At 31.7% G+C, this 59,700-nt stretch overlaps 6 protein-coding genes across 15 annotated transcripts; 1 reads left to right on the plus strand and 5 right to left on the minus strand.

Moving 5' to 3' along the window:
* Positions 1 to 4,585: 4,585 nt before the first annotated feature.
* On the minus strand, positions 4,586 to 9,112 carry LOC8263265 (prolycopene isomerase, chloroplastic). Its single transcript, XM_002526391.4, has 9 exons — positions 8,652 to 9,112; positions 8,343 to 8,566; positions 7,788 to 7,898; positions 7,513 to 7,566; positions 6,989 to 7,276; positions 6,642 to 6,833; positions 6,393 to 6,551; positions 5,874 to 6,110; positions 4,586 to 5,010 (listed from the first exon to the last, which is right to left on the minus strand). Exons 1-9 carry the CDS (start codon positions 8,827 to 8,829, stop codon positions 4,696 to 4,698), a joined length of 1,758 nt encoding a protein of 585 aa, XP_002526437.1. The 5' UTR covers positions 8,830 to 9,112; the 3' UTR covers positions 4,586 to 4,695.
* Positions 9,113 to 12,040: 2,928 nt separating this feature from the next.
* Positions 12,041 to 15,268, minus strand: LOC107261829. Of its 7 annotated transcripts, none has more exons than XM_048376019.1 (3): positions 14,882 to 15,268; positions 12,549 to 12,981; positions 12,041 to 12,329 (listed from the first exon to the last, which is right to left on the minus strand). In XM_048376019.1, exons 1-2 carry the CDS (start codon positions 15,026 to 15,028, stop codon positions 12,568 to 12,570), a joined length of 561 nt encoding a protein of 186 aa, XP_048231976.1. In that variant the 5' UTR covers positions 15,029 to 15,268; the 3' UTR covers positions 12,041 to 12,329; positions 12,549 to 12,567. The 7 variants fall into 7 exon arrangements, with proteins under 7 accessions (XP_048231976.1, XP_048231975.1, XP_048231974.1 ...); XM_048376018.1 differs by having other exon boundaries at positions 12,041 to 12,349; XM_048376017.1 differs by having other exon boundaries at positions 12,041 to 12,445.
* A 1,394-nt stretch (positions 15,269 to 16,662) lies between these two features.
* On the minus strand, positions 16,663 to 26,002 carry LOC8263263 (regulator of nonsense transcripts UPF3). Of its 3 annotated transcripts, none has more exons than XM_048375567.1 (14): positions 25,819 to 26,001; positions 25,539 to 25,694; positions 24,203 to 24,309; positions 23,825 to 23,920; positions 23,606 to 23,704; positions 23,415 to 23,497; positions 22,621 to 22,728; positions 21,468 to 21,615; positions 20,069 to 20,142; positions 18,897 to 19,347; positions 18,491 to 18,589; positions 18,263 to 18,384; positions 18,107 to 18,158; positions 16,663 to 17,447 (listed from the first exon to the last, which is right to left on the minus strand). In XM_048375567.1, coding segments are annotated over exons 1-13 (1,584 nt in total). In that variant the 5' UTR covers positions 25,821 to 26,001; the 3' UTR covers positions 16,663 to 17,447; positions 18,107 to 18,119. The 3 variants fall into 3 exon arrangements, with proteins under 3 accessions (XP_048231524.1, XP_048231525.1, XP_048231526.1); XM_048375568.1 differs by having other exon boundaries at positions 18,897 to 19,323; positions 25,819 to 26,000; XM_048375569.1 differs by lacking the exon at positions 18,491 to 18,589 and having other exon boundaries at positions 25,819 to 26,002.
* An 8,749-nt stretch (positions 26,003 to 34,751) lies between these two features.
* On the plus strand, positions 34,752 to 42,509 carry LOC8263262 (KH domain-containing protein At1g09660/At1g09670). Of its 2 annotated transcripts, XM_015723731.2 has the most exons (9): positions 34,752 to 35,001; positions 35,123 to 35,266; positions 36,242 to 36,327; positions 36,833 to 36,972; positions 39,485 to 39,619; positions 39,688 to 39,804; positions 40,103 to 40,141; positions 41,614 to 41,757; positions 41,867 to 42,509. In XM_015723731.2, exons 2-9 carry the CDS (start codon positions 35,160 to 35,162, stop codon positions 42,023 to 42,025), a joined length of 927 nt encoding a protein of 308 aa, XP_015579217.1. In that variant the 5' UTR covers positions 34,752 to 35,001; positions 35,123 to 35,159; the 3' UTR covers positions 42,026 to 42,509. The 2 variants fall into 2 exon arrangements, with proteins under 2 accessions (XP_015579217.1, XP_002526434.1); XM_002526388.3 differs by lacking the exon at positions 40,103 to 40,141.
* Positions 42,510 to 43,886: 1,377 nt separating this feature from the next.
* LOC8263261 lies at positions 43,887 to 47,059 on the minus strand. Its single transcript, XM_015723715.3, has 3 exons — positions 46,837 to 47,059; positions 45,914 to 46,182; positions 43,887 to 44,220 (listed from the first exon to the last, which is right to left on the minus strand). The coding sequence occupies exons 1-2, from the start codon at positions 46,976 to 46,978 to the stop codon at positions 45,953 to 45,955; spliced, it is 372 nt and encodes a 123-aa protein (XP_015579201.1). The 5' UTR covers positions 46,979 to 47,059; the 3' UTR covers positions 43,887 to 44,220; positions 45,914 to 45,952.
* A 4,268-nt stretch (positions 47,060 to 51,327) lies between these two features.
* LOC8263260 (elongation factor 1-gamma) lies at positions 51,328 to 54,215 on the minus strand. The gene is made up of 8 exons (XM_048375826.1): positions 54,065 to 54,215; positions 53,874 to 53,917; positions 53,563 to 53,712; positions 53,411 to 53,471; positions 53,264 to 53,316; positions 53,010 to 53,111; positions 52,165 to 52,681; positions 51,328 to 51,953 (listed from the first exon to the last, which is right to left on the minus strand). Exons 2-8 carry the CDS (start codon positions 53,880 to 53,882, stop codon positions 51,574 to 51,576), a joined length of 1,272 nt encoding a protein of 423 aa, XP_048231783.1. The 5' UTR covers positions 53,883 to 53,917; positions 54,065 to 54,215; the 3' UTR covers positions 51,328 to 51,573.
* Between the last annotated feature and the right edge of the window lie 5,485 nt (positions 54,216 to 59,700).

Below are 59,700 nucleotides of genomic sequence, written 5' to 3' on the forward strand. Positions count from 1 at the left end.
TTTTCTTGAAACTCAGGAATCATCATTGAAGAAGTGCATTTTCTCTTTACAACATTTATCATCCGTTTAATTATTCGAATTATTTCAATAACCGAATATATATTTAAAAATAAAAAATAAATTATAAATTCGAACTTTAAGTATTTTTGAAATATCAAAAAAAGTAGGAAAAAGAATTATATAACCCAAAATCTAGAATCCATCTATTCATTTTGCAAACTTAAGATGTTTTCAGTAACATTTTATTGGAATGCTCATTCATGTAAGAAAGAAAGAAAGAAAGAAACATCAGATCTCACATGCACCTATCTATTCATCTATTTATAATATATAAAGAAAGAAAGAAAGTGATTCTCCTTTCTTTTGAAAGCAAAGTTTTCTTTTCTTTTTTTCTTTCTTTTTCTCCTTATCCAATCATAATCTCCCAAAGCCTTTTTCACTTTCCAAAAAGCAGAAATATAAAACCCTACCCTTAGCATGAAATCACAAATAGTTGACATAATTGAAAAGGAGAACACAGTAGAAGACTTCATATGTTCTGCATTGGGACACTATCACATGCTAACATTTTTCATTTGTTGCTTCCTTGAGTTACAAAAGATTGCATCTTTGGGTTGGAAAGAGCTTTTGAGTTTCATGTCATGAAACAAAGCTTTGGTGGTCCTCTATCTGTCTAGTTGATGATATATTTTCAGTTTAAATTAAACATTTCAGAACAAGAGGGTCAATGTTTTGAACAGGTATATATAATACATTGGTTCATCTAAAGAGGAAAAATAAATAAAAAATTAATTGGACAAGTGAAAAATTTGGAACGAAACTATGGATATCCATTCGAATTCTATTCGGTCAATATGAGTAATACTCAAAATGATTGTATTGAGTTTGGGTAGGATACAGATAGTATAGTAACCTATTCATACTCGTACTTATACTCTATCGAAATATTTTTTCGTTAAGTTGGATGCACAACATTAATATTTTTATAATTAAAGTTATTAAATTTTGATAATTCAATATGTTTTGTATTTATAAAATTAGATAAACTATTTTACTATTTAATTTTTTTTCATTATTTTAATATTTTATTATCTATATTATTTTAATATTGACTATTTGAATATATTATATATTATTTTAGTTCAATAACATTATATATGTTAAAATTTATAAATTTATGTATATATTAAAATTTTGATAAATAAATGATTAATAAATTAATAATATCAACTACGTAATAAAATATTTCGATCATGAATCAGACTTATATATTAAATCAATAATTTCGCTAAATGTATAAAATAATAGATGTATTTGGCCTATATATATAAAACCTCTACTATTTCTTGTGTATATAAATAATGACTTTTGAATTATTTTTTATATGGACACTAATTCTTTTACCATATTCCTTATTTCTTTATTTGTAAATCATACACAAATCTTGATAAAAAAATGCATAAACAAATAATTAAGATGATAAAACTCATTTTAAATTAATAAATATTAATTCATCTATTAATTAATAAAATTTCATTGATAAACAAATAATCTTTTTAAAAAATAATACTTCTAGTCACAATAATATTATTTTATAGAAATTTTTTATTTTATTTTAATCACTATTTGATTAGCCATAGATTATCCAAAACCCTATATGTAATGGGGATGAATTTAATATTTAATATTTATATAGGTATAAATAGTATGAGTAAATATAAATCCTAGAAATGGGTAAGTATATGAGACATTCTTATGAAAAATGGCTAAAATATGTTGAAACATTCCAATAGGACAAATGGTACTTAGTAGTGTTAAGATGTCCTAAAAGAATTCCAAGAACCTCAACTAAGGTAAGCCGCAATTAGTTTATGTATATTAAAATTGAAAGACCTAAAGCTCAAAGACTTCATTTGACATATTGAAAAATATGAATGCTTAACAAAATAAAAATGGAAGTCCTTTTTTCTAATGAAAGAGTTATGCTACACAAATATATTCCATAAAGTAAGAACTCACTTTTCTACAACTAATTTATACTTGGAATGCAATATTAAGGAAAAATGTTCTTTCTTCATGTACAATACAAATGTTCAACCAAATAAGAATCCACACAAAGACAAATAACATAAATATATACCCTAAAATTATAAGAAAAAAAATAAAAGGGTACATGTCAATTTTAGGGTTTCCCCACTTCTCTACATGCTTGACTTGAGATGCAAAAGTTAAAAGTATGGTGGTAGAGGCTGTAAGTACATAGCAGAAACTCAAACTGAGTGGTCCTTGCTCCTTAGTCAATAGTCATTTAGTTAGTTGCATATAATTCAAAACCCAGTAGGCCAGTGAGATGATCTAAAGAAGCAAATTATATTCTAAAGTCCAAGATCAAATAATTTATTTATTTTTTTGAAAAACGGAATTTTTAAATATAATTAAGTCTCAGTGGCCCAAAAAAGTGTGAAACTTCATTTAACTTCTTTCAATTTTTTCTTTATTTTCTTGAAACACAAACAGGGTCTACACTCTGTACTGTCCTGTAAGAGTATTACAGGTAGAAAAACAGTAGTGATCCAGTCTAAAAAGAAGATAAAGATACAAAATAGAGACCTTATAAAGAAAGATCAAAGCTAGATATAATGATCACTGATTAAGTGGCTTATAACAAAAAACTTATTAGATCTCTACAGTCAATTCAAAGAGCAATTTGGGTGAGCTTTATAACTCTCTTTGCATGCGTGCATTGATGTGGGTGCACACAATCTTGCGCATGCATATGATTTGCATAAGCAAAGGTGATCTCTGAATACCAAATGGGTATCTCTTCAATTCCCTGTGCCACTCTACTTTCTTGATCCAAAAACTTAATAAAATAAGTTTGTGCACATGATGTATACAAGCTTCCAACTTTTGGGTAAAGTTTCTTGACATCAGGACTTGAGAATTTCCATTTGATGATAGGAATACTATTAAAAAAAAACAGATTTAGCTACCACTAAAAGTGGTCGCTGAATAGCGACTATTTTATTTTATGGTAGCTAAAATGTCGGTCGCTAAATAAAACAACAATCACAGATTAATGTAGTCACTATTTGGAATAGATACGAAACTAATTATGTGCGATGCTGATCATTGAGGGCCTATAAGACAAAAAAAGTCATGCTGTTAGTGGTTTTAGATTTTCTTGAATATATGGTAAAAATGCATTGAATGAAGAAAAAAAAATTGTATGGAGTACACATGAAGGAAATTCTTGATGATCTAGTTTCTTTGTAGTTGAGATTCTATCCATTTAGTTCAGCTTTAATTGGTTTCAGTTCTATCTATTTAATCATGGTCATACATACCTCACAATAATTGCTTCAGCTTCTTCTCCTGTCCCACATGTTATCAACTTTTATATTCCATCTTATCATATTGAAATGGATTCCAGAGTTTACTTTCTTCTCATGTAGTAGGCAGAAGAAACCTATAATATCAGTAACAAAGAAGCCTGTTTGATAGTCTCTTAGCTAGAGCTACTATTTTCATATAACAGAGGGGAATCTTTTAGGGGAAAATTACAACCAACTTCAATTTTAGCTTGAAAACCACTTCCATCCCTAAGAAAATAAAAGAAAAACTGTTACCTTTAGTTAAATATTGTTCTTATGACTTAGTGAGGGTAGGTTATATGGAGAAGTAATATATAACACTTTTCTTTTTTATAGTTTTTCAGGTTTTATGCTAGACAATATTGTTATGATCCTTAATTCACCAAATATTTAGATTTTAAATTCAATATATGTTATTTTTTTACTGTCAGAAAGTGCGTTGATCCATCGGAAATATCATACGGACTAAAATATTATGTTTCTTTTTTGAAATGTTAAGAATTATGGATAGTATTTTTTACCAAAGTGTTTCACATGTTAAACTTCAGCGATTTCCATGTGATTTCCCCAGCTTCTAGCAAATGTAATGTCAGTTTGGATCATTTGGACATGCACAGGACCACACTACCTCTCCTTGCATAACAGGGCTTGAAGGGAAGTGCCATAATAACAATGTGACAAGAAATGCATAGGGGAAAAAGAAAAGCATGTTATCAATTTGTGAGTTGCATCATTATGCAAGAAAGCATGTGAATATATTCACAAAACAAAAACAAAACTACTACTCAAGAAAGAAAGAGACAGTTGGTCTTGTTTTGACCAATTATATTATCTAATGCATGCTCCTGATGAACAAGACAGGAAATGCTTACATTGCCGAGTTGATTTGTATCAAGAACTTCCTTGAAACATGCAAGAAAATCTTGGCAAATCTCAACCTCTACATTCAAAAGAATGCGTGCGATTTCGAATCATGAGTAAAGAAAGAAAAAAATTTCACATTCTTGGGACATTTCCTGGAAGCGCCACCATGCTTTAGGTTAAGAGTATAATAGCTAGGAGGGCCTTATGTTTCTCAGCACATTCATGTAACAGCTTTTCATGGAAAAAGAAAAGGGGAAAAATAATTCTTTCTATTTCTGATTTGATGCTTAAGTATTTAAAGGACTATATGCAGTTTATAAATGTGTAATACAACATATACTTCAATATGCTGAAGAAACAAGAATGTTTTGAATAGTATAGATATCTTTGAGTAGAGGTATACAAGCAATTAATCCAAGAAAATTTTGTAAATGGAAAACTGAACTCACCAATGAACTTAAATCCCAATTGCATCAAGAAGCTGGGAGTGTTGAGCCACTGAAACTAGTGAGTTAGCAACAATAGCACCGCTAGCAGCAACTGCAGGGACACCAATGCCAGGAAAAGTAGAATCCCCGCAACAATACAGCTGCAATATGGGAGTTGAATGTTCAGGAAAAGTATCCTTGCCTGCTTGTATTGCAGGTCCATAAGTTCCTCTATTCCTCCGAAGAAATCTTCTATGTGTCAATGGAGTTCCTACCAACTTCACCTCACACTTCTCGCGACTGAATCCTGGACCAATTGCACGCTCAACTGCCTTCCACATTACCTGTCTTACAGGTAACTTGTAAGAAATAATTTACTAAAGAAAGGTATGAATATGGATCATTATGCCACTAAATCACTAAGAAACATACTGACTTAGATAGTTTGTTGAGAAAATAATGCATGGCACCATATTTGGCAACTTAATTTATTTTAGCTTTTAGAGCAATCAGCAAATGTTCTAGAATGTTGTCAAAAAGTTGATAGTTCAAGACATTGCTTAATCCTGATAAATGTAGACAATTGCACAAGATTGTGATGCTCCAAATTTGTTGAAACATCTAATCATCCATATAAATAATCTAAAAGCAGAAAAGCTAAAAAGAGACTGAAACCAAAGGATTGTTGCAAGCTATGTTCGAATATTATGCTGGCTTACACTAACAGATTAAACAGTCAAATTGTATGAAATTCTATATATAAATTGTTCTTCTGACCGAATTATAATTCTATAAATTGGGCTCACCATTCATGTGTTGAAATCCACATATGAAGAGAGTGCATACCAACAGCTTAAGCAGTAGATGTGACCAATTTATTCAGAACACTCCTATTCCTCTACTTGACTGGCATGTTTTTTACGATTCAGAATTGGGAATAGAATGTAATTCTTCGAATATGATCCCTTTTCTTGTTTGGTAGACAATGAATCGAAGTTTATGTTTTAGAAGAAACATCTATTTATACAATTTCTAACTATTATTTATATGCATAATTGACTAAAAGATGACAGAAGATAGATACTTCTCATACAATCATTAAAAGGAAATTGGCTCTAGTAACAAAAATGGCTTAAATTGTTCCTCTTCCAAGTCTTACTGAGTAAGCTTATTAGCAATTCATTTAAACAGTTGAACTCATACACACCTCTGATCGTTCTGCTTTAAGTTGTTTGTACTCGGAACTTCTATGGTCAAGTCCTTCCCACAGTTCAAATGGTTCGGTTCCAGGTGTGTAAGCATGTAAAACATGTTTCCCAGGTGGTGCCAAATCTGGACTGAGTACACTAGGCACTGATATTAAAACGACATTCTGATCTGCATCAACTCCTCTATCCCAGTCATTCACAACTATATGATGAATTCCCAAGTCCTCTCGTATGCCCTGGTTAGTTTAAAGAATAAGATGCCAGAAGTCAGAAGATATGTTAATGCTAACACTACAACTCTACGAGTCTATACAAATGGCAGCATAAGATTTTACTCGATATATTTTGTTTTCTTTACTTATTGAATTAGCTTTTGATACAATTGACCTTAGAAATTAAGTGGACTCTGCTCACAGTAAAATTGCATGAGTGTTGAGAAGTTTATTCGTGGTAAGAGCAAGCATCATTCCTCACCTCTGCATCAATCAATTTGGAAAAGAGAAAGTATCATCCCTTACCTCTGCATCAAAGCCCAAATGGATATGCATGAAAGATTCACATTGTGGTGTTGTGTTAATCCTATCTATATAGGATTTTGGAAGAGCTTCCTTAGGTAACAGGCCCAAAGTATCCCACATAGATGCATTGCTGATAACAGCCTTTCTAGCACGTATAAACTGCACAATAAAATTGTTCTTTTGAGTATAGAAAATCATTACAGTAGCTTCTTATTTATTATTTATCAGTTAAAGATCAATTATACTTACTTGGCCACTTCTCAACTCGACTCCAATCGCTGTATTGTTTTCAACAACAATTTTTTCCACATGGCTTCTTAAAGAAAGCCGTCCATTAAACTTCTGCAATCCTCGGACAAGAGCATCAACAACAGCACCACTTCCATGAAGGGGGTACTCCAGAGTGCAACCTGGCTTATACCATTCCGCAAACATGTAAATCTGCAAGACATGGAAGACGAAAGATAAGTTATCAACAAAATGACTCACTAGTATTACTACATTTCTACTAACATTTATGTATATATAGAAAACTATCTCTTACATTCCACATTCTCAAAAAGGAACTTGTTTAGACTTAAATAAGCAATAGTTACCATCTCTGCTGAGAGTATACCATTAGATTTCACCCCCGCAAGAAGGAAAGCCAAAAGGTCGACCCAGTTGCGTATGAAAGGATCTTTAAGCTCCAAAGAGTCGACAATTTCAGAGAAGGGCCTAAGAAGCTTTGTGGCACCTAATGCTCCCCGAGGTCCCATCTGAACAAAAGATTTTAACAGGGAAGGAGCATATCTAGTTGCAGCAGTAGAGATAACACCAAGATCGCCTCGGATAGATAAAGGAGGTAGAGCCATTGCAGCTGAAGACAGTGGAAGTATGGCATCCTGTGGCAGAGTCACATTTTAACTTGAAAGATAATAAAAACAGTAATGAAGAAGCTACATTGTGAAAATTTTAATTACGTTTGGAATTGCAAGTTCTATAATTGAAATAAGAGTTCTATAAAACAAAGGATTCAGTAGTTAGACAGTTGATATCCAGAGACTGAAAAAGGATGCAAGGGTTTGGATTGATTTCAATATGCAAAACAAATGAATAAGAGAAAGTTAGCTTTGCTTACAAGAAGTTTCTTCCACTCTTGTACTGCATTGGGTCCTGCATACGTTTCAAGGTCCTAAAAGAAGAAGGAAAAAGCTTCATTATGCACAAATTTCTTTGTTCCAAGAGCTTAATGCTATAGACGGCATGATAACACGGAAAGAATGAAATCTTTTTGGATGAGATTAATGGATGAGATACTAAATGGGTTGCAAAATATATGACACTATACCTAGATATACTGACTTCTCAATAAAATAAATGGCTGGTATGTGGAGATTAATGAAGAGAACCCACCTTGTAAAATTCTGTGGGGCCAATCCGTGACAAGAATTCACCTTCAGGTACATAGACCATCCAAGAGTCATATTTCACACATGGAAGAGACTCACCTAGTGCATCCAAAACCTGAAAAAGGAGAATTTCATGACACATGTTAATAGTGAACCACAGATGCCATTAACTTCTTAAGATTGCAAATGGTTATAGCCCCATCCACGAAAACCAAGTTTGCCTGAATATAATCACTAGCTACTAAACTATCTTAATTAAGTCATCAATAGATCATTGATTACAGAATCAATAAAATCAAGAACTATCTCAATATAAGCCTCACGCGCACACACCACAAACAAGTGAGTTAGTTAAATCACATACACAAAGGGAAAAACTTTAAAATTTATTCTTGATATCTCAAGAATAAGTGGAAATGACTAATAAGCATTAGTTGAGTGCTACTGGAGTCATCACCGGGACAGCTAGGTCATAAGTTCAAACTCTAGTCAGAGGCCAATTAAAAGGAAAAATGTATAAATTGAACCAAATAAAGAAAGTAAATAAAGAAGAAATTACCTGAGCAAGAGGATTAGCCTGGGGACCTCTAGATTGAAAACCAGAGAACAAGGAAGGACCAGAATCAAACTTATAACCTTTAATCTCAAAAGAATGAGCAGCACCTCCAGGAAGATCATGACTTTCTAAAACAAGAACATCCTGTTGGTATCTAGCCAGAAGTCCACCACAACACAATCCACCAATACCACTTCCAATCACAATAATATCTGCCTCTGCCTTCCCTGCACTTCAATTCTATTAAAACATTCAGAAAAGCCAAATTCCAAGCAAAAGACAAAATTTAGTAGTAAGGGAAGTGAGAGAGACCTTTGAAAGATGTCTTGCTGTCATCGACCAACAGAGTGCCATTGGAAGAGGGAACACTGGCATTACCATTGGAACTTCGCGCCATAACTGTTTTTCTGTAATTAATAGAGCGTTTTTTGGAAGTGGAAAAGAGGGAAGGACATTGGGGGATGAAACTAGGGGACACAGATAATGCCATCGTCAGGAATTACTGGGAGACAAAAGATTGGCCCTTTTTTAACTCAACGAAACATCAAAGAACTTTTGTAGCAGCGGCAGCAGCTAAGATGTCTACCTCTCTCTCTCTGTACTCTGCTATAAGAGTTCTTGTAGTTTTAGAGCTATCCACGTCAGTAACGGTTTGAGTTTGTTTTCTGTTGGCAGTTTTTCTTTTTTCTTTTTGCAGCTGCAGAGATTTTCACTTGCCCATTCGTTTTTATTGGGCTATTTTAAAAGTAAAACAAAATAAAAATGTCACATTTAAAACTCATTTGTATAGTATATATTTCCAATAATAGTTCGTTTAAAGAAGGCAGTGTTCTAGGTATCTCCATTCAGAAAAACTTTAAGGCTTAATTATTAGTTAAATTTTAAATTTTATAAATTTTATTTAATTATTTTAAATTTTTAAAATATATATTCAAATTTTTCATTTTTTTAAAAAAATATTTTAAAATTTTAAAATAAAAAATAGTATGACAAATCAATTATGTTAACTAGAAAAAAATATTAGTGAATTAGGAAAATATCTATTGCATTAAATGTAAAATATGTAAAAAGATACACATGCAAATATGATATTTTAAAACTCTAAAATTGTCATGGTGATATATTTTAAATATTATTTATTTTGGAATACTTTTTATAACTAATTTATTGAATTAAAATCTTAAATAAATATTTTTTAAATTACAATATTATATTTGAAGTAATGACGGCACATATTTTTAGGTTTTTGAAAAACATAATAGCTATATAATAACTAACTATTTTCTTTATTTTATCAAAATTTAATTATTTATTACATTTTAATTTATGAATTATTTTACAGTCATTTACCTTCATAATTTAAATTAAGTAAAAATTATATTTATCATAAATTGTTATAATATTTTTATATTTTTCTAAAAATATAATACAATATATCTAAAAGTAATAAACATCCTAAAATAAAAAAAAATATAAAATTAATATTTGAGTATATTTTTTATTACTTTTGATATAAATTATTATGAGGTTTCATGTTTTTTAAAATTAAAATATATAATATATCTTGAAATAATAAATACCTTAAAATAAAAAAATAATATAAGTTTAATATTTCCGTAAATTTCTTATTGATTTTCTTCTTGACTTTTTTTTAAGAAATTATAAAATTACTTATATTATTTCATAATTTTCTTACCATTATTCTTTACTTTTGATGCTATAATAGCATGAAATTCTATGCAAATCACTTTTTAGTTGTAATCAAGACTTTAATAATTTTTTATTTTTAATTATTTTCTGCATCAACAAAACAAATAAAAATATAACCATAATCAAGCACAAAAAAAATAAATCTAAATGGTAAAAATAATTTTTTTAATATAGGAACTAATTCTAATATTTTAGATCTTCTTCAATACGTAAATAATAATTCAAGAAACTGGAAATAATTTTTCAATAAAAAACTCAATTTCTAAAATTTTAGAATTTCTTCAACAAGTAAATAACAATTCAAAAAAAAATTAAAGATACTTCTTCGTACATCTAAACATCAACCATATATATCAATAAAATCATTCAATTAAGGAAAACGTAAATAAATAAAAACTTAAATTGACACAAAACAATCATAATGAAACTACAAATGTAGTCCACAAAAAATATAAATATCAATATATATATTAAAAAAAACCAAAATAATTTCTTACATAAAGTTGTAAAAAATCAAATTTTTACAAAGAACAAAATCTAATAAAGTTTAAGAAAATCAGAAAGACAATAATTTTCTTTTACATAATAAAGAGAAATAAAATGAGAATGATTAAAAAGAAAAGAAAAGAGAAAATAAATTAAGACCTAAAATAAAAAAGAACAATGAAAATAAAAAAATTAAAAGCAATTATTCTTAGATATAAAAATCAACAAAATATAAACTAAACATCAACTAGTTATACTACATAGAAAGCACTCAATTGATTTTATTTTTTCTTTTGTTTCTATAGACCATCAACTAATGAAACCTATTATTTATTTTTCAATTTTGTTCTGCATATGTATTAAAGAAAAAAAGAAGTTACTTTTGTAGATGTATATAAATTGAATATGGTTGGATTCTTATTGTTTGTTGTAATAATATGAATTTTTATTTTATTTAAATATTATTTTTAAGAAAATTTTAGTAATTTAATATTTTTAAAGCACTAATTTTTTTGAGGTATGTTTAGACGCCCTAATTTATTTTTATTAGTTATATTTAAGTTATTATATTTTTCTTAAATTATTGTATTTTAGTATATTACATTTTATTTTTATTTCTATTTTAATTTATGTAGCTATCATATTGTAAAAATAATCCTCAAATAATTGCACAAATACTAAGAAGAATTTTACTAGCCTCAACATACTAAAGCATCCAATAAAATATTATGCAAAAATTATATCGGATAACTCAATAAAAGCAATGAATTTTAAATAAAATATTAATGTGTTTAAATTACTAATTCAACATGGTAAGATAATATTTATATACTGATAAAATAATAAGATATTAATTTTTTTAATTTTATTAAAATTTTAAAAACATCTTAGTAAATTAGTATTTAAGGTATGATTTTTTCGGAGATTAAAAGAATTTTAACTAATCAGTCCTCATAATTAATCTTTTTCTTATTTTCTCAAAATAATAATATGCTATTTGATTTCTATTGATTGAAGATAATTTTATAATTTTTTAAATTCGATTTAATCATATATATATAGAAAAATATGTGTTTTGATCTAATTTATATTAATTATTATTAATGAGTATAGACTAGTGTTAATTAGTTTTGATTATAATTAATTTTTTTAAAATAAAAATAAAATATTAAGAAACAGATTTTATTGTAGTATTGATTTTCATTTAGAGATCTTAGAGAATTTTCTCATTACAACAAATTCCCTCTTAGGTCTCTCTCTCTCTCTCTCTCTCTCTCTCTCTCTCCCGCACATGAGGTATAAATGTTAAACAAAAGCCGTAAATTTATACTCCTTTTATTTTCTTCCTTTTCCTTCCAATTACCCTCCATTTTAGTCTCTTTCCTTCCTTTACGATTCTTCTGATTACCCTCCACTTTATTATCTTCCTTCCCTTCATTCATGCGTGATATTAGAGAGAAAATAAAAGTTCATTTGCATTGCCAAACAAATAGACAAGAATCAAATTATCTAAAGCTGGGACCTTAAGATTGCACCAAAAACAAGTTTCCATTTAACAAAAGATCCAGTTAGTTCCTACTCATCTTATAAAACATCAATCATCATTCACGCTCAAGTCACACTCCATTTCACCATCAACATTTACATGCTGCTCTCGGCTCAGCTGGCCAAGCATCCCCCTGTCATCTTTGACTAAGATCGGGATTTCTTCAAACCCTCCCAGTACTGCATCACTGACATCAACTCCCACTTTTCTTTCTGGTTTCCCAAGGAGAGCCTACTCCGCTGCTTAAACTTTTATCACACCTGACCATCTGTTAAGTTAAAAAGAGACTAGCCACCAAAATTTCATGGGACTTATTATGAATCTGCCAATGCGATCACATAGGCAATGGCGTCCTAATCGTACACTGAACAGCGCGCGCACACACATAAATATATAAATAATGTATGTATTTATGTACATTAACAAAAGACATTAAATCATTTATGTTATGTTAACTAATGGCGTACCTTGTGAAGAATCTAGACCCTATTTGTGTAGACTGAGATGCAGATGAAGACAGGGATTCGTCACTTGCATATGAGACATCTGTCCGACGAAGAGGAGTCCATCCTTATTTCTTGTGAGCTTTTCCTGCTTCTCGCCAGAAAAACCATGCAAATCATTGCCAACAAATTTGTCATCTGAAGATCCATTTACATCCTTCAAGACCAGCTGCCCACGTGGAGGTCGCTGAAGACGTTTCTCCTTTTCTAAATTGGAGGATTGAATTTGCTGCTCAGATTGGACCCTAGAAGATTGATTTTGGCGTGAATCCTTGTTTAGAAGTATGTTTCTGATTATCCTTCCACTGGCCTCATGTTGCTGTCTCTGTTTTATAGTTGAACTAGTCACATTTTTATCAAATGATGGTGCATTCTGCTTTGACATGCCACCAGACAACTGAACAATTAATAAACACAAGTACTATAATTCTGGAAAGCAAAATAGTTTATGTTTACATTTTGAGCATGGTTTTGGGGACTGGAAATTAGATTCATAGAAGTGGTCAAGTACAAATCATTCAATAGAAACTTGTATTTATGAATGAAATATTGATGTTCACAGAACTGAATGCATCACTCAATGATAATGCCTCAAATCATTCCAACCTTCACTAGATCATTTGCAAGGCCAGCAACAAGAGGTGCCTCTGGTCCAACAACAACCAGTCCTACACCCCATTTGTGGCAGAAAGAAATCACAGCTGAACTATCAAAGATGTCAAGATCTGGAATACAAGTAGCATTTCCAGAGTTGGAAATCCCCACATTGCCAGCTGCACAGAAGACAGCATCACAAGAGGGAGATTGTTGCAAGGCATAGCAAAGTGCATGTTCTCTTCCCCCTCCACCAATAAGCAACACAACCAGTCTCTCTTCCGCAAATAAACAACAACAAATAATTCATAGACCATTATAATCCAATACTTTATCATTCTTTAACCTATAAAAACAAAACCTTAACAAATAATTCTCCCTGGTTCCATAAAAATTCTTCAATTCTAAAAGAAAAGGTAATTTAACACTAAAAACTATAATAAAGTTCATCAACATGTTCATTTCATTGGGTTATTTCAATTTACAATGCAGAAAAGTTGACCTAAATCCAGTAAACACAATTAAAATTCTTCGACCATAAAAATAACAATAGAAGACAAGAAAATATCCTTTATAACAATAACAATAAATGCCAAGATAGTATCCTTAAATAGCTCCATGGGGAACTTAAAGAACAAGTACAATAAAGAAAAGCCCTCTTTTCTCTTCCAGAACAAAGATAAAACATCCCATCCATAAATTAGATTATCTGTCTAACTCTAAGGTAATACAGATCAATCAATGATGCAATTTGTCATACCAATAATGATGAGTTCATCACAAGACTAACCATAAGAACTAGCTGTCTTTGCTATCATATAAGGTATCTTATCATGCAGAAAGAAAATAAAAAACCTCAGCACCAATCAAGAGCTAAACATAGAAATAACTGAAACTAATCTTGCAAAACCTATCAAACATCCTGATTGTCAGTAAACTCCTCATTACTGATTTCAAACAAATTCTTCAAAACTAAGAGTGTTGAACCACCAAGAAACAAATACTTGTTGTCGTGTACCTTCTCTTATGCTTATTTAAATAAGCTTTTAGAACAAATATTCTATCAAAGAGACGATCTTACCCAAACAGCATTTCCAAATCTAAATTTTTCAGCTACAAACATATTCAAATCATATGCCACCATAATCACGCAGAAAAGATAAAATTACAAAAGAAAAACATCATAAGAACAAAAACCCAGTACATTTCTCATAGAATTGCAGTACAAAATTTGGAACAAATCATGTTTGCAAGAGTTACTTCTTTTTTAATTATGAGGTTTTTTTTTTTTAAATACAATTCATTGTGGAATAGAAAATTCCAATTTTATATCAGTCAATGATTGATCGAAACCTCTAATATTTTCTATAACTAACACTATAGCAGTACTGATTGGGATTTAACAAGAGAATAACACACTTAAATAAGACAACCCGAAAACTCAAAAATAGAACTGAATGTACAGTATTTTTTTTTTTTTTTTTGTGTTTTCAACAAAATAGTAAACTAAGAAGGGGAAAAAGAAAAGTTAATCATTGGCAGAATCACAATTACGCATACATAAACAACGTGACCTCGAGAAGAATCATAACGACTAACTTAAACCTTAACTCTATCACCATCACCAGGCAATATCCTAACAGAGTTCTTACGAACCTTAGTAGAAAATATACACAATTTAACAAGTCGGTAAGTATACATACCATTGGATAATGATTCTGCAATTGAAGCTTACTTTGGCTCTCCACTGGGGTTTGCTTTTGCTGCTGCCAAAGAACATCTAGTCTTGGAGATGTTGGAGAGGTTGCAGAGAGGATATTATGGAGACTGGCGGCTGTTGTTGAGGCCATTGTTTTATAGCAATGAATAAGAGGAGTTTTATGGGCTTAGTCTACATCAGTTGATGGGAGAATTACAAATCTAAGATCAGATTTGTACAAATCTAACCCTAATTTCCGATGGAGCAACGGTAGCAGCAGCAGCTCAGATGTCTATCTCTCTCTGTGTTTACTCTACTATAAGAGTTTTGGTAGTTTTAGAGCAATACACGTTAGTAACGGTTTCCGTTTGTTTTCTGTCGGCATCTTTTTCACTTGCTCATTCGTTTTTATTGTTTGTTTCTCTATTTCTTCTCAATACATTTGGGCTATTCTACTAAGTAAAATAAAATAAAAAAGCCATTTTAGTCATTAGCAATTTCTATTTTTTTTTCTTTGTGCATAACATGTAATAAAAATAAAGTTTTTATCATAAAAAGAAACCAAAAACTATCATTAATTTTATAATATTTTTACTTAACATTAAAATTTACCGCATTAATAATTTAGAGATATTTATGGTTGAGTTTAAATTCACAAATAATTGAAATTATATCTGAACTAAATAATTATACAATTTATTCAAATCATATTCGTATAATTCCTTGGTAGATAATTAGTTTAGTAGCTTTATATTATTTATTAAATTTAATATAATATTACTTTTTAAAATTACACTTCATAAAATTATGTATAATTATGCACTTAATTTATTTTTTATTTTACAAAAATACTACAATAACATATATATATATATATATATATATATTTAATTAAAATATTATAAAAATAGTTAATTTTTATACAATAGGTTTCAAACTTTCATAATAACTTATTAAAAGTAATAACTTTCATAACAAACATGGAATATAATTAAACTAATAGAAAATTATTTATGTTTTAACTTTTATTATTTTCTATTGACTTAATTACTAATTAAATTTTATATTTTATATTTTTTGATAATTTTATTTATTATTTTAAAATTTTATAATAAATATCTATGTTTTTACTTTTATTTTAAAAAATAATTTGTCGATAATACTTTTAAAAATTTTATAATAAAAAAATAATGTGACAAGTCAGTTTTACTTACTAATATAAAAATTAATGAGTAAACAAAATATTTATTGTGTTTAAATATAAAATATATAAAAACATACATATATATTCAACAAAAATGTATATAAATATATATGAGTGTGCATATATAAACACTTTTAATAGTCATATTATTATATTTAGAACAAAGCTATTTTTAATTTATAATTGTTATTCTTTTAGATAACTCTCTGCGTCATTCTTTTTATAGCAAAATTTTAAAAGTTATTATCAAAAGATAAATTTAAAAATAATTTAAAAATATAAATATTTATTCTAAAAAATTTTAAAATAACTAGTTAAAATTATTAAAAAATATAAAATTCGATAATTAAAATTTTTTATATTCCCAAACTTAATACCAAAATATTCTATTTTGTTTAATTTAAAAATTAAAATAGTCTATAATGCATTGAAACTATAGTTTCTAATTTAAATAAAATTGAACCAAATCAAATTTTATGCCGTCAAAATCTATTTACCTTAGATGAAGTCTGCCTTTTCTTGTTTAGGGAGAAGATATAATTCAATAGCATTGTCAAACAAAAAGACAAAAGGAGGGGTCATAATAACAACGCACCAAAACAATTTTCCATTAAACAAAAGCACATCCATAACAAAGATCCAATTAGAATTCCTTCATACCCATCTCATAACATCATCAAACAAAAGTCGCACTCCATTTCACCATCAAACATTCACATGCTGCTCTTGGCTCAGCTGGCCAAACATCCCCTGTTTCTCCTCTCTTCAACAACCCAGTTATAGATTATAGCCCTACAAAATACTAAGGGCTATTAAACCATTTCTCACCAATCACGTATGCTAGTCTGCTTGACAAGACAATATTTTTATATATTATATATATGTATATAAGAACCACAGCAAATCAAGTGATGCTTTGCTTCCCATATCTATATACAGTTTTTAACCAAAGTAAGGAATCAACCTATAGAACTAGAATACTCCCGATTTCCAGTCGGTCAAAGGCAGCCATCAGGATTTCAGTGGCTCATTCCGGTGAGTAGAACCCATAAAGGGACACACCTAGCAAAATCTCTGCTCCTATATGCGATTATAACAATGTTACATTTCTTTCCCTTCTATCTTTCTCCTATTCCGAGCCGTCTTTGACTAAGATCGGGATTTCTTCAAACCCACCGAGTATTTTAATTACACGAAATATCTGCATCACTGACATCAACTTCCACTTTTCTTTCTAGGTTTCCCAATGAAAACCTACTCCGCTGCTGAAACTTTTATCACACCTGACCATCTGTTAAGTAAAAAGAGACAGCCACCAGCATACAGCAACTGCATGCACCAAAATTTCATGGGACTGAGCATTGCACTGCAAAATAAGGAGCGCATAGCAACATCAGAAAAATGCCAAAGCATGAATAGGCGCAGAGCATCCAGCAAATTAATTAAAGAAAAAATATCATATCGGAACAAGGTACTGAAAATGATATTAAAGTAACAGTAATTACATACATCATCGAATATCAGAGAGCAACTCATACTTAGCTACCCATTAACAATCTAGGTCCCCCATATAATCCAGAAAGACTGTCATTCCCTCATCAGGCATACCAAAAATCACATTTTTTGGTACTTATAAATTTTGATCCTAAATGCCATTCTGATCAGTAGGAGGAACTGCGAATATATGGAAGAAAAATATAAGTGACGGTGCTACTTTATTGTTTGATAGGGAGAAATTAGACATGCTACATTGGCCCAATGCCCATACATCTCTCCTTGTTTCTTCCTCTGAAGAATAAAACCCAAACCCACCCCCAAAAAAAGCCTCAACCTCAGTACATAGAAGGAAAATAGGACCTCGGACGCCCCAAGAAAAGAGAAATGCAGAAACAAAGGTCACAATGGGGGCACTGATGCACTGCCATACCCTTGGCATTATGAATTATAAAATGAGGAAGAATTAAATTAATTCAAAAACTCGTAACAGTACAAAAAGAAACAACTAAAAAGAATAAAGAGACTTGCCATTTCAAAAACCCTAAGAGCCAGAACTTGACTTTTGAACCCACACTTGCTTCTGTGCAACCAGTGAAACTTCAACCAATTAGGAAACGAGAAAACAAAAAAAGATTTAATGCTAAGATTTTTAGAATTCAAAATCTGAGTGAAGTGGTTGGGCACCTCGTGGGAACCATAACCAGAAGCACCGCCACCTCTCTTTGAAGGCTTCCCCTCAAGAGATGAGCCATCAGCATCCCTCACTGTATGTGATGGTCCCCGCCGGCCAAAATGTTTATGAGATCCTGCATGAGATCAAGCACTCAAGTTGTGATCCCAGTCATATCAATGATTTATGCATGTGCACCAGCAAGCAGATGTGGATGCAGTATCTAAAACAGCCAACCAAACCATTATCTAAAGAAGAATGACTGCTTCGTCCACTTCCAAGGGTTTTAACATCTCCACTCCTTGAATTAGATGAATCAACCTTTATATCTCCAAGATTTCCTAGAAAATTATAAGCACAAAAAATTATCAAAGCAAACCACTCAACAATAACATTAGGCTGTATCATGACATACAGCATGATGTTCCTTCTTTCAAACAATGTGTTAGCATCAATGTAGGGTGCAGAATGTTTTCACATATTGGTCATTTAATTAGGGAATGCTGAACCTGACCAATGCAATCACATAGGCAATGACATCTAATCATTCACTGAACACACCACACACACACACACACATGATGTATGTATTTATGTATATTAACAAATGTCATTAAATCATTTATGTTATGTTAACTAATGGCGTACCTTGTGAAGAATCTTGACCCGTATGTGTAGACTGAGATGCAGATGATGACAAGGATTCATCACTTGCATATGAGCCATCTGATCGACGAAGAGGAGTCCATACAACACGATCAGGTCTATCCTTATTTCTTGTGCGCTTTTCCTGCTTCTCACCTGAAAAGCCATGCAAATCATTGCCAACAAACTTGTCATCTGAAGATCCATTTACATCCTTCAAGACCAGCTGCACATGTGCAGGACGCGGAAGACGTTTCTCCTTTTCTAAATTGGAGGATTGAATTTGCTGCTCAGATTGGAACCCAGAAGATTGATTTTGGCGTGAATCCTTATTTAGAAGTATGCTTCTGATTATCCTTCCACTGGACTCACGTCGCTGGCTCTGTTTTATAGCTGAACTAGTCACATTTTTATCAAATGATGCTGCATTCTGCTTTGACATGCCACCAGACAACTGAACAATTAATAAACACAGGTGATATAATTCTGGAAAGCAAAATGTTATATGTTTATTTTAAGATCATGGTTTTGGGAACTGGAAATTAGCTTTAAAGAAGTGGTCAAGTATAAATCATTCAATAGAAGCTTGTGTTCATGAATGAAATATTGATGTTCACAGAACTGATTGCGTCACTCGATGATAATGCCTCAAATGACATATGCGGGAGAACTGATTATTCTTACCAGAAAAATAAATAGGAGTACACAATGCATATAGTTATTTTAACTAATACTAATGAAAAAATAGAATTTTATCCTTGTACCACATAATGTGATGGAAGCCAATGGAAGCAAGAATGATTGCAGAAGACATTTAACTAAGGCACTGTACTGTACAACCCTGGGCATTGAATTAGGATCTTAACTGATCTGTTGCCTTGCCAAGTCCAAGCATAATTACTAGGTCGTTTATACTGTACTTACTAACACAGAAAGCAAGATGATTGAGCATGGTGAAATAGAAGCAAATAGCAATAGAACTAGACGATAGGTAGCATATCTCAGTTCATCCAACTTCTCCAGTCCTGTAACTTTCACTCACTTCTACTATAGCATTTCCATAGGCCTTCAATCAGATATCTACTAGAAACTTCCCATCCAAACCAAAAGAAAATGAGGTAGCCTCTCCTATAAAGAGCTACTAAATATGTAAAGAGAAGATATGAGAAGCTTACAGCTGAAATTTCTTTCTCTTTTCCTTTCAGAAGCAGGATTTTCTTTTTCCCGGTGTCAGTAATTCCAGAAACTCCTGAAACAAGACAATTAGCAACTAATCATACATATCCAGAAGAATCTACAGCTGAGTGTTTTAGAAGGGAAAAGACTACATGGAAAAAAAAAATCCACCCATACATACATGGTAAAAGATCACCAATCAGAAAAAACATCCAAAACAAAGTCACTAGCAATTAATCATACTCGCTACCAAAAGAATCTATAGCTAAAAGCAGACAGAAAAAGGTATAGAGATCAAAGAAACATGGATAAAAACATGGTCAACATCAGAAGCAGATAAAAAGAGTCCAACCTAATTAAATCATGAGAAAGAAGGAGGTACAAGCAGTTGATCCCATGGTATGAGGCTAATCTTAGTTTGGTTAAGCTTACTGATGGTAGTGCATAGAAACCTTCATTCTAAACCAACAAAAGATGCATGTTTATACATACAATGTGCTTCCCCCCTGGCTTCAGTAATTGCAATCTATAATAGAGTAAACTGCAATACAGCAATTCAGACAAATATAGTGTAGCATCTCTTTCAAGAAATTATATAAAATTTTGTAGTGCATTAATCAGAATGTTTGACGAGCAGAAAATGGCCCAAGTACTTATTATTCATTAGGATCCACAGAAGTCTGCACTCTTTCCCACTTCATGCATAAATCTGACATGATTTAAGATATAAACAGCCACCATCCAGTAAAAATTTTACCCATCAAACAAGATCTCGATTCACATTGCATAACAGCGCCAAAAGAAATAGCTCTGAGCAACAATCAAAGCATCCCACCATGGTAGATAAAGCAATGGCATTTGAGTGAGAGAGAGAGACAGTGGTAATAATGATAATATTATGAGACCCTTATCTTGAAAGCTAATCTGGTTAGTTCCAAAGAAACAAGATATCATTCAGAAACCTTGTAACACAGTCATGTGCTAATTTCAAACCTAAAGATCATGCAAAGCATTCGAGTTAACATGCACATATGAACTTAATGTACGGTTCAAGGAGAAATTCTGCTTCTTGCAGCTTTTAACTAGGTTGCCCTGAGTCAACTCTTGCCCATGATGTCCAACTGCTGATGCAGCAATACAAATAGGAAATTATATTTGATCAACCAATAATTGAAAATAAGGACGGGAATATGACTGGATCAATGCAACAAAACAACTTTAAAGTAGCAAAAAGCAAACACTTCAGCCTCAGTTGTACTGCTGTTATCTTTTACTGTGTCTGTCTGTGTGTGATGTACAAGTCCAAGAAAATGCACTCATGGTTATAATGCCGTTATTCAACAAATTGAAGAACACTGTACTGTCCTGAAACATATAAGTTCTGTTTCTCAGTCATACCGCTTTCATCTTCCAAGACTTCAGTTCCAGATGCAGAAGCAAATGGAGTACTTTTATCAGAAAATTGCTGGTCATCTCGCTTAGGAACCAATAAGTAAGTTGATTTGTCCTTTCCGCTAGTACTTTTTGCAGAGTCCCTTAAAACATACTGCCCATCAAATAGGAAAAACTGTTAATGGTATCCATGTAACTGAAACAATAGCTTATAATTGTTACGTTGCCTTAGATTATGAAAGAACCAAAAACTAAAACTCACTCAAATTAAGAACATCCGGATCTAACTCTACACTGTGCACTATAAGTAGTTCCATGATTAACAAGTTCCATGGGAAAAAGAAAAAACCTACTTTAGCACAATCTTATCCCATTTAAAAAATTTTAGCCTATCAAGATGTTCACTAAGTAGAGTTTGGATGTATAAGGTAGATATCAAAACTACTGTTGTTGCTTTCCCAACATTCAGTTATTGACATTCCAAATTCTTCCTAAGTTTCATATTCTCTTTTCTGACTACACAATCGCCTTGCAAGAAAGCAGCTTCATGGATAATTTTTTGCACCATCTCCAATCAAAAGTAATCCAGTAAAAATATTACCGTCTACCATAGAGATGGAAATAATATTCCATACTGTCTTCAAATCGCCATTCCACAAAGTAGACTAGAGCACAACATAATCAAGTTTTGTTTGGAAAAATACCATTGATATGAACCTGCTGTCTTCCCTACATCACTCTTCTTAATTCGAACTCCTTGATCACTATATTTAAGCATTCAGTAGCTCCCAGGTCCCAATTATTCATTTCACTTGATACTCATCGACTCGTGATACTTTCCTTCCCAACTATTCAAGGGAATTTTTGTGCAAACAAAAGATTGGATCAATTTAGCATCAACCAGGGACAGTTTGTCAACTTGCATCTGAACATTTTATGCCATTATGCATATCTTAGCATTTCCATAGGAAAGTATTGCAACAGAGACAAGATACTATGACACAAAATACTAAGTTATGATACCATCTCCAATCTCAATAACACTAGACCAAACAGATAGAGGCTTAAAGCAAACCATGACCAAGAAACAGTAATTCAATATAAATGCATGAACCCCAGTATGCCCTTATGAACATAATAAACTCGTAATTATGAATACCATTGTGGCTGAAACCCTCTTCTTTTCAGAACTTCGTTTGGATGATGATGAGCTAGGACTTCCACTTGCACCAGACCTTCTGCTGATTTTTCCGTTGGACAAAATTCTCTGCCAGCATAAAAAAAAAAAAATTAGAAACTGAAGTTATAACAGATTTCAAATTAGATAAACCAAAAGCCAGAGAGATAGCCGTAAAGCAAAAAAATAAATAACACTCGGATCACTAGCAAGGCGTGAGATTGAAATGCAACGTCTATTAGCATTTTCAGAACAATGCTTATGAAACTCAAGGAAGATACAACAAAGAGCACAACTAGGCATTGGATATTGATTAATAAGACGGGAAACTATCACCCTTAGTAGGGTACTGAATCACTAGATTAAGACTTTCTTGAAATCTAAATAAATAATCCTGCATATTGATAGGGGCATAGCAAATTTTGCAAGAAAGATCCTACAATAAGCAGTAAGCTGGAATCAAGAATTTGTTGAGTTGAGCTCAGTAGAAGGCCTACCTAGCCTCCAACTTCTTATGGAACATTAACATTCTTGTCTACTACCAAAAAAATGTATGAGACACAAATGTGGTTTTCCATGTTTCTCCATAAACAGATCAATAGATGAGAATTGGTCAAATGAGTCCCTACGAAACTCCAATACCTAAAAATAATTGAAGGTGCTCTATAACCCAGTGATAATAAAACAGAAAATAATAGCTTGTATAGCAAGACAGTGATGTATAGACTCTCTACACAAGAACTGAATGTTTGAGCCACATTAGTAAAAGAAAATACCCGAGAACCAGTCTTTGCAGCTCGTTTCTGGCGAACAAAGTCCATTAAGGGCGTAACAATAGGAGCATCTTTTGCAGCACTTGCTGATACAGCAGAGAGAATATAAATTGAAATTTTACGAATAGTGATAAGTATCTCCAAATATTACAAATTGTTTAGAGTTGCATATGTCCAAGAACTTTATGACTCACCAGCTCGCTCAGCTTCTCTTCGTTCCAATTGTATCTCTGCACTGGGAAGATTTTCGGCTGGTTTCGATATCAATTCAAGAAACTCCAAGTATGCAGGATCTATATGTTCAACAAGTAAATACTTGAATTTACAAACAGGAAATCACACATAAGTTCAGAAGCAATGACTATTATCCTATAATTTCATAAGATTAACTTTAATGAAAGAAAAAGAAAAACCTTTTACTATGGTGCCTTCACGACCATCCTTCTTTGACCACTGCTTTGGCACATGCTGTGAAGGAGCATACTCAACAATAGCTCTAAATTGAGTGCCTGAAGAAAGAAAGGGGTAATTAAATTGAAATTATCATAATTTGTATTGAATTTTGCAAGAATTCCAAATTCAAGAACATGAAAAAGAAAGCATAAAATTAAAAATGAGAATAATAAAATTAAAAAGAAAGTATAAAATTAAACATGAGAATAATAAAATTAACTTGTTAATTTATTTACCCTATTCAAAACAAAACAGTGGTTTGGATTAAAACATATTCATTTTATTCTGACATGATTTCAGTGCCCCATCAATCTTTTAAATGTATGCTCAAGAATTACCCTTCTCATTAACGAAAAGATGGCCATTAAAAAACTCTGCAAACTCGATAACATCTTCTGGCCTTTTGAAGTCAATATAGGCTCTGGAATAGGATTGATGCTTCTGGCTGCAACCATTTTGCGAAATAATTATGAGAGAATTTTCTAATATGGAAGTTGATTATAACATAAAGACTATAACATGAGCAACTGTCTCCATAAAACATTATTTGATTTAAGAAAACTAATGACACAAAAACGAAAACTTGCATAGTAATTTACATGTATTTATTCACATAGAAAACTAATAAATACAACCACATAACTCTTCCAAACAATCTTTTGTCAATAACCAGAACATTAAGAAAAGAACAATTGAAATACAAGTGAACAATTCAAATCAGTACAATTTTAGAGCCATAAAATTGCAATTTAAAATTATTTGACAAAGAAAAATAAGAAGAAGCCCCATTCAACAGAGCAATAATCACAGAGATCAAACAACCAAGTCGTCATCAAAATTTATAATTACTTATTATAATTCAGAATATATGGCAATCACAAACAAATACAAACAATCAGTGCAAAGATGAAGAGCCAAAAAGCAAAGAGCTCCACATCCTCTTCTATCAAGTTAATAACAAAAGTTTACAATTTGTATAGAATGCATCATAAAAACAACAATTCCAATCATTTTACTATAAGCCCTCTAATTCTACCATATCTCAAAATGCCCTTGTAATAAACATAAAATGGCTGTCAAAGAACCCAGACATAATCATCTCATAAACCCTAAATGCAGGTATTCCAAGACAACTTAGTGCCTTCAGTTACATTTACACCTCCAAACTCCATGCTTCCAGTTGATACAAAAATTCTCAATTTCTTTACAATCCAAAAGCCCTTCATTCTACCATCTTTCTCTAAATGCTATGTAATAAACATACAAAAGCAAAAATAAACTAGTAAATAGTCCAAAATAAAAAAAAAAACAAAAAAAAAAAAAAAACCCTTAATAGATGCAAGTAAATCCAAGCCAACTTAGTGCCTTCATTGCCTATAGAGATACATCAACACCTCCAAACTTGACACTTGCTTCAAGTTCATATAATACTAATTATAAATCTAAACTTTATCCAACTCGAATACCAATAAACCCTAATAATAAATAATACCATAGACTTAACCATATCCGATTCTACCAGACTCAATAAAAAAAAAAACCAAATATGTTATAAGAAAATCGTACAAAACTGACCAAAATCCTTCTTTTAAGACCCAATACTGCTCTAAAATTAGGTAAAAACATAAATAAATAACCAACGTTCCAAAGAAAAAAGAAGAAAAAAACACTAACCTGCTCTTGCCCGGACGAAACGAGACCCAATTATATCTCCCAGAGAAAACGACGTCGATTTGCTCTAAAAACGAACCTTGAGAAATCGTCGGCGGTAAGTGACGCACCACCACTTTTGTCTTCTCAGCTTGACCACCTTTCATACCTTTATAAACCCTAATAAAACCAAACCAAAAAAAACAGAAAACAAATCCTAAAATTCCCAAAATCAAGAACTATTATTCTCTATATCTTTTCTCCGAAATTGGTCTCAGAAACTCGAAAATCTGTGAGAGATTACATCTTATTCGTGAAGTAATAGAGTCGATCGAGCGCGAGAGATTTTCTTTCTTTTGGCCCTAATTGTGAAATCGTGCCCTAATCGCCATGCATGAAGTTAGAAATTGAAAACAAGAGGAGAATAATAAAAATAATAAAAAGAGCACACAGTAAGAGAGATTGAGAAAGTGAAACGAAAGGGTATTGAGAGGACAAAAATGTACTTTTGTGTGGTTGTTTATGTATTAGAAAAACGTGTATATATATGTATAAAATATATATGTATATAATATATAATATATATATATATATATGCAATTTCCATATTTATGTATATTTAATTTTTGAGAACTGTAATGATTTTTGATGTAAATGTTTGATTTTTACATATAAAATTTTAATTTTGATATATTTATTTATTTTTTATAAATGAAATTTAAGCTTATATATATATATATATATTAATTTCTGAAACTCAAAACTTTTTTGATATATGTCCTTAATTTTGATACATATATTTTTTATTTTAACACATATATTTATTTTTGACACATAAAATTTAAATTTATGTGTAATTTTATTATTTTTCTATTAATTTATTAATTAATAAATTATATTCCTAATTAGGCATGGACTCTAATTCTAAAAGATATCATATTAATTATATTTTAATGTTATATTAATTAATAAATAATTTCATAATTATATAATACTAATATTAATTTTATTCTAAGAAATAGCATATTAATTATATTTTAATATTATATTATTTAATAAGTTAATTTTCTAATTAAATAGTAATTCTAATTCTATAAAATAACATTTTAAATTCTACCATTAGTGATACTGATGGGTATAATCATAACTCGTTGAACATCTTTTCTTTTAAAAGCTTCTCGAACCTGGATTACTTTCCATCACTTCCTTACTGGATCAATGAAATATGCAACCTTTAAACTTATGCCAGTAATGTTTGAGCTGTGCAAGGACTTTATTAGGGATCCACATATTATGCTCACAGAGGATATTATTACCTTATCACATTTGCCATCTAAATCTATTATGAATGTCATCTCTCCCTTTAAGAATGTTTTGCCAACCCCAACAGGCATAAGAGCCTTTCCTAACATCAAAGATAGAGGACGACTGGAAATATCCTTCTTTAAGTACTTTGGCAAGGAGAGATTGAGGATTAGAAAAGATACTCCAACACTGTTTTCCCGATAAGGCTAGGTTGAATGCTTTAAAAACTTTGAAACCAAGACCACCTTCTTTTTTGCACAGAACATTACATCTTAGGCTTTCCAATCAGTTTTTGGCCTAGACGAATTATGCCTCGACAGAAATTAGCTATTAGGCTGCTATGGTCTTACAATGAGTTGTTGGTAGTTTGAAACATTGCATGGCATAGACAAGTATTGAAGAGACAACTGCTTGAATGAATGTTTCTTTTCCAACTTGAGGCAGGAATTACTCAGCCCACCCACTAATCTTCCTTGAAACTTTATCTTTTAATATTTCTAAAGATGAGGCTTTTAAACTTATTGATAATATAGGGTAATCCAAGGTATTTATCATGTGGCCTATATGATTGATTAAAGCACCTGAATAATGCTATCCTTGATCCTATGAGGAGTATTGGTACTAGAAAAGACTGTCGATTTTTCAAGATTGGTGATTTGACCACTGGCCTTCTCATACTTCACTAACATGGTCTTTAGGAGCTCAACATCCTTAGAAGAGCTTTGTAGAAAAATAAGGAATCATCTGGAAAGATGAGGTAATTCATAGAGAGTTGTTTCTAGCAACAACTTCCATTAAGTTCCCCTTGTAAACAAAGATTAAATCATCCTTTAGTATAAAGCAAAAAAAGATATAGAGAAAAAAGGTCTTCGTATTTGAGTCCTCTTGATAGATTAATAAAACTATGTTTATTGCTATTAATTCTAACGGAATACGAGACAGTGGAGATACATTCCTAACTCCACTAGATTCAATTTTTATTGAAACCAAAAGCTCTCTGATTTACAGCCAAAAAAGGCCATTTCACTCTTTCATAGGCATTACTCATGTCAGCCTTAAAAGCCATGTCAAACTTATCGTTAATGTTTCTTGGTTTTGAGGATATGAAGTAACTTATGACTAAGCATGGGGTTATTTATAATTGATCTTCCTTAGAGGAACACACTTTGGTTTTCAATAACGAGAGAGGGAATGATTCATTTTAGTATGTGAACTAGGATTTTAGCAATAATCTTGCATACTACGTTATAGAGGCCAATGGTCTAAGGTTGCTCATAGATGAAGGGTTTAGTGTCATGAGGGTAATGGTTTTAGGGTTAAAGCTTTTTAGTAGATGACCAACTCTAAAGAAGTGGAATACATAGTTGAAGATGTGTCCTTAATGATATTCCAATAGTATTAGAAGAATTGACTAGTGAGACCATCGTTATTAGGGGCCTTGTTGGGATAGATCGAGAAAACTGCTTGATGGACTTCCAAGAGAGTGACTTGTTTGGTGAGCTCCCTGTATATAGCATCATAAACTCTAGGTCTAATTCATTGGAGAACTTTCTCAATACATGTGGGGTTAGAAGTCCTATATATATTTGTAAAATATTCTTCTACGATTTTAGCCAAATTATGATTACCTGTAACCCAAATACCATTAGAATCTTTAAGTCCCTGAATACTGTTACTTTTCCTTCGCTGCATTGTCTTCGCATGGAAGAATTAAGTATTCCTATCACCAATCTTTAGTTAGTTTAACCTTACTTTGTATGACCAATAATTTTTTTCTTTTTAAATTTCTTGATAGAATTTACTTTTAATTGAACATACAACATCAGTATCCCAATTAACATTGGAGTTTTTTATATGAGCTATTTCTTGTTTCAATTCTAAAATTTTCTTTTATAATTGCAAATATTCATTTTTTTCCAATCAATTAGAGAATGTCTACAGACTTGTTGGCTGAATAAAATTGAAACATAGAGGAGCCTGCAAAATAGTGGTTCAAGGAATCTTTGACAACATCCTTAACTTGGAGAATACTAAAGCATTTTTGCTCATATCTGAAGAATCTCTTAGGTTTATCAAAATCTTGAGAAGTGTAATATAGGATAGCTCTATGATCCAAACCAAGATCATCCATATGGATAACTTGGTAGATAGAAAACTTCATAAGCTATGAACTATTACCCATAAATCTATCAATTCTTATTTAGATGTTGTTGGAGCCCCATCTTCTGTTATTCTAGGTATAAGGACTTATAGAGTAATCACTATCTAATAGATCCATACTACTGATAAAGTTCTGAAACTCTTAAGTCATAGGCTCTATCATAGTTACCATCACCTCTTTTCTTATAGGAGTACAATGTTGCATTAAAGTCTCCCACAACGAGGAATTCAATAAAGGTTTGATTTAGAGATTGAAGTAAATTTAGTTGAGTTCTAGTAGGATATAAGGAAGAGATATAACAAAAAGAGACATAAAATTAATTATTTAAATAATCGAATAACAAAGTAGAAATACATAAAAATTATAGCTGATGTAGACTAAAGAAAACAAAGTCTTTCTAAGCTAGAACTAAACCACTAGCCCTTCTGATAGGATCATTCACTATTACATTGGGAAAATTATGGTGTTTAATAAATTTTTGAAGATTTATGACTGCCATTTTTTAGTTTCTATTAGAAAGATACAATCGGAGAAATAAGTTTTATAAAAATTCTTAAGATTGTGGACTATCAAAGGGTTCTATAGACCCTAATAGTTCCATGCACATATCCTCATTTATTGATATGGAGCCATTTCAAGCTCCCTTCCTCCACCTCAGATAAGTAACATTTCTTATGCTTATGAGCATCATCATCCTTACCGCCATCTCTTCCTTGTCCCTTTTGTTATCCTTGTATATGCCATTATTTATTTGGCTCACCTTACTATTAGAAGTATTATTGTACCAAGCTAGCTTTTTCCATTTCTTTTTTAAAGGACTTGTAGGAGAGAAAAGCTATTCTAGTTTAGTGATTGTGAGAGAACTACTCGTATGGGAGAGTGTATGCTAAGTGGATTTTACTTTTTCTTTATCATTTTTAAATGAAAAGAGGAACTCTTTTCCTTGATCCTAAGTGTCCAACCATTTTGAATTACCCTTCTGTTTCCCATAGAAAATATCAGTTGCTATTTTCATTTGTTCATCAAATGATAAGAGGTCATTATGTTTCATGTTTTTGTATTTTTCTTGGAGAGTCGGGCTAAGGAGGTTTAGGATTAAGAGGGAATTTGGTTGGCTAAAGGATCATATTGAGTTTGAGGGGCTTCAAGGGTGGTGAGAGCTTGATCAGGGTATAAATGTTTAAAGAGAAGGAGTAAGATTCGAGTTAGAGCTTTTCTAAGTCCAAAGTCAAGGGTTCATATATTTGACTAGCTAATGGATTAAGATGGAAATTTTTTATCTTAGAAATTGGCTTTTAGATTAGAGTAAACCTTGGGTTGGGCTTGCCAGTGTAAATGAGATTTTGAATATTAAAGAAAGTTAGAGGGGCTGTAATTGTAGTTATTAATATTAGCTTTGTTTAGGAAGGAACGAGAGACAATAGAGAAATTAAATTTAGATAAATTATCTTCCTCGGGACTATCATTTAGGGCCTGAGGGGGCTTCAACTGACTTAAGCTGTCAAAAGAAATAATTGCAATATTTTTACCCTTGTCTTCGACAAAGATTCTTGACCCTGTACCTTTCACCCCTTCTTGGCATGTGCTTGGGATTAAGGTTCCTCCATGACTCTCCTTGGTAGCATTTTCTTCTTTCTTCCATATGTGATTTTTTTTGGAGGTTCAGTTGTTCTAAGTCTCCCCATCCTATTAGTGTAACGAACAAGGATCTGAGGACCATCAATGGAACCTGCATTCTTTTGCTCATCCTCTTCCTTTAATTTATAGATTCTTATTGTATGGCCTATAATACCATATTAATAACAAATATCATGGCTCTTTCATACCTTATAGGACACCAGAATAAATCACTATCAAGACTTCTATTTTTAAAGCCTTTTGGAAATGGGCTTCTTTATGTCAACTTACACTTTGAGCTTGAGAATATAGGGTTGGAAGTTACCTTTGTTGATATTTTGGTAAACCAAATCATAAAAAAATCTTCCAATCTTATTAGTATTCTCATTATTGTTCTAATTGGGTAGAAGATTTGTGATTTGCATCCAGAAAAGGGATGAAGTAAAAAAGATGCTTTTAAGAGATTGGTTGATTGGCTATTGCTGGATCTTAATGAGACGATTTTGGACCAACCAAGGTCTGCCTTCCAAGATAAATTTTTGGTCTTCTTCATAATGTATTCGAAATATAAAGATGTCTTCCCCAACTTTTCCACCGTAAACTCATTCTTGAGCTTCCATACAACTATTAAGGCTTCCTTAATAATAAAAGAATTGTATCCTTTATACATTATCCCCTCTAGAGCAATAGTATTGTTAATAACATGATCATCGTTTGAAGGTGTCAGTTTAAGTTCAGGTTCATGACATGAAAGGTTCATAGTTTACTGAATGAATTCTTGAATGGTATTTGTGAAGGAGTCCATGCTGGATTTTTTTGAAGGGAGGGGGTGGGATGGGTTGAGTAACCTAAAAGGGATTCTTGCAATAAACATATAAGAGGCAGTGCATGACTAGAAAAGAGAAAAGATGGAGTTTTTGCTAAAGCAATATAGAGTTAGAGATGGTAGACATGAAAGGTGAGGTGGGGTTTAAAAAACCATTTAGAGACTATTCAGATGGAAGCATTGAGAAGTATAAGGTAGTGAGAACTTGGTAGTTATGATAAAAACACCATCACACTAATAATGGGGCAGTAAAGAAGCATGAAAAGATTGGTTTTGGAGGTAATAATATTAAATTTTGAAACAAAACTTGAGAATCTTTATAGTGATAATGATGATCCTTGCCTAGAAACATTAGTATTGGTGGTGGCTATTGTAGCTTGGGAATTGAAGACGATAAAACTTTTATTATACGGGCTTCCTCTAAATGACCTTTCTTCTTCTTCTTTAAGGCTTTCCCCATACATTCTCTCTCTAGAATTTTCTTTTTATAGCAATATATGTGCAAAATTGGTATGATACTAAGTCAATAGAGTATTAAATTTTAACAATTTGAAACAAAATTTTTGAAATTATAATATTAATATTTGTTTTAATAGTAAGATTCTTTAGTATTATTGTATCTCTTTTTATTTTATATAAAAATATTTTTTAATCTAGAATAAAATATTTTAATAAATTAAATTATAGTTGATTAGCAATAATTCAGTTAACTTGTATTCTTTGAAGAAATAAAACTAATTAATCCGTAGAAGGCTGTTAATATTTATGTTTTGATAAATTTATCTATTTTCTCTCATTTCTCACTTCTATATATCTTATTAATCATTAATATTTTTATCTAAACGAATTGTGCATTAATTATAATCATTTGACTTGATAACTGTACTTTCTAATTTATTTTTATAACTATAATATAATTTCTTTTAATTTTGTAATCATCATTTAAAATGAAATAAAATCTTTTCTTGCTTTTATTAATAACGCTCTCATTTTTATTTCTTAATTATTAAATTAAATATTAAATTTTTATATTTTCCTAAAATCATGACAACAAAAATCTCAAAAGTCATTAAAAAAAATTAAGAAGTTACAAGTTCATAATTAATTTTTTTTTGAAAAAAATACAAAAATCATTATAATATGGCCTTTTACCACATACCTTTATAACTAATAAGGTTATATAAATAATAATAAATAAATAAATAAATGGGTGAGTTAATGTCCTCTCTTTATGTTTTTTTTTTTAATTCTAAATTGCATAGTTTTGACCACTTATTTCATTACTTATAATAAAATTTAAAAAAATTACAATTTTTCGATGTTCCATCTTTATATAAAGTTTATTCCTATATTATTACTATTTTTTATCTTTTTTTGTTAAACTATACCAAGTTAGAACTTAGAAGTATTGATTTTAAATTTTTTTATAATTTTTTATTTCTTATTAATAGAAATATAATAGAGCTAAGTTTTTAGCTAAGAGTTTTTTTAGTTACATTACAATTTATAATTAATAATTAATTAATTAAAAATTCAATTAATAAAAAAATATATTAATTTTGCCTCTTATTTTCTCACTCTGAACGGAAGGAAGGAAATGAAGCGGTCCTTTGTGGGTAATTTCTAGTGATGCGGTGTCTCATGCCTTGGAGAAAGTTTGTAGATATTGACATAATTGCTGCAGGCTTACTGTTGACTTACTGCAGGCTATGTATCATCCTTCTATTTTTCACATAGATTCTTTGAGTCCAATTTCTTTTTCTTTTTTTCATTTTTATCCATGACATATAGTAGTACATAAAGTGTTCGGATCCATTTTTGAAGATATTTCATCATATACTGCCCTATTTCTGCCAAATTATTTTCATTTTAATTACGTCTCTTATACTTGAATCAAAAGCTCCATAAATTTAAACTTGGAAACTGAAATTTCCATGCATTGTTTTTTTGATTTTATTTTATATTATTTCGAGCGAATGTATATTAAAAAAAGACTTTTTCAATTTGAAAATTATTTTTATAAAAAGTAAGTGAGTTGATATCTTTTTCTAAAGGTAAGTTTGAATTTTCTTTTATAAAAATAAAAATATTAAATATTAAATAAAATTTTAATCTGTTTCTATTAGTAATTTCAAATAAATTCATTAAATTTTGGTTTTTTTAGAAATATCTTAAAAAGAATAAAGATATCGCATTTATTGTGCAATCTTTTGTTCTTTCAGAAATACATTTTTTCTATTTTTTTTTAAATTTAAGATTTTAGTTTTTTTTCGGTTGTTTTATTTCAAAAATGACTAAAAGAAAATAAAAAATTAATTAAAATCATAAATTTAAAAAATTAAAAAACATATTCTTATAATTTAATACAGTAAAATAGGAAAGAAATCATAAACTTAATAAAAAATAAAAATTATGAATATTTATGATAAGTTTCCTTAAATCTTACACATCCATTAGAATTAGAAAGAAGAGATAGTGCGAAATAGACCTGTTCAAGGGGCTGGGTACCCACCCGGCCCGATGTATAATTTAGTTAGAAACAAAAATGTCATACCTGATACTTGAACTCGTAACCTTCACATGTGATTAAGTGTTATATACCACTTGATTACCTATTATTTATGTTTATAATTTTATTGTTATTAATAATATATTAGATTTAAAATTTGAATATTTGTGTTGAAATTAGGTTTAAATTTTGAATATTTGTATTGAATTGTCGGTTTGGTCAAGCCAAGCCCGACCCGAGCCCGCCCAGGCCCGATCCGAGCCGCCCAGATCCGACCTCTGTTTAATGCCTAGTCGGGCCGACCAGGCCGGGCCGAACTTTTCATAAAATTTCAGGCTCGGGCTCAGACTCTAAGATATTAAAAATTTCTCGGGTCTGGGCGGGCTCCGGCTTCTCCAAAATTAAGTCAGGCCTGGTCAAGCCCGAGCCCGTTCAGGCCCGACCCATGAACAGGTCTAGTGCGAAGGATGAAGTTTGATTTGATGGGGCTGTTAGCCCAAAATGTCACCAGCCGAAGGCCATTCATGGTCTCATGGGCCGACTGTGTGAGCAGCTAGCTAACAACAGCCACCATTTTTATTCAGTATTGGGCAAAGGTAAAAGGTAAAGGGAAGAAAGATATTCATGTACGCATCTAAGCCTCCCAAAAAAATGAAGTATAGCCACGACACCATCGAGCTGACAACGACAAGCAGCAAAAAAGAAAAAATAAAAAAAAAGAAAAGAAAAAAGAAAAAAGAAAAAACTATTCAAGCTCAATTCAATTCGGTTTCATTTCAATTTTGCATTTTCTTTTCTTTTTTTTTTGAGGAGGAAAACAACAAAAGGAAAACAGGAAAGATCCAATATGTGGGTATAAATACAGCGAGGCAAAGGATCTAAGAGAAGTCCTCTTTGAGTAGGGCTTGTGGTCTTTGACACTCACTTATACTCTCAACAATAAAAAGGGCAGAGGCTTAAAGAGTAAAAAGGAGCAGTCTTTAGGCTCTTAAACCTCTGCCCCTTTTTCACCGAGTTCCTATCTTTCTTTTTTTATTTCTCTCTATCTCTCTTCTTGCATCCACATCCAGTAAGTTTCTCTCTTTCTGCTTTTTCTCTTTGTTTTAATTATATTTGTGTGTTTTGTGTAATGGGTTTTGCTTTGTTTTGTGTGTTTTGACTTGGGGACTTGATGACTTTTGATTTTGCAGTTCTTAAAAAAGAGTAATCTTTTTTAATTGGGTGTGTATGATGGGCGAGAGAATCACTCCTGGGAGTTTCTTCCAGTACCCGCCATCTGGGGCCCACCAAGCTTCTCCTCATAGGCCCAGCTCTCTTTCTTCAGATCGCGAAAGGTTAGTTTTGAAGTCTGTCTCTTAGTCCATCTTTAATTGTTTATATTTGCTTGTGTAGTTTTTGGTTCTTTAGTTGTGGTATTGTATGTGTGTGTTTTCTTATTTCTTTTTTTTTTTTTCTTTTAAATTGTTTGGTTGCATGTTGGGGTTTTAGTCTTTGATTGTTTTGTGGTTTGATTGGTACTGCGATTGGAGTTTTAGAGCTTTGACTTATTTGATTCTGTCATCCTAGCTTGTTCTACAATATTTGATGGGTCTGAATTGTTATTGGTACATTCAAGTTTGCTTCAATTTTTTTTGGAGATGTTATTATCATCATTGATTTAAACCTTTGCCTTTTTGGGTGTTGAGTTCCTTCTTGCACAATCTGCATTTCTGGTGACAAAGAAGGGGGAAATGGGAGTAAGAGAGTTCCTATCTCTATACTTAAGAGAAAGGGATGTAATTGATTTTGGTAATTTTAGATTTATGGATGGACAGGAGAAGCAGAAATATCCTAGAGTTACTCCAGTCTCAAAAATCAAGTCACCAACTTCTGGATACAACTCTGCTTCCTTTTGCAATGTGGCATATCATAAGAGAAATGCTGGATACAACTCCGTGTCCTTTTTCAATATTGCATATAAGATGTATAGTGAGTAGTTGTTAGCTTTTAGTATCCTAAGAAATCTCCCTTGTGCAGGAATAGTTTCCTTATTTATTGACTTTATTCATTAATACAACAGTGCATTTTACTTAAAAAAAAAGAAAGATTTAGGTACTGGAAATCTACGAGTTTATGAGTTTGAACGGATAATCACTCTTAAATTCTAAATTATTTGCTATTGCCTTCATCCTCAACACTCAAAATGCTAGTTTACAAGAAAGAAAAAGAAAAAACATTTGTTTTTTTTTATATTCTGCAATTGATTGAATGCCTGTTATTTTTGTTGTGATAAGTTTTCATCTAAGATTTGACTAGTTTGGTGGTGGCAGGTACTTGGCTGAATTATTGGCAGAGAGGCAGAAGTTGGTGCCATTTATCCAAGTTCTACCACTTTGTAGCAGGCTTCTTAATCAAGGTTATTGAATCATAACGTTTGGTTTGCTATGCAATGTTGTTTATCCATGATCCTTTATTGGTAGCACCACTGATTAATTACCTTTTTTTAAAGTGAACAATTTGATAGAGCTTGATGTTTGCCTGTGCTCATGATTTTCAAAGAGCACTGTGTACTTTTTTGTTTCTCTAACTTAGTTTGGTTCACATTTATGCAGTATTGTCCCATCTTGATATCTTTACCCAAATACATGCTTTTGTTGTACCTGTCATGCACTCTTTGTTTTTCCATGTGTTTCTTAGTCCGTTTGGAATTATAATATGCATTCAAACAATACAAAGTGGTGGATCTGGCCATAAATTTTAAATTTTTTATTCTCTTTGGGCATTACATTACAAACAAGTTATTGCCTTTAGCAGGTAACAATGTTAAGAGTATATATGCCACAATACTTTGCTGGAGTCTAAGTGTTATTCTTTACTGAACGTTTCATACTTACTTGCTTTTATTGTTGGCTCACCTGCAGAAATTAGAAGAGTGTCAGGTTTTACTCAGGGTTTTGTAGATCATGAAAGATATGAGCATGAGAGTCCTTATAGGTCATTAGGTCAGCAGACAAATGGAAGACCAATGGATTTGGAAGCATGGCCTCGGATGCCAACAGAGGTAATGTAGATTGTACCTTCATATTTTCCTTGTTTTCTCTTGGTACTCTGCATGATAATGGTTAATGTTGTTTGAGTACAGTATATAGCGGTATGTGCTATACTGGTAGCCTCATAGCTAGTATGCATCATTTTAGAATTAAATCGAATTTATGAAATCTGAGATTTGAATTCATATGTTCTTCCTCGAATCAATTTCAGAGTAATCTTCTTCCTTAGTTTTACTTCTCAAGGACTTTCCTATTTGTTCACATCAAAAAGAATTTGCATCTCACTTTCCATCATGAGTTGATTAAACTATTCGATGCAAAATTTTACTTGGATGTTTTCTTACTCCAACAGCATTTATGGGATTATTTTGGCTAGATATAGTCTGATTGGTTGCTACTGTCTTATCTAAAGAGGTCTTGAGTTCAAATTGGCACCTAATAAACTATAAAAGAGGTACAAGAACAAGATAGTTCCTTAAATTTGTTATGGTTGAGGGAATTGGATCAGTAAAATTTGTTTTCTTGTTACATTTGTTTGTTAAACATTGCATTTCATTGTATATCTTATGTTAATGTTTTCATTGTAACATTAAGTGATTTTGCAAGAAAATGCTATGAAGATCTTCCGAGGATATCACCAATTAGACAATAGGATTGTATTTCTCCCCCATTAATGAATAAAATTAATTTGTATGGTCTTCTAAATCTGTTCTTTTTTGAGTTTGACCATTATAAATGGGACAGTCCACTAAAGGGTATTAAGTTTCAGTAACTATTTCCAATCTCTTACTACTCACACAAACAATCTGAAAAACTTCGATAGTTATTTGATGTGTATCAATCTTGTAATTGGTGCTCTAGTAATTTTTAAATAACAATTGGATTAGTCACTCACCCTTGCATGGTTGATGACAGGCAATAAACATAGATTAATACTAAACTTAACTCAACTCAGCCTATCTCAAGTTAATTTGGGTTGGCTATATGGATTCTCTTTCTCCACTCCAAGTGATTTTGGGCTATGTAAGACCACTAGACTAATATAAATATATAAATGTAAAGGTCTGAGTTAAACATGCTTGCATGATCTTCTTTTTCTTTGATATTTGAGTAATTTCGTGCTAACAAAAGGATAGTTTTCAGGCTTGGCATGATTGGGTGACAAACAGCGTAAAACCTTTTTAGTGGGTAGAGAAGTAAGCAAAAAGAAAAAAAAACACTGGACTCCTTTTTTTTTTTTCTTTTTTGAAATGCTTGTAGTTGAATTAGTAGAACTTTAATCAGACTGCATTCATGATTAGCTTCTATTATTTCTTATAGCTAAATTTTGACATTTTTACCAATCAAAATCTTTGTGGTGGGGCTTCTTAATTGAGAGGATTTGGATGTTGGCTTGTTCTACATAGGTAAGTTAGGGCCTTCAGGCGGTGACAGAAGAATATGTAAAATTCACTGTGAGGTCTCTTTCAATGACATTGGTAGGCCAGTATGGTGATCTTTCTAGAATTGATTTTCAAAAATATTCTTTCCAGGATTGGTGGCTGATGCTAGCCAAAAATTTCAAAAATTAATTTCCTGCTTCTGGAAGATTGTAATCACAATTAAATTTGTAAAGGCAGCAGGTACAGAATAAGCTGATGTTTTGCTATTATCTGTTGACAACATCATGCTGAGAGATTAGGATTGCTTGCATAGTGTTATGCAATTGCAATCGGTGGATTCTTGGACCCATTGTGAGTTTTCTTGTTTAAAGACTTTGATTTTTAGTGTTCTGGTCTGTTTGCAAGGAAAGAAACAAAGAGTTTCTTGAATGGCATAAAGTAGCTACAGTATATGCCCTCTGGGGAAAATCAGGCTGTTCACTTCTCACACTTGTTGGTGTACTCATGCATTCGTAAATTTATATGTTGTCTTTTCTGTTTCATATATTATATATGATTTTCTGTTATCATACTTTACAAACAATTATCCTATTCCTTACTCCCCAAAATTCTGTAGGCTTTGACAAGATTCTAATCACAATTAAATTTGTAAAGTCAGCAAGTAGAGAATAAGCTGCTGTTTTGCTATTATCTGTTGACATCATACTGAGAGGTTGGGATTGCTTGCATAGTGTTATGCAATTGCAATTGGTGGCTTGTTGGACCCATTGTGAGTGATTCTTCTTGTTGAAGACTTTGATTTTTAGTGTTGTGGTCTGTTTGAAAGAAGAGAAACAAAGAATTTCTTGAAGGCATGGCATGAAAGTAGCTATAGATTATGCCATCTGGGGAAAATCAGGCTGTTCACTTCTTGCACTTATTGGTGTAATGCATTTGTAAATTTCTATGCTGTCCTTTCTTTTTTATATATTATATATGATCTTCTGTTGTCATACTTTACAACCAGTTATCCTGTTTCTTACTCCCCAAAATGATAGAAATATATATACAGTTCAATTATATTCTGAGACAACTGAGAAACTTGTCTGTAGTCTTTGACAAAAGTTATGTAATGTTAATTGAGCCACATTTCTTGCTCCAGGAAAATGGACATCTTCAAAGAATGGCCTCATTTCAGGCAGCTTCCATGGGGTGGCCTGGGGTCCCGGGGATCCCGACTACGCCTGTCATAAAGAAAGTAATTAGGCTTGATGTTCCTGTTGATGATTATCCCAGTGTAAGTCAATTATTTCTATTTTTTCCGATGTTTGGAATTAATAAATGTCTAATTCAAAAGGTTGGCAGTATAATTTTGTTGGCCGAATACTGGGACCGCGTGGAAACTCCTTGAAAAGAGTTGAAGCCATGACAGAATGCAGGGTGTATATAAGAGGCAAGGGGTCTGTAAAGGATTCTGTAAAGGTATGATTTTGTTATAATAGTTATTTTTATATATTGCCATAATATCTTAAAGCAGTCTACTGTGAGCCACTTGGTGAGCTGCTAGTGAAACAGGTGAAGCATTGATCTCTTGCTAAGATGGGTTGGTCATTCTAAAACTACTGCTTGCATGTATACATACATATATTTATTTGTTAGGTTAAGATGCATCTTGATCATATATGTAAATTAAATAATATGTAGATAGTTACTTAGTGTCTTATTTTGTCTGTTTTCCTTCTAATCCAGTCTTCTAAAGTAAGAGCATGTTAAATTGTAGGTGTTGCCACAAATAGGTCTTCCTCAACATTATTTAATGGTGATGCACATCTCCCTTTACATATTTATACAATTATATTTAAACTTCCAGTGCATCTTTTATGTAATTATGGAAGTTTTGATCACTATATTAGCTTTAGCCATTGTTTATTGATGCTCGTGGTTGCTAAAATTTGTCTGTCACATGAAATGAGCTATGGGCACAAAATCTTGTCCTATGCAGCCAACATTATGTTTTTGGATTGTTTTTACAACTCTATAACACTTGAGAATGGCTGTTCTTTCTCACATTTAAATTTGTGAGTGTATAGATTAGTTTAAAACATAAGCTGGGTTGGGTGATGCACACTCTGTTGTTGGGCAGTGAATCGTCAGAATGATTTCCGGGAGTATGCAATTTTAATTTAACAGTTGGCTTTTAAATTTCTGAAATATGAAATGATAATGGATGCATGGGGGAAGTCTGGAAACAGTAAAAGAGGCATACTTGAGCTTGACTTTATTTAATTGTTAAACTGCATCCTTAAGTAAATTGCTGTTCAACCTTTATTTCACTGCTTGGTCAATCCAGTGTTGGGTCGAAGTGGTAATGGAAGTCAAGAGACTTGATGTAAAAAAACAAATGGCCAATTGTATGTTTGGATGTTTTCTAATTATACACACTAGACAGGGAGTGCGCTATGGGTGAGCCACTTATGGCTCCTCGGCATAGATTGCGGTTGCTCTTTCAGACACTTCCTTGCTAATGAAGTTGCCTAGATGTTGTGCGGGATTGATTGCATCCCTAGCTATTATCATCTTCCTGGTTCAGTGATCCATGTATCTTAACATAAAAAGATAATAAGGTTTTTAAATTACTTTGTTTATTGGATACAATTCAGTTTGACAGCAATACAGTGATTGATGACTGTTCTTTTTCTATTGAGGATGGAAAATTCCCTGTCAAGTTGCACTGATTCATTCCTGAGGTTTAATGGTCTAGTTTTTATATCAAGTTTTGCCTCATTGTTTTCTGTGATTCCGTGCTTTAACAATTGAATTTTTATTTTCCTTGTGATATTTTTTGAGGTTAAATTTGATACAAATCAATAGTATAACTCAAATGGACAATTACCAGTAGTTTTTCATGTTATCTGAATATGTTTTTGTCAATTTTATGCCACGAGATTAATTGGTAGTAGGGATTTTTATGAGGTGAGAGAGAGAGAGAGAGAGAGAGAGAGAGAGGAGAGGAGGGCTGGTGGTTAGGGGATTCCTCCTAAAGTAGCAACTGAGCGCGGACGGCTAAATCTAGAACATTGTATGGGCTCAATTGATATTCTAATAAGCTTAATGGTCTCAGTTGGCCCTTTTGCCTCCTTGTTAACATTTACTTCAGAAAAAAGAGGGGAAAAAAAAAAACAAAATTTGCCATGAGAGACATTACTCTTTTTGTGATCTCAGTTTCTTTTGGATTTTTTTTATTGTATAATTTCTCTGAATCTTAGTACTAACTTGTTATGTTTCTTTCAGGAAGAGAAACTAAAAGATAAACCTGGCTATGAGCACCTCAATGAGCCACTGCATGTGCTAGTGGAGGCTGAATTTCCAGAGGATATTGTTGATGCCCGCGTGGAACATGCTGTAACAATACTACAAAGCCTCTTGAAGCCTGTGGTATGAACATGAAGAGACTAACAGTTTCTGCTGTGGATTTCTCTTTTATTTTCTGCTGTTACATGCTTCTTTTGTCACGCTGTCTAAATAAACTGCTCTTTCATTGAAGGATGAATCTTTGGATCACTACAAAAAGCAGCAACTAAGGGAATTGGCAATGCTAAATGGTACACTAAGAGAGGAAAGCCCTAGCATGAGCCCAAGCATGAGCCCTAGCATGTCACCCTTCAACACGGCAGGAATGAAGCGAGCCAAGACAGTAAGATAGCCATATGTAACATTGACAAATGATTTGTTACTTGCTGGATGACTGCAACTGATTGATAGAAGTCGACGAAATAGCTTCTCAATGGATTATAATTCTCACTTCCTTGGAAGGACCACGACCACCCTTGGAGTTGACTGTTCAGGAATGGCTAATGGAACTTCTCGACTTGGGGCCTTAATTGCTTGGAATCTCTGGTGTGTTATATGCTTCAATAGATTTGTTGAATATGGTTTTGCTTTACCTATATATTTATTCTTTTCATGTATTATTCCTGCGAACATAAAATTAGTTATTTCATTGGTAAAATCAGCTTATGTTATGTAATTTAGTGATCTTTTCCAGCTCCTGTAACATTAAATATATCAGAAGATTCTTTGCATCTGATAATTATGTCGTGCAATAAGCATAGTGTTATAAATGCAAACCTCGACTCAAAAGAGTACTCTAAAATATATGTTACTGTAATATCCTTGAGCTTTTTTTATTTTTCTTTCCTTGGCTCTGAGTTTGTATCTGCGTATCTAGCTTCTGGTTGGTTGTATCATGCACCATTAATTTTTAATACTTAATTTTGCCTGCAGGCCAAAGGTGAAGTACCCTTTGTGCTTAGTCATGGAATTGCGTAATTTAAATAAAAAAAAAAAACTGGGTATTAAAGTTTTTTATTCCTTTTTATTGACATGAGGGTAATCTCTTGCCATCAACTCTGAACCAATTACAATCAGAGCAGCAACTGCCTTGCCAGTTGGTATTGAGGAATTAGTTCTCTCTTTTCCCTTTTACTGACAACTCCTTTTCTCTTCTTGACTTCATTATGTTGAAGAATGAGCTCTGATTCCAAAATAGACAAATAGCATAAAGAATAAACCTGGCACTTAGAAACAAACTGCTTGATCAGTCAATTCTTTCCTTTCTTATCCCAAAGAATATGCTTTGATCCGCTTTCATCCATTTCTTTACCAGCTCTTAAATGTTCGAATGCTATAACACAGGCTTAGGCTTGGCTTGAATATGTGCTGTAATTAATTTGTACTGATTTTGGCCCCTTGGCCCTATCAATACCCCCACTATTTTCCTTGTCATCAAAAAAAAAAAAGAAAAAAGGGAAAATGAAAAATATCTGTATATTTTGACAAAGATACTTTTAACATGCATTTCCTAATCATATACAACAGGTTTCATACTTCTCCCAGAAGCATCAAACTCTCAAATTGGCTGTAATCATTCTTGAATATGCATGTACTCACTTGCCACCATCATTTAAAAGATCCCTTTGGGTCAACCATGAAGGAGTATTTTCTTTTATCTTTTTGTTGTACTTCCCTTAAAGCTTTTAATAATGGATGTTTGGACCGAGCTTATTATGTACTTGGTCAATTCAACCTTTTTCCAGTAATCAACATGGCTATGCCAATGATTATTCTTGAGGTAGTATGAAATTTTTGTACTAGAGTGTAACTATTTCATATTATAATTCAACCAAAATTGAGATGGTAGAGTAGATTTTCCATAATAAAGATTTGAACAAAAGCTGAAAATAGCAATTTCATTCCCATAAATTAAACAAAGCCATGATGGCAGCTAATGAAATCTTGTAGGAATTCCAAGCAGGTTTTGTACAAAATACACAGAATCACATTAAAGTCTATGTAAAAGCACCAAGCCCCTTATCTAGGCTTGTATTTCAGCATATCATCCTTAATTCTAAGCATGCGCCTGTCTATGATCATCCAATGGCTGGGACATATAAAGCCAAGAATGTGCAAATCTTTCTAAATAAAATAGCTGATTGTGTTGCCATTACCAAACATGTAAGAGACAAAGCATCCTGACAAACACATACATCTATGGTAGTTATGACTAGTTAAAAGAGTTGCATTAAGTTGTTCTTTCTACTAATATGAAGAATATGCTACAAAACTCTTGATTCTTACACACTTTCAAAGTCTATCAGAATGAAGAACTCATTTTTACAAGCTGGAAATGAGATTCCTCATACATCTTATACAAAATAGTATCAATCTCTCCTCTAAATACTCAAAAGACTTCATATTCATGAAAAATTTAATTTGGACAACTCATTACAAATATTACAGTGTATTCGAGAAACACCTAACCTCAATGCACAGCATCCCCACACGCTAGTCATGGCCATTGGAGGAAGAAGTTTTCCTTGTAAAAAATTTTGTTTAAGCCTGCAAATCATAATGCAAATTGAAATCTATGCCAAACTCAGCAAGGTAAATACTATTGGTAAGGATGAGCAACCAATAGCTCTATGCTGGAATAGATGAAATAATGCTTGGAATAGAATTCATGTTTTGAGGGTAAGATAAAAACGCCTTTGTCTAATAAATTTGAACAATGACACTAATTGGACCAGCTGGTAACTAGCACAAGCTTGTAAATTACATGTGATCATTGATAACAATAAAAATCTCATTCGACTCTACTCTTTCTTCCATGTCGGGCCATGCAAACTAAGCAAAGAAGTTAAAAAAAAAAACCTATAAATACAGCCAGAAAAGTATGTAATGAATAGTAAACAATTGGAAGGGACTAAGGTAGAGATGACAAATCCCAGAGACCAGATAGAAAGACAATAAATATAAAGGCCCAGGTATAAGATATTGTGGGGAAGAGTGATTGATGAATAAAACCCAGGTACTCAAATCTAACGGGAAGACAGATAGATGTGGCGACATAAAAGGAAGAGAAACAGCCACTGGTCTCTATACATGTAGATAGCAATTTCAAAACCATCTGATACCCAGTGCATACTGCACTTGGAATACTAGTTGAGTGGCTAGAGAACTAATCACGCCTCTGCCAAGCTGAGAAGTGCAAGAGCCACCCACATATACACTTTAGTTTGAACAATTTAATTTTATGGTTAAAATGGTTCCTTGCCTCTATGCCTGTTCCCTTCATGGGATCACCCGATTTCTTGTCTCCCCACCGAAAAGGCTAAATTCAACTATGATCAGGTTGAAATTGATTAGAAATTGGTATAATACTGTGGCAGGATGCACCCAATTAATTTTTGCGCAACACTGAGGGCCACTGCCACTTTCTTTCATATCACACTGGGGTTACCTTCCAACATTTATTACTTGATTTTCAATAGCTTCTAAATTGGAGCCCATATCTAAATTCTGGAAATGCATAAAGCATATTAAAATTTCAACTGCAATTCAAACTATTATTTGTTAAAATGCAACTGGTAAAACTTTGAGCCCTTCCATAAGAACTGTCTTTTCTCTAAGGGTAACTTTTTAGTTTATCACAAGAAATCTTCTCAGCAGGAAGAAATGAATTTCTACCCTGATAATTGATCAAAAGAAAAAATTCAATAGAGGAACAACCAGATCAAATTTATGGATGAACAATCTAACTCATATTGTACACTAGGAGGCCGTCAATTCAACTATTGCATCCTTGATAAGATTCTCTTCAAACTTTCCCCAATTCCAAGAAGCATAAAGAATTTTCCTCAACTTAATATCCAGTTTAGCAAGGTAAATATAGAAACCAAAGGGAAAGACAGAAACCTCAGCTGTGAAGAATACAATAGGAGAACCTCAAAAAATTTTCACAAAACACTAAGAGAGGCAATATCTCCTATTTAACATAATCCAGTTATGTACCAAAACAACTACTATCTAGAACAAAGTGTACCAATGTGACCAGGTTTTCATAATTGGCCAGTTTCAGTGGATTGAAGAGAGTTTTATATGCAACAAAATAAACTGAAACTATGCAAACTAAGTTACTAGACAAAATTATGCAGCACTGAAGAGAACAAAAAATAAAGAAAAAGAAAACTGTATGTCTAATAAAAATAACAATCATGCCTTGCTCAAAAAAATAAAGGCATAATAGACACACCTCAACTGTGACGAACTCAATCTTCAATAGTTAAAAGCATCAATCTCGAAGGCCAAGTTCGACCTCAAGCTCATCATCCTCTTCAAACAACTTCAAAAGACGAGCATATTGCTCTTCTCTCTTCTTCTTTTGCCAAAATTTGAAAAGGAAAAATGAAAGCAACCCTACTGCCACAATCACGAGTAATATGATGACTATCTTAGGTGCAGTATTGCTACCAGAAGTATGGGCATCAGCCTTTGTGCCATTTTTCGAATCACCAGAAATGCCTGAAAAGATGAAATTTTGAAATCAAATCCGTTATCAGAATACCAAAAAGGTTACCAGTCAGTTATCATCTGAACCAGGCCCAGTTTGAAATGAACAACACATTATTCAACAGTTAATATTGGATCTAATAAATCCTTCCAACTAGCAAACAGATGTTTCAAACTAATGAGGAATCATCCTCATGGATCTGTCTTCTAAAAGCAGCCCATTGATCCTTTTTCACTAATATGTCATTAAAACCTCCAAACTCCAGAATCTGTTTCACAATACTAAATGCAAAGGTGCCAACTCTAAACGCATACAGCTCAAATTATTGCATTCTGAAAAATTGGCTACCTTTTTGTTTTCTCAAATTGGGAAAAAAAGAAACTTCCGTTTTCATTTTCCACATCCAAATAAATTTACATGTTTGTTGTTTTAGTCTCACCAAATTACAATCTAGAACACCCAGAATATATTTAAAACAGTCATACACCAAATTTTCAGATTTCAAAAAATCAAATTGTCAAAAGGGCATAACAAATTTATGGAAAAAAGCACAAGAACAGATTTAGATTTAAATATAACTGCAGAAAATTGCATGTGTAATAAGGAATCATGTATATGTAAAAAATTGAAAATCTTAAGAGAAAAAGAGATCTAAAAAGACAAACCTAAAAGGAATTGTAGAGAGATAGTTACAAAGAATAACAACAGCGAAGGCGCACGCAAGGATCTGCTTGTTAAAATTTCACTCATTTCTCTGTTCGATTTTCTGTGGCGACCGCTGTGTTTTGCAACTTTGAATTTAAACATTCAACTAAATACAACAAGATGTCTTTATTATTATTATTATAATTATTATTGGTGTTGGTGTTGGCTGTTGCCGTTGCCCCCAACGTTTTTAGGATTTTTCTTTTTCAATTTAGCGGAGCTTTTTTTATTTTATTTTATTTATTAATAATCATGGCCTTTTTTCTTGGTGAAAATAATAATGGCTTTTCCATGAAAATAAGCTCAGTGCCTTCCCTTTGCGCCAATCATTTTACATGAATAAGATACTATAAATAAGATATTAATATCAATTTTACTTCATATTATTAAATAAATATTTTAATAATTTTATATTTAAATAAATCATAGATACCATATTCGTTATTAGTATTTAAGATCGCATTTAATTCTTTTATAAAAATTTATAGTTAATATTTTCATAAATGTACCATGTGAATAATAATATGACATAGCTTAGCTTAATAAAATTTTAGTACTTTTAGTCTCATGAAAAAATTTAATATTACTTATATATATTATAGGTTTATTTAATAAAATTAAACTCTTATTAATGAACTTCAAATGTAATATTATTTATAATAAGAGTAATAAAATAGAGAAAGATATAATATGAGATGCTATCTAAGCGATTTAATGTTATGTAAAAAAAACCTTACGAATTTCAATACAATACCAACTCTAGCTCTTAATATAACAAATGAAATCAAATAACGCATAACTAAATTTAAGAAGAAAATTTAATACTTTTTATATTTTCACGTGTAAAATTCTTAATTAAATTGTTGTAAACAAATTTTGCTACTATTTTTTTAATAGATAATATATCAAACCGTTCAATCTCTCTTGTGACCCAGTTGATTGAAAGTAGTTTTTGGATTAAAGAATTGTGTGTTTTTAGATCTACATAATATAATCAAATATCAAAAAATTAACTCTATATTATAAGGTCTGCCTGTGTAGTCTATTTTTAGAGTCGGTTCGACTTTCGAGTCCACTTTTAGCTGTGTATGATTCATTTAGGAGTTCTTTAATTCCTAAAATTATAGAGGCTTTCATTTATAAGCAAGATTAGATGAGACTTTTAAATAGACCAAATTTTATCTATCATAGTTTAGAAAAGCTTTAACTGCTAAGCTTATTAAATTTGAACTTGAATTTTTTATTTTCTTTTCAGAGTCATTTTTTTATTTTGAAAATCAATTTTTGTTAATATTAATAATTAATGAGCTTTATTTTGTTGCAAACTTTTATTTTATAAGCAAGCTTGGCTACTGTGACTATTTTCTTTTGAAAGAATATAGAGAGAGCTAAGGTAATTGCAACTTAGGAAGATGGCTGCTTGGGTACATTCCAGAATAATTTCCCATAATGCTTTTGCTTGTTGCTCCATTTTCTCCCTTCTAAAACGGTTACTTCACTCCCCATATCCCACTTCTCTTGACCACCCACTAAGTAACTTCTATTCAATCGATTAATTAAAAATTATTTGTTAAATAAACTTGGGTTTGCAAATATCCATGAGTTTTACTATTTATTGATGTGAAAAAAGAATATTAGTTAATTGAGTGTTGATATTATTTTTTGAATGATTGCATATGAATCTTAAGTAGAAAATATGGAATAATGAAAATCGAGGGATATTCAAATATTTTGATTCAGGATTTACACCGTTGAGGTCTCCATCATCTATTGGTTATCTATGCATGAGGATTCCTGATGACATAATAATTGGTGTAAACAATCATGGGGACGCAATTGATAAGTTTGACTGGCGGCATTAAGGTGTGACTTGATCAAGTAGGACAAGACGCAAATTTACATATATATATATATATATAAGGGAGAAATCATATTGCTTTCAATTAATTTAAAGGAATATGCACACTTTTTGATGTTTGGGGTTATTATTAAGTTTTGTATGCATTTTTTTGAATTCTTAATTTCAACAATGTTATTTAATGATTATTTCATTTTTAATTTTGATGACATTATTAATTAAATTTGTTGACATGATATAAATTTTGATTACAACAAAGAAATAAAGGACTGAGTCAACTATTTGGTTATTAGAATATTGTCGCTAATGCACTTAAAATTAATAAAACTCTAAATTTAAGAAAAAAAAATAATTTTATGTATCTAAAAAATAATCTTTTAGTAATAAAACAAATCAACTTTAATATTGATACAATTCACAGACTTCACGCCACATCAGAAAATTGGCTAAACTACCCTCACTATTTATGGACTTCAATTTTAGTATCGTAAAAACCTTTCATGTTATTTTCTGGCAAAAAAACTAGCGGAATTATGATGTGGCGTGCCACATAAAATTAGATATATGCCACATCATTAAATGGATTAAAATAAATTAAATAAAAATTGATAGACTAATTTATTTATTTCTAAAAGTTAATAAAAAATTGATAAAAAGATCATCTCCCTCATTTTTTTTTCTCCTTGCTGTTCTTTTTTCTCCTCCACTAATTTTTATTTTCTGAACAAATCAAGTGACACTACCACCATAGAAGTGAAGCCCATCTCATTGTGAGTCTATCTACACCGGTATTAAAGAGTACTGGTACTGGAGGAGTGAAAAATTAGCGTTTAAAGCTTAAGATTGTCGCTGCTTTCTTCTCTAAATCTCACCGCTTTCCATTACCAGTTGATCCTGCCACTTTCAACAACGAGTTTGCCTACCTCAACTCAGTGTCCCCCTGAAGTTACAATGCTTGCCATTGATGAGAGAGAGAGAAAGTTGGTATTCTTTTCTAACTGCAAGGTTCTTCACCTTCTGCCATGTGTAGAAAGTGTTTGCTTTTGTGCATCGATGGTTGATTATATTTATGAATTTGTTATTGTTGGTAGCTTTGTTATTAATGGTGCAAGTTCGATGGTTGATTGTTGATGAAGCTGTTATTGCATTTGTGGATTTAAGTTTCAGTGAGAAAATGAGAAAACTGAATGATTGAATTTGAATATTCTAGAATTGAGTTTTTATTTCTTGTTTGATTAGTGAAAAAATAATTTATAGTTAGATTTCTTTCTTGTTTGATGACTGAGCTAACGAAGAAAATTGATTATGTTTATGCTTGGTTAGTGAGAAAATAAAGAAAAGTTAGTATTTATTTGATGTTTGGTTAGCGAAAAATTAAATTTTAGTCTATTTATTTGTAATCAATTTATTTTTACTCCTTTAATGATGATATGGTATGTATTTTATAATATTATAAATTAAATATCTTTAGGCATGTGTGCCACATCACCATTTCGATAGTTTCTTTTTGTCGGAAAACAATAAAAGTGGCTTTTGTGATATTGAAATTGAAGTTCAGATAGTTTAGTGTTACAAATTAAAAATTAGGGACTTTGTTGATAGTGGCTCCAAAATTCAGGGACAGTAAAGGTAATTTATTCTAAAAAATTTAATAAACAATTTTACTAAAAATTGAAATTAATATAAAATATAGTACTAAAATTTAAAAATTACGTGCTAAATTAGATAATAAATGCAAATTACAAAATTCTTTTAACAATTAAGCTTTCAATGATCTACCTAAACTTTATTTAATAATACTTGAATTATATTTTAAATGATTCATTATCAGTTTGCTGTATAACGAAAGAGGATTAAATAAAATTATATTTTAAAGTATATAAATTAGACAACAATAATCAAATTTCAAATTAAAATAGGAAAGATTTGACAAAGCCAGAAGTGTGTACATGCAAAAGGAGGATGAGTAGAAGAAACAGAATACTAATACAAGTGCAAAACAAAGATTAAAATCTTTCTATATTCAAGTTGAACATGGTAGATCATGTTTAGATTATTTTGACCATTGATTTTTAAATCAATGGTTGAGATTCATTATCCAATAAAAATCTCAATACTTCAGTATTGACGCGTGAACATATGAGAGTATCTTAATCTGTGAAATTACAACTCTTTCAAATACAAGATATGTATTTCTATGAGAAATTATGCTAAAATCACCAGCACCACTGATTGAAGATGATGATAGTGATATTTGGAAGCTAATAAATAAAGGGTACAAAGCTGAAGCAAGAAGTGGAATCCGAAATGAGATGAGATATGGTATTGAAGAAACTAAAGAAAAAGAAGAGAAGAAGCAACTGCATGAAAAGTAAGAAGACAGTATGACATTCCTGCCCCATCAAATCCCAATGAAACTGGTCCTCCAACTATTTAAAATTTTTAAAGTTGATAGCTGGTGAGAAGCATCAGCTTATGAAGAACTTCAGAGCAACAGCTCTTTTAAAAAAAAAAAAAAAAATAGTATAGTCCATATTAAAGCATAGAAATGAATTAAGCTCCTCCTTGCCTTTTAACCAACAAGACAACTACATTTTTAAAAACAAAATTACTCTTATAATCATTATGCACCAAATGATATGGTGGCAATCATGTTTAAGATGACATAAGAGGCACAAAAGCAAAAACAACGTTATACTATGTAACTCAAATCACAAAAGGCTGGTTTTTTCTAAGTCTGTCTAAATCAGGAGGTACAAACTCACTACCAATGGAACAAAAAAAAAAAGGGGACACAACAAAAAATAAATAACATAACATAAAAGATGGAAGAGTTGCTTCACTTGAAGCACTTGGCATCCAAAAGAGCTTCACCCTCGAAAGGCTCAAAATCTTCAATCATCTGGTTGACACGCTCCTTTTGGGCTTCATCTGAGAGGTCAACCTTCTTCCAGTCATACAGCTCCATATCATAGCACTCGTCGATGACAAATTGAGGAATTTCTTGACCACGGAAAAGCCAGAGCCCCTTAACCTTGTATGGAGGATTAGAGCCAATCACTAGCATCTTTCCAAATGCATACTTGCGAGCTAGATCCATTCTTTGAAGAAATCCACCGACCTTGTTCAGGGTAACAAATGACACAGTATTCTCATCATTGTATTTGTAGTCACAGAACCACAGTGAGTATCCCTCAGGATCATACATGTCCCAGAATCCTACAATAGATCAAAGTTAGCAAACCATGAACAATAATAAAAATATGGGACAACCACATTTAATCGGAAAAGCTATAATAACAAGAAGAAAACTTGACACCATCAAAGAAATTGATATCAGACTAAATTTTTCTATCAATGTATATCCTGGTTTCCTACATTTTGGGCACAGATGAAAGCAAATTTGATGGTAAACTACAAAAACAAATACCTTTGATTGCAACCTCACGGAAGTTGGTCTTGGTGTTTGAGTAGAGCCTCTTCCACTCATCCAGTATCATCTTACTTGGAGGCAGCAAATCAAGAGGATTCTTGGGTTTGGGCTTTGGTGCCTCTTCCTCTTCCTCAGCAGATTCTTTGGGCTTTGCAGGTTCTTTTTCTTTTTTGGCTTCTTTTTTTGGTTCATCTTTAGGCTTTGGTTTAGATTCTTTTGGATGGGCAGGCTTCTTTGCAGATTCAACAGGAGGAACAGATTCAGTCTGCTTGACTTCACCCAATATCTTTTTGAAGTTTGGTTGATTAACCATGGTCCAGAAGTATCTCTCAACATGAGGGAACTCTGAAGTAAAGCTTTTAGTCATGAGACGAGAAAATCCCATGTAGAGATTGCAAGTCATGATGATGTCAGCCAAGGTAACAGAATGTCCAACCAAGTAGGTGCTTGAGGCAAGGTGAGTGTTTAGAGCACCCAGTCCTCTTTTCAATGCAGCAATTGCAGCTTCCTCAGCCTTCATACAGAAAGTCCATAAGACATCATTAAAGGCACCAGAAATATGATAAAATCTCAACTTAAAGAACAATAAGAAAAAAACTATAACAAACATATAGAAAAAGGGCAGAGAAATAATTTTTGTTAAGAAAGCATTTACATGTCTGCATAATGCAGGATGCAGTCCACCTTTAAAACATGACTCTATATTATATTTATAACAAAAGCAGCAAAATGCTTAAGATTAAAGATAGTATAAAAAGTCCACAAATGCCAAACACATGCAGACATAACAATAAGAGAAATGCAAATAAGTAATAAAGAACTGAAACAAAGAGGTAACTCACTGGAGGAAGGTATGGGGCGCGTCCCATTCTAGGTCTAAACCAAGTCAAGAGATTCGCATCAATCTCTAATGATGAAAAATCAATCCATTGCTCAATATGGCCCTAAACACACAAGCACATAAGAAATACATAAGTATGTTATAAGCAAAAAAGAACAAGTACTTTATTCAAGTAAGTGTATCGCAAAAATAAAGCCCATGGCTGACAAATAAATTAACAACTATTGCAATTGAAAAGTTCTTAAAAGATCTTACATAGTCAATTAGGGATGAACCACACAGAGGGTTGTCAGCCTTCGAGCGAGCAACTACAGCCACAGAAAAAAAAGACAAGCTTTTATTCAACCATCCATCGAGAAAAAAAAAACCCAAGGAACAGCATATAAAATAGTATAAACTCACCATAACGAGCAATAGCATTGCTCTCAAATATAGGGCCATCTGGTGTCTCCAACACAGGAACCTAAAAATTAACCGATCAGATTTACAAATCTACCACAAAAAACTAATAGGTAACTTATAGCATGAACCAACATGTAAATACACAAGTATACCTTGCCAATAGGATTCATCTTGATAAATTCAGGAGTCTTATTAGAGACACCCATCTCAAAATTCTCAACCAATTGAACTTTCACGCCGGAGTACTCTGCTGCAATAAGTGCCTTGTAAGCATTTTTGTTTGTCTTGCCTGAATGCAATACCTATCAAACCACACCATAATCAAAAACATAATATAGAAAAATATTTATATCAAAGAATGCATCAAAGTGATATTAAGCAAGATAACAACAAACCCATCAACATAGAATGTCTAACATGTCATAATTTAAATTTAATCAATTAAGAAAAAAATCTAACTTACCAGAGCCATGGCTTAACGGAAAAACGAGAAGCTCCAATTCAGATCTGTAATCAAATAAATAGCAATTCAAATAAAAAATTCACTTCAATTACAATAAAGATCTGTTTTTTATTTAATTATCATAGTTGATTAAAGAAAGATAACGCAAAAGGATGCAAAAATTCAGTTTAAACATAAGAGAAGGCACATACTTTAGGGTTTTGAGCGTTCTTCCGCAAGCTGTAGAGGCGAGACACTGAGAGCAAGTGAAGGAAGCAAATGAGGAAGAGAGATATAAGGTTAAAAGAAACTAGGGTTTTTGTAGAGTCCATATGGGCCAAATTGGGTATTATGCGACATTCTTTCTTTTTGCCTCGCGTCTAATATGGGTCAAATACGGATCCAAATATGCTCTTGTTCGGATTCAACTTAGCCCGACTTTTACATGCCTTTTGTTTTTGTCTTTTTTTCTTTAGAAAAAAAGAAAAGAAAAGAAAAGGAATGGAGTAATTACATTATGCATCACAATTATTTTAAACTAATTAGCGCCATATATGAATTGTTGCTATTAAATAATTAGATTGATTATAAGTTTTTCAATTTAAGAAATTGAAACTTGAAGTCTTTATTTAAAAAATATATATATAGAATTAGATTAACAATAAATTAAAAAGATTACAAGTCATTTTGTTAATAAAAGTTGATAACAATTTTCAAAATCATATAAATTGTGTATGTTTTTAGAAATGAGTCATATAAAATTAATTCGTAAGAGTGCAAAATTTTTTTTATTAGTCCTACTCAGTCACTCTAATGGAATATAATAATTTCATTTTGATTATATATTTATTTTTATCACGATGATTTCCCCGTTAGTACTTGGCTCTAATTTTACAATTAAGAAGAAAATATTCAATTAAGATATTTTCACTATGTATGGCAACAAAGAGAAAAGGAGAAGGGTAGGTAATTAAAAGAAAAGATAAATGAGTTAAAGGAAAGAGCAGAGTAAATTATTATTTTATTGTGTTTGGTTATATAAAAACAATCATTAAAGAAAAAAGAGAAAAAATATATAAAATTTGTTTGAATGAGTGAGATAAGAAGAAAATAATAATTATTAGAAGACACAAGAACCCCTAAATTGATATATAAATCTTAAAAAATATGTCATTACATAATAAGATATATATAAATTTAAATTAATTATAATATTTAATTTTAAATAATTTTATAATGAAGTACATATAAATTTCTTTTTATTTCATAAAACCATGAAATAATTAATTATGAAACATAAAAAGTAATAACATTATGCAAATAATAGTTACGGAATATAAAATTTTCACGTAAAAGAAAAAAAAAAGAGATATACTTTATATGAAATAGAAGTCTCATTTATTATGACAAAGTAAATACAATAAATAAATATGAAAACATAAAGACAACCTAAAGATTATATACAAGGGTTATTTTTAGATAATTATTAAAAATAAATAAATAAAAAATTTATGTATATATTTTAATTCTTTTCCATGAATTGAAATCCTTTATACCATAAATTGGAGTATAATCAATTTTATCTTTCCCAAATGGAATGAATGCAAATTATTCCTGTAAACAATTTCATCTTTCCTAAGGAGAATGAATGAGAATTATTCCCCTCTCTATCTTAAAAAACTAAATAGTCAAACATAATGATAACTCGCTGTCACGATCCATTTTGTGGACCCGTGACCGGCACCTAGGGAATGGACATGCGTAAGGCCACTGAATCCCGTAGTAAGCCTGACACTCACTGACTTAAATAAATCTCATCTCATTTAATATTATTGATTCCACAATTTATCTTAACCATTAAATTTTACACAATTAATTGGGTCTGCCAGAAGAATTAGGCGAGACCCCAAACTACATAGAATTACAATAGATGAGTCTATTAATTCTACTGTAAAGAATCTAAAATCTTAAAAGTTAACATACTAAATAAATTTCATCACCCGATGATGAAGGAGTCAGGTTACTAGATAAGAGTCGCGGGAAGACTAACAGTCACGGATCTGAAAAACAATGAAAATGAGACTGTCAGTCTCGAGAGTGAGTTAAAATCATATATTCAAATACAGTTGCATATACTTCAATAATACATTTATTTAATTTGAAATAAACATTAAGTCATGCAACAATATTCGTGTCATGCCATGCTTAAATAAAAATAAAAATATAACCTTCACATACAACGGGACGGGTACTACAACAGAACCTTACTCTCAACACTAACATCTCGACTAATCCCAACACTAACATCTCGACTTTTTCATTATAACATAACTGGCTCCCAGAGAGCAAAACTCGACCAGGGTCCTTAAATCCAGTTCAACCACTTAATTATCACTAACACTCTTAGCCTTTCGGCTCTCTTACGCTAATAAGACTGGCGTCCAGAGAACGATGTACGACTAGAGACCTTACCTCCAGTCTGGTCACTTAGGTTTCCAAATAAGTCGGCGCCCAGAGAGCAATGCTTGACTAGGGACCTTTACTTCGGCAACCACACTCTACTAAGCCTAGAGAGCGATGCTCGACCAGGGCAAGTCCTAAACTTTCTTTTTTAAATTTACCCATTTACTCTTTTTCCATCACTCTCGGATTTACACTGGTACACTCATCAAACTATTATGTTCTACTATCGTCCCATCCCGTGTTGTCATGCAATAATAATATCAATAATAAAGGAAATGATATATATATATATATGAACAGTAATCAAAAAGCGTGCACATAAAATAATAACTAAATGAATAATTTAAACTTGCAATCAAATAATCACAGTAGCTATTCAAAAATTATGTATGACACGTGCATAACCGATATATGACTTTAACTCACAGCTTTGACGACCCTTAACTCTACTCCAATACCTCGGGTGGAGTGAGCCGAACTAATAGATTATCTAATCACACAAAATAATTAATCAATAACGTTGAAACAATTGACAATTTAATCCTAGGTCTAGACTCTTAGGACTGACTGTCTAAGAATCTTGACTCGAAAGAATTCTACCGAAAATCCGGCAGAACCTCCCCTAAAACACGAACGTTTACCCCCCGTAAAAAGGGTCCATGACCTGCCAGAAAAATACTTCAAATATTCAACAATTTAATACAACGGGAGTCGGGTCCCGAAGACTTCACTATTTTTCCTGACTCCCCCACACATCACAATTCATGACTATGGCAAGCAGTTCGACAAACAATTATTTTAACTCACAAATATTTTCTAATACACAATACTATTCAATAAACACATAATTATACTAAAGAATTTTCAAAATCAACGGGCTAAAGAAAAATTACCGAGACGCTTGATCGCTCGGTCGACTCGCCTCCAGCAACCGGAGTCCGATCGACGATCCGACACACCATCGGACTCGAAACGACATGCTGATGATGATCCCCACTTCTGATTTTTCGATCCGACCCCCGATCATCCGGAGAGATTTACGGACGATCTCGGCCGTCGATTTGCAAACTAAGTCCGATCGCCACGAAACCAGTGCCATTGCGAAGCTTGAGCTGAGGAGAGTCTGGATACATCCTCAGATCATCCCTCCCCCACCGGAGCTCGCCGGAAAAGCCGAAAAATGCCGGTTGCCCCTAACTTTTCACTTCGCCGGATCTTGCAATTCCAGCAGCCTCAAGGGGTGGCAATGATCGGAAAAGAAAGCCTCAGAGCTGCTGATCATTTTGAGCCTAAGAACGCCGCTAATGGTCGCCGGAAACCCCTTGATCAAAGGCAAGAAGAATTATGCCGAAACAAGTCATTCTGTCGGCGTCGCCGCCCTTCAGCGTGCTCGCCGATGACGGGCGCTCCTCCCAACGTTGACGCCGCCCTCGGCCGGGCCTCCAACGTCCGTCCACCATGGACGCCGATGCCTCCCCCTTCTCCCCTTTTTCCTTCTTATTCTTCCTCGCCTTTCTTCTTTCTTTTCTTTCTTTTCCTCTCCATATCGGCTTTTGGTCCCTGAAATTTTCTTTCTTACCTTTTGGTCCCTCAATTTTTTTAATTACTACAATTTCGCCCTGAAAAATTTTCAATTAACCCCTAAATTTTATTTAACCTTTCAATTAAGCACCTAACTATTTAATTTAGGCCAAATTAGAATTATTGAAAATACACAATTACATATATACCCTTGCTTTTAAATATAAAATTATCAAAAAGCCCTTGCCAACATATTTATTTATAAAAATACCAAACATATAAATTTTCATTAAAACCCCATAATAATAAGATTATATTTTTAATCCTCATCCCAAAATAAATTTTCAATTTAGTCCTAACACATAATTAATTTAATTAATCAATTTGCTAACTATTTTTCAACTTAAAATTTAATACCACTAGCTAATTAAAATATCAATTTCTCCAAAAATTCTTTTATAAAAACATCCTTTACAAATTCTTTCATAATTTTCCAATATATAATTTTATTTATATAAATATATACATTTGGAGAAAATTCGAATAACCAAAATATAATTTATTTCTCAAATAATTTACTTAATTAATTTCTTAAAGATCCAACTAATTGGGTATAGAAAAATAACTCCTTTAATTGTCTAATATTAAAATTCCACTTAATTCATTCCAATTTAAACCAAATAAAAATAAAATAAAATTATTTTAAATAAAACTTATTTATTAATCATTATTAATATTATCTTTATTAAAGAAAAATTCTGGGTATTACACTTGCTCTCCATCTATTATCTGCTCTTCCTTTTGAATTACTCTTTGATAGATTTTAAAAGTCATTATGTATCTAATAGTAATTTTAAAAAATCTGTATAAATCATGAGGTATTCAATATTGATTTTTTAAAATTTTTTAAAAATTCTATAGAAATTAGGGGTATTTAATTTCAATTTTTGTAATGTCTATAAAAGTAAGATATTATTAAAAAAAAGTCATTAATTTTTATAGCCATAGACTTTTATATATTCTTAATGACTTTTTTATGCATTGTTATGAATAAAATTTTGTGATAATTCTCTTTTATTTTTCTTTCGAGATTTCAATAGACTTTTTTCTTGAAAATTCATTTTTGTTCTTTTTAAATTTTTCTGCATTATCGTCTTCATTTTTCTTCATTATTTTTCCATCTTAAAAAATATAAAAAATTGAATGAAATTCATAAACTAAAAATTATTGACTAATAATATTTTATTGTACTCACAAATATAAAAAAGTTCATTAAAAGTTTTTGATTTAATCTTAAAAGAAGCTCTCATAAAAACTATGAATTTTAAATGAAGCATTTAGTGAATTGTTTCGAGTAAACAACCCCACCATACATAGACTTCTAGGTTTTATTATAAAGATTATTTAGATAATTGTTTCTGTTAGTAAATGTGACTTTTGTCGGTTTAAGTATTTATCAAATAATTAGTAGGTGTAATTGTTGTTGGTTTGAGTATTTATCAAATAGGTAATAAACAAAATATAACAAGTATGACATGAATTTGATGGTTTAATTGGAAATAAATTGTACTATGTTAAATTTTTTTAAATTACTGTCTTGACAAAAAAGATATGTTATGAGATAGAAAATTAAAAAATTAATATGAATTTGACAGAATAATAAAATGAAGTCCGTTACTCCTATAAGGGGAATATGTGGAATAATATTTAAAGGAAATGTAAAAAAAGAAAAAAATAAAACTGAAATAATAAATTTATTATTAAATAGTTGAATAATAGATAAATAATAATCTACCAATATCTATAAAAATAGTCATTCACAAAATCGCCAGCCCTATAACACTCTATAAAAATCATCAGAAAT

This window comes from Ricinus communis, chromosome 6 (assembly GCF_019578655.1).
Source record: "Ricinus communis isolate WT05 ecotype wild-type chromosome 6, ASM1957865v1, whole genome shotgun sequence".
In the NCBI taxonomy this organism is placed as follows: domain Eukaryota; kingdom Viridiplantae; phylum Streptophyta; class Magnoliopsida; order Malpighiales; family Euphorbiaceae; genus Ricinus; species Ricinus communis.

What these genes read in the sequence shown, in the direction of transcription:
- LOC8263265 (XM_002526391.4), bottom strand. Translation starts at nt 8,829, where the DNA reads ATGGCATTATCTGTGTCCCCTAGTTTCATCCCCCAATGTCCTTCCCTC. An exon ending in AGGCTAATCCTCTTGCTCAG is followed by an intron (nt 7,899 to 8,342) that starts GTAATTTCTTCT and finishes CTCCTTTTTCAG; the next exon opens with GTTTTGGATGCACTAGGTGA. An exon ending in GTATACTCTCAGCAGAGATG is followed by an intron (nt 6,834 to 6,988) that starts GTAACTATTGCT and finishes CATGTCTTGCAG; the next exon opens with ATTTACATGTTTGCGGAATG.
- LOC107261829 (XM_048376019.1), bottom strand. Translation starts at nt 15,028, where the DNA reads ATGGCCTCAACAACAGCCGCCAGTCTCCATAATATCCTCTCTGCAACC. An exon ending in TGCAGAATCATTATCCAATG is followed by an intron (nt 12,982 to 14,881) that starts GTATGTATACTT and finishes TTAATTGTTCAG; the next exon opens with TTGTCTGGTGGCATGTCAAA.
- LOC8263263 (XM_048375567.1), bottom strand. An exon ending in AAGAGAAGCTGAGCGAGCTG is followed by an intron (nt 23,498 to 23,605) that starts GTGAGTCATAAA and finishes CTGCTGTATCAG; the next exon opens with CAAGTGCTGCAAAAGATGCT. An exon ending in AGTCTTGGAAGATGAAAGCG is followed by an intron (nt 20,143 to 21,467) that starts GTATGACTGAGA and finishes GTCTTGTTTCAG; the next exon opens with GAGTTTCTGGAATTACTGAC.
- LOC8263262 (XM_015723731.2), top strand. Translation starts at nt 35,160, where the DNA reads ATGATGGGCGAGAGAATCACTCCTGGGAGTTTCTTCCAGTACCCGCCA. An exon ending in CTTTCTTCAGATCGCGAAAG is followed by an intron (nt 35,267 to 36,241) that starts GTTAGTTTTGAA and finishes TGGTGGTGGCAG; the next exon opens with GTACTTGGCTGAATTATTGG. An exon ending in TTCCTCAACATTATTTAATG is followed by an intron (nt 40,142 to 41,613) that starts GTGATGCACATC and finishes TGTTTCTTTCAG; the next exon opens with GAAGAGAAACTAAAAGATAA.
- LOC8263261 (XM_015723715.3), bottom strand. Translation starts at nt 46,978, where the DNA reads ATGTTTAAATTCAAAGTTGCAAAACACAGCGGTCGCCACAGAAAATCG. An exon ending in CTCTCTACAATTCCTTTTAG is followed by an intron (nt 46,183 to 46,836) that starts GTTTGTCTTTTT and finishes TCATCTTTTCAG; the next exon opens with GCATTTCTGGTGATTCGAAA.
- LOC8263260 (XM_048375826.1), bottom strand. An exon ending in AGATGAATCCTATTGGCAAG is followed by an intron (nt 53,472 to 53,562) that starts GTATACTTGTGT and finishes GTTAATTTTTAG; the next exon opens with GTTCCTGTGTTGGAGACACC. An exon ending in CCGTGAGGTTGCAATCAAAG is followed by an intron (nt 51,954 to 52,164) that starts GTATTTGTTTTT and finishes GATCTATTGTAG; the next exon opens with GATTCTGGGACATGTATGAT.